This window comes from Phodopus roborovskii, unplaced genomic scaffold (assembly GCF_943737965.1).
Source record: "Phodopus roborovskii unplaced genomic scaffold, PHOROB, whole genome shotgun sequence".
NCBI classification, from domain to species: domain Eukaryota; kingdom Metazoa; phylum Chordata; class Mammalia; order Rodentia; family Cricetidae; genus Phodopus; species Phodopus roborovskii.
This window is the reverse complement of record NW_026126433.1, coordinates 54,516,448-54,588,536: the sequence shown is the minus strand read 5'-3', so window position 1 is coordinate 54,588,536 and position 72,089 is coordinate 54,516,448. Positions and strand designations below refer to the sequence as shown.

General features: G+C 39.6%; 1 protein-coding gene across 1 annotated transcript; it reads left to right on the top strand.

The window, feature by feature from the left end:
- The first annotated feature begins 16,391 nt into the window (after positions 1-16,391).
- Positions 16,392-41,880, top strand: Lyplal1 (lysophospholipase like 1). The gene is made up of 5 exons (XM_051186520.1): positions 16,392-16,538; positions 20,171-20,270; positions 30,556-30,725; positions 40,221-40,336; positions 41,026-41,880. The coding sequence occupies exons 1-5, from the start codon at positions 16,445-16,447 to the stop codon at positions 41,266-41,268; spliced, it is 723 nt and encodes a 240-aa protein (XP_051042477.1). The 5' UTR covers positions 16,392-16,444; the 3' UTR covers positions 41,269-41,880.
- The last annotated feature ends 30,209 nt before the right edge of the window (positions 41,881-72,089 follow it).

Sequence of the window (72,089 nt, the reverse complement as noted above, 5' to 3'; positions counted from 1 at the left end):
GGTTCCATCTGCCAGAGACTCAGTCCCTGTGGAGATGCTATTGAGCTACGGCGGAACTTTTGAGAAGTACAGCATCAATGAACATCTTTATGTGAGTGGGCAGGTGACCTTGGGGAGGACACTGTGGACACAATACCTTCCTATTGCTATTTTACTTTTTATTTTGCTTTGGTTGTTTTGCCTTCTGGTAGTGTGATGAACGAGTGTGCTTCTTTACATCTCCATAAGAAAAGAGCCAACCAAGCATAGACTGAAACCTCTGAAGCCATGAGCCAAAATAAACCTCCTTTCCTTCAAGATAATGTATGAGGTATTTGTTATAGTGACAAAAAACAATTTACATAATAGACATAGTAGTGACATTCAATTATCACTACAGAGGACATGCCACATGTGCTTTACAATCTTCTTGGCCTTGGTAAGACTTGAGGAATTCCTATCTGTGTGACCAAGAGAATGGAGCAGTCAAGAAAGGAGCTGGGACCCAGTTTTACTCATGCTACTGACGTGGGCCATGTACTGTACATCTGCAAGCACTTTCTGAATGCCTGTTTCATGCCATGTATCAGGCTAATCCCCGAGGCATGGTGTAGGTCCAGCAAGACATATGGAGGGAGTATGCAGTTGGGCAAGAAGAAGGGGAACAAGGTGGATCCTAGCCATGAGAACTGGGGAAAACACTCAGGAGGGATTATAAAGCTCAACACTGCTCTGGGGAATAGACTGGAGACTGATTAAATTCCCAAGGCAAGTTTTAACCAAGGATCTTTTCCCCAACTACATAGGATGACTCCTTTTCCAAACTAAATTCCTAAACTAAAATTGATAAAAGTGAAAGGTCTGTGAAAACAAATCTATACACATCAAAACGTAATTCTCAAGATGACTATTTCAGCACAACTCAGTGTGTATTTAAAATGAAATGTGAAGTATTCCTATCAAGAAGTTTCAAAGCTCTGCAAGTGAAATTGTTTGACCTGTGTGGCATCAAAACAAATACAATGGGTGGTCTGTTTCAGGCTCCTGTCCAAGTCCAATCACATTACATTTTCATAGTCTCAACATTTAAAAGCCCCATCACTGTTGTGTCAACAATGGCATATGGGGACATCTCCCAAACACATGGCAAGCAGCACGTTATGCAAACATGTTTGCTCCATGAACCAAAATCGGCTGATTTCCAGAAAATGAAATCTCACCAAGTGACAGGAGGATTTTTGTGTTACAGGCCAATTCCCCTTCATTGGAAACATAACACATGAGCTTGAAGAGTGAAGGTCTACTCCATGAATAGACACTTGACTTCCCCAAATCTCGAGCATCCTTTTCCAGCTCAAATCAGGAAGTAAAGGCTAAATTGCCAAGTCTCTGGCTTTGAGACTTACATGCTTTCCATTGCATAGGATGCATAGCTTAATTTTCCATATCACTGAATACATTAGTACATATTCATGAATGTTTTCCCTTATCATTATTTAAAAAGCAAGTAATATAGAACAAAAAGCTTGAACTTAATGCCACAAGAAGGCCACCATGGATGTAAATAAGTTGGTTAAATTTTCTAAGCCAACTTTATAGCCTACAACTATGTGGACTAACTGAAGAGGTTTTGAAATAAAGAATGAAGAGGATTACAAATTATAATAACTGTACAAATACACAAGTATTATTAAGACGATTCACTTCTCCCACATGGATTAAGAATGGGGGAGGTGTAATTGTTGCCAAGCCTGAGGACCCAGATTATATCTTTTGGAGCAAGTGGTGGAAAGAAAGAACCAACTCCTGAGGGCTGTCCTCTGCTCTTCACAGTGTACTGTGATATGTCTGTATGTGTGCATTCACACACACACACACACACACACACACACTCACACACAAATAAATAAATAAGCATATTCAACTAACTCTCCTTGGGAAAAGTGGGAATAGCATCAAGCGTGTGGCTTGATTATGACTACCGAACCAGTGATCAGCAAGATTTTCTGTTTTCTGGTTCAGTGACTTCCTGGAACCAAACAGATGTTTACAAAATCCTTGTTAGGCTCAGTAAGCCACAGAAAACTTGAGCCACATACTTTCCACAAATGTCTGAATGCCAGTGTACCTTCTGACTTCACCAGCATGAATGAGGCCTGGTGAGCAAATGCATTCATATGATACTAGGGCCTGGGTTGCTCACATGTTAGCTAGTGAATGGCATACATTTGAGCACTCATTGCATCCTTGCTTTGGTCCAGACTAGAGTATGAAGGGTTGTGCTTTAGCCTTCAGTGTGGAGCTTACTTTTTCATTCCCATTTATTGAAAAGTAAGGAGACCATGGAGACATATACAAGGCCAAGAAACTTGCTGCAAGTTCATCCTGTAAATCCTTTCTGGGACACACAGATCCTGAGGAAGCATGCTCCTACCAGTCCACTTCCTGTGTTACATCCTGAGGCCTCCAAATTTTTTGGCCCCTCTCTTCAGCAGGCCCTTCCCTTTACAGCTGGTCTGGCTGACAGTTTTCAAACTAAAATAATACATGTCTGAGACAATTTATCACCACTTGCTTTGAGATGAATACTGCCCCTTCCCTCCAAATGGATGCCTCTACCTCAAATGTTGGAATATCAGTCACAACTTGGGTAGATGCTGTGCCTTTGCTGATGGAATTAGCCTGGGGTCTCAAGTAGAAGTGACCTAGAATTTAGAGTGGGTGCTACATCAGATGACTAGTGTCCTCAAAAGAGAAAAGTGAAGGTTTGAGTGTAAAGGCATGGAAGACCCAGACACAGAGAGGGAAACGATGTGAATATAGATGCCGGCACTGTGATGATGTAACTGTAGTCCTGTAACATCACCGCCTGTGTAAAGAGTAAGCACGGATGTTTACACAGAGTTTCAGGAGGGAAGATGGCTTTCAGACTTCTACCCTGTAGGGCTGTGAATGAACATGTTTGCCTTTCTAAGCCATTGTCATAGCTGCCATCAGTCATGTCCTAAGATGACTCAAAGAAATTAAGGCATCACCTGACTATTCCATAAAGAATGAAGAGGAGTATTTAGGGACTTTATAATCCACTTAAGGATCAGTGACTGTAATATAGAACCAAAGTAAAATGTGTCAATAACACTGGGCATGAAGAAAACCTAATGTAAATCACACTCAACACAAGGAAAACACCAGGCAAAGCTCCCCAACATCCATTCTTGTTTTTTATGCAATTTCTAAAAATTACAGCAAAGCTGACTTGGAGAAAAAGCACTCCCCCTGCCAATAGCATATTTGCATATAAATTATAAAGCAATATGTTCTTGAAAGTTAAATTCTAGTTCCATTAAAATAAAGGAAGTATTTTAGGAAAAAATACCATAAAATGCTGCCATAGTTTTCCATGAAATAGCCATTTCAGAAACTGTCTCCCCTACTCTTAGTTACTGCTGCTCTATCTAGGCCAGTGTTAAATCTACTTCACAGCAAATTTCACTTAAATTACCCTTTAATCCCACAACCTAACTAACTAGGAATCATCAAACTAATTTAAAAAAACAAAAATTAACCAGTTCCATTCATGCATTTTTGGGTGTTTTCTCCTGGATGCAATACATAAAGAAGACCCTAATTTTTAACTTATTAGGAAGAAGAAAAATGCCTTTTAAAAAATTGTGCTTGGCAATCAAAGGTAGTGTTCTCAGCATGGTGTCTGCTACCCATGTGCAGCCATGGCTGAAAAAACTCAAGGTGATTAAATAGCTTTTTTCATATTACCCTCCCCTGAGAGTTGTTAATTGAAACATAACCATCATTCACCACATGCCACTGCTCCAATTGACCAAATGAACCACCCAGCCTCTCTCTTCTCTGAGCCATAAAAAAGGGTCAGCTACTGATAGTCTCTGGACAGCTGACAGCTTCTCTACATGTCAGTTTTAGTAAAAGAAAACAAGACAGAAACTCTGCTTATGTTCTTTTCACATCCTATGACTTCCAGCAAATATGGTTTGATTTGTTTTTTTCACAACACAAGCAAGCAGCATCGGGGAGGAGCCCTTTCCTCCTCAACTCTCCTCTTGTTTCTTCACAGTTGTCAATAGAAAGATTATTCTCTGTAACTTTTCCTTCTGTATCTATGTGTGTGTGTTTCTATCTGCCTGCTTGTGTAATGTGTGTGTAATGTATATATGTATGTAGTGTGTCTTTGTATGTATGTGTAGTGTGTGTGTGTGTGTGTGTGTGTGTGTGTGTGTGTGTGTGTGTGTGGTCAATTTCAGGTGTTGCCTTCCACAATTACTTCTCCACTTTATTTTATTTTTGAGACAAGTCCCCTACTGACCCAAGAGTTTATTGATGGCTAACATAGCTAGCCAGCAAGCTGTAGAAATGTCTTGTCCTTCCAAGTTGGGATTACCTGTCTACAGAAATTTACAATCACTGCAAGGGGTTCAAACTCGGGTCTTCGTGCTTCTCCAGCCACCCCCACCCAGCCCCTAGTGCTGCCCCCTCTTGCTTGAAACTGTCTCTTTATACTATCACTGCAAACAGCAGGTCTCCTGGATCTTGTGTCCTGAGTCTTCTAGATGAGTCTATCTGCTAGGGCTTCCAGACTCTGACCAGGTAACTGTATCAAAAGCATCATGCAGCTTGTGACATTCCCAGCTCAGGGTTCCCTCATTGTTCCCAGATTATGCTATAGGTGAAGGCTGTCATTCTATAAGGTCATTTCAATATTGTTTATTCTTGGTGAGATATACTCATCTCTCTTAACTGCAGTACACAACTTCCCCATGGTCAGGTTACTTCCATTTTGTACAGATGTCCCTCCTCAGGTCTCATGAAAACTCTTTCATGGTCCACACTTCTTCCTTGTGTGGTCCACAATCCACCTCCCTATCTCCCCACGATAAATCTGACTGTTCTGGAGACCTGGTACAGCCAAACTCGATTAGGAATCCTTCTGATACAGCTGCACTCAACACAATGCCTCTGACAGTCCCACCCCATACCTCACTTCCTGTCCTTCTTCTTCTTCCATCTCCCACCCACACTGAACTGTTTCAGAAAGCCCACTGAAGAGCCCAAAGCTTTGTCTCCTCAGTATTTTCAAAATGTATCTGTCATTTCTTGACTTAATCTTCCCTTCTATACAGAAAAATGATAATACTCTTACCCATCCAAACCAAGCACCTCACCCCATCTTGACATTCACATTTACAATCTTCAATGCCAAAACAACAAATTTATCTTTTTTTATGGTTCTGGTTCTTTTTCTCATTGTATACTAGGAGAGAATGTTTATTAGCTTCATTGTACTTTTTATATGCACTCATGACTAAGTAGTCAAGTTCCATCTCTCAGCTCTTTTTCTTCAATCCTTTATAGATTTTTCTTAAATTACAACCCTTTTTCCCCATCCCTTTCATTCCTATGAACAATACTCCTAGATAAATGATAAGTGATAACTAGCTAACTAGATAGATGAACATACATACATACACACACAAATACATGACAGATAGGTGATACATACATACATACATGATAGATAGATATATGATAGGTAGATGCATACGTACATATATGAACAGACTTTTAAAACTATTTTCTAAAGTGTCGCCAACAAATGCACTGGACCCTATACTACTAGGCCTATTCTATTTGTTCTCTCGCCCCCCCCCCAGGGTCTACTAGAAACAGATTTCTAATGAGTCTCTCCTCGCAGCCTCTTTTTACATACTCATATATTGTCCTTAAATACATTTTTATTTTGTCCAAGCTAGCTCACTAGATGAATGAAAACTGACATGGAGTTTTGAAGCTATTTCAGGGATAAGTGTGTCAAAAGTTAAACAGAGTTTGAGTCGGTTGCATTTTTATCTATTGGCTTGCAACTTTTTCAGGCAAGGTCTTTATAGATATATTTTTCAGGAACTGGAGTCAGTGAACTATCTCATTAAATAATTAGTTAATTCACTTCTTGCTTCAGTTTCCTCTTATCACTTAGCTGTTAACGTTTCTTTAAAGGAGCCAAACATAATACACCAATGACCATTCCCTTGAGCTATCACTCCATGTCATGCAGGCTATAACACAAAGTCACAACATCACAATGCAATTTAGGGGACAAAATCCTTCCCAAATAAAAGCTATAAATTCAAGCCAATATAAACTTGTCTGATGCTTCCCCTCAATCTCGCAGCAGGGTGTGGCGCTGCACAGCTGGAAGCTGAGCTAATCAGTGCTAAAAACTGAAAATGCTGCCCCCTCACCTCCACCCCAGCATCACAGAAACTAGCAGAAGGGATCCTTTTCTCCTTGCTCTGTTCCGACAAACAAGCAGGGAGATGTAATTCTGTGAGAAGGAGATCCCACAGTAGGAGACTCTTGAGACAGACACACATAGTTATAATTTGGGGATGTTTCCTTTTTGTCAACTAGTGTGTGTAATCAGAAGTGTTTGACCTTTGTGAAATTGAAATTGAATCACTCTTTGGTTGTTTTTGGATCTCATTAAGGTCATTTCTAGGAAAGCTGTTGGAAATGCTAAATGGTGGTCTATTTATCCAGTGGGGGAAACAGCTGTACCATCCACAAGGTAATTGAGCATTCTCTAATTATCTAACTATTGGCACACAAGTGCAAGACTTGAGACTTCTAAGGAGCATCAGGTTCAGCTTTTCAACATTTGAAGAATTATGCTAAAGATGCTCGCTCCTTAAGTGACATGAGGTAGTGCAGTCAGGACACACTTTTTGCCTTGGCCAGTGGTTTCCTAGCTGATGGTCACCTTCTCCTTTATACACTCAGTTGCTTACAAGTCAACTCTTCAGCATTCAGTCACCCCACACTTATGACAAGTTTACAATCTCTCACATTGTCATACCATGATCTGGCCAATGAATCAGAGAGGGAATTGTGTAATTCTTGGGCTTGAGATAAAATGAGATGGAGCCAGAATAAGAGAAAGGCAAAGAGAGGCAACAGAGTGCATTACTGAGCACATTGATTTGCTATAGAGAAATGCTGAGCTTCAGTGGGAGAAGACACAACTAGCCCTGTTCTCTAAGACCCTCTTATCTGAGAATTTCTACTTTCCACTTTCTAATTTCACAGGACTGTGATATTTATTGTATTAGAGCCTTCTCTGATTTTGTGTGGCTGTAAATATATTATTTCCCCCTGAAACTCTTCAACTCGCCCTGTCTCCTCCATTAGTATTTATCATTCACACCATGTTGGTTTTCTTACCACTTTTCTCCTTGTTGAGTATAAGTGCTGTAAGGATGACCAGCAGCCTACCTGTCCATCACCAGCAGTATTTAAAAGTGTACATTGGGATAGTGGATATTCTAATTGGTTGAATAAATGTCTCAACAGATTTAAGTAGTGTATTATCAAATCCCCATTGTACCACCACAATACTTATTACAGAGATGTGTAGTATAAAAAAAAATGGAAAGGTGCAGGTATGATTAGCATTTGAGAGGAAAACCCAGTCAGATTCCTGTCCCATACTGGGCAGCACCAAAGGCATTCTAGTTTACCTTTGAAGATGCCAGATAACCCCCAGAAACCTCTGTGAAGTGACCCATGTTAAATTCCCAGAGGTATCTGAATGTGCAATAGAAGATGACAATGTCATGAACTGCGTGGCACTGTCATTTTTTGATTACCATTGCTGTCTAATAAAATGTGTTGCTGGACCACTTTCTCTACAAATATTGATGCAAGTCATGCAAATGGTGAATGTATCTCAGGAAGTAACCTATTCTCACCACTACCAAATCTTTATTGTTATATAAAGTGTCCTAGAAATCTTAAAAATAAGGAATTTGCTGTCTGCGGTAGGTTCTCACTAAGAAGCAGATACTATAAATTGTACCTTTTCCTCATCATTCGGTTTCTTCTTTTTCTCTTTTCCTATTTATAGCCATTTTATCCACCATTTCTTACTTCATGCATTTGTACAGTTTATTCTGATCATATTTACCCTCCATTTCCCTCCTCCACTTCCTCCCAGTGCCACTAACCTCAAATCCTTGGAATGTCACATACTCCTTGAGTGAAATTAGTGCTACCCATAAGCACATGAAAGTTTTTGAGGCCATTCACAGGGCCATCTCCTTGTGGCCAGGTCCCCAATGGGTAGTGAGTCTCCCTTAGGTTTCTCTACATTATAAAGATAATTAAAAAAAAAAAAAAAAAGAAGTCCAGGGTCTGCAGAGATGGATCATAGTTAAGAGTACTCCATGCTCTTCCAGAGGACTGGGGTTCAATTCCCAGCATCTACACAATAGCTCACAACTGTCTGCAACTCCAGGATCTAACATCCTCACACATACATGCAGACAAAGCATCAATATAATAAAAATAAGTAAATTAAAAAAGAAGTTCTTTAAGAGTGCATGTTTGTCAATTAAAGCTTACCATAGAAGCAACCCATTCTACTAACAGCTTAACTAACTTGACTGAATTTAACCAGTCTTCAGGAAATGGTGTCTAGGTTAGTTATTCAGTAGAAACACAGAACAGATAACAAACAAGAGGAAGGCCACCTCACAGCCTCCACATCATCTCTAGAACCCTAGGACTGAATCCAGTCTTCCTGTTGGAAGGAATGGTTAGTGAGTTAATGTTTTTTGACACTTGGGATACCCACATTTAGAAAATAGCACATATGGGGCAATTTTATATTTGTGGTTATGTCATATAAGTGCCACCTTTGAAGCATTATAATCGCGATTTTCACCCATTTGCAATCAGGTGACATTCAGAACTATACAATTTCACTGAACTCTAGAGAGCTTATGTGGCTCAACTGCAAACAGCAGGAACAGAAAGCCATGTGAGGAGAGCAATAGCCCCTCTTCAAACAACGACAAGGGAGGTTAAGACAGATGCCTCAGCCATGTTGCAATGGGGAAGGGACACTGTGAGTAAAGGGTTTAGTCAAACAGAGGTCAGAAAGGACAGTAATTCACTCCAATAGTGGCATCTGAGACAAAGGCCAGAGACACACAGAATACAGTTCCATCTTCAGATTCAAAAAATTGCTGTGATCAGCATAATCTTTGACCATAGATAACAACAATTTATCCTCAATAAAGACCACTATTTGCCAGAAGAAAAAACGGTTATTTTCTGATTAAAAAAATAATATGTAGTAAATGTATGAAACACTGGGTTTCATCAGGTTGTTCCCATCCATGCATAAAAAATACTCTGATTATAGCCCTCTCCTATCCCGTCTTATCTTCTTTGCTCATGCCCCTGGTTTCCCCTTCCTCACTAACAGCCTCCTTTCAATGTTCATATAATTTTTTCTGGGCTTCATATTAAAGGAAAACATATGGCACTTGTCTCTCTGAATTTATTTTATTTTATGTGACATGAAGAACTCTAGCTATCTATTTCCCAACAAACCACATGGTTTAACTCCTCTTTGTCGTTCAATATCCCATTGTGGATATGTGCCAAATTATCCATACATTTATTCATGGGTACTTATACTGATGCCACAGTTTGGTTGGTGTGGCAAACATGAGCACACAGGTGTTTCTCTACCCGCTGGGCAATCTGGCTGGTCCTGGCAGCTCTGTTTCACCTTTGAGATGCTTCCATATTGATTTCCACAGTGTTTGTGCTCTGCCTCCTTTTTATCCTGACAGAAAGGAGCTAGGCATTTTCTATAACACTCTATTTCACTCGCAGACATCTTTGGTATGCCACACATCTATACAAATGATCACAGGAATATAATGAAAACTGCCATCATTAGCAAACCTTGCACTAAAGAAATCCACAGAGAATCCTCTCTGATGGATGCTATCAGGGATGCCAGAGAGATCTGTGGAACACAACTGAGAGATGGTGACTGTTTATCAAGGCAGACAATAACTGGGCTTTTTTCTACTGTACCCTGTGACCTTCTTTTTCTACATTCAGAAATGAACAAGTCTCCAAACTGATATTCTGGGAGACACAAATGTGCTTTATTACAAAGCACTAACTATAAGAATAAAAGTCCTGTCTGTGTTTGTAGCCACAGCCAACCTGAAAATCATGCATTGGGATTCCTTTGGTCTTCTGGAGGTTTGTTTGAAGATCCAGAACATATTTATTAATGTTTTATCTTTTCAGGGGCTTAACAAATGGCATAAAGGCAATGATGAGATTCTAAGTCTGTGAGTGTTGGTGGAGACATGGAATTTTCCCTTCCCTGGCCTGTTAGTGTATCTACTTGGAAAAGCAGAATATTGCAGGTAGTTATTGCCTCATGTGACCTCCAGATGTTATCCATACAATCAACAGAACCAGCTTCCAACAAGTGCAGCAAGATGATTCTTAACATAAACAATTATTTCAATAACCATGGAAAGTTCATTCTGCTGATCAGCTCCACCTGTGTGATGTAAAACACCTGTGTGCATAAGATCTGTCCCTGTGGGGGAAATGAATAAATTAATAAAACTAATCATAATTTATCCTTTAATGCTTATATATTTTGTACTTCAAAATCTAGACAGGAAGTTAAATTCTTATAGTCTCTGCCAATTGAAGGATAGTCCTTTGGATGGATAGGATGGATATATATATATATATATATATATATATATATATATATATATATATTACTTTCATCAAATTAAACATGGGTGAAGTTCATATTTGCTATTAAGAAAACCATTTGTGCAGGTTGGTGTTCTCATGGGACTCCTAACAGTGGGAGAGGGAGCATCTCTGTCTGACTCTTTTGTCTCCACTTGGGACCCTTTTCTTCCTACATGGTTGCCACCTCCAGCAGTAAAATGAGGGTTTGTGCCCAGTTCTATTGAATCTTGTTAGGCCATGTTTGATGAATTCCCTGGGAGACGTATTCTTTTTTCTTTTCAAGGAGTTGATCTGGGGGAGACAGAAGGTCAAGGGAGTGACTGAGAGGAGTGGATGGAAGGGGAAAGGAAACTGTGCTTGGCATGTAATGCATGAGAAAAGAATAAAAGTTAAAAAGAACACTAAATTATACATGCTTATGAAAATGAGTGTACTTTTAAAAATTACCTTCTTGACATTGTATTAATAAGAGCAGGAAGTGTCAGGGTAGTCCAGGGGTGGCATTTCTTGCTAGCAAGACATGAAGCAATATCTTTATTAGCATCAACCCACTGTCTTAGGAAAACATTAAATATGCAAATTTGGACTTCAGTCCTATGCAAGTTGTTAGAGAAAAAAAAATATCAGGCAGAGCCTGGGATATTAAGGAAAAGTTTGGCAACTCCTCCCCCCCCCAAAAAAAAAAGAGGAAAGAGGGAAGGGGGAGAAGGAAAAGAGGGGTAGGAGACAAAGGAGGAGACAGGATGGGGAAGGTGAGGGGGAGGAAAGGAAGGGGGAAGACGGGAAAGGGAGGGGGAGAAGAGAAGAGAAGAGAAGGGAGAGAAGGAGATTGGAGGGGGTGTAGTGAGTAGGGGAGAAAAGAGAAGATAAGGGGAAAGAAGGGGATGACAAGATAGGGCAGGGGGAGGGCCGAAGAGGAGGGGAGGATCTTGACATTATTTCAAAGTCATCACTGATACAAACCAAAACAATTAAGTAACAAATTGTTGCTTAAGTTTCCAAAGGGGAAATGCTCAGAATTTATTTTTAAAATAAATTATTGAGTGGTGCATTTCTTATTTCTTTTGCATCAATGACTGGCAGCAGGAGCATTGCAAAGGTGTATTGCAAAAAATGCAATTCTGCATAGATTCTTATATAAATTGTACACCAATAATAGCAGGATGAAAAAGTCCTGTTTGTGTGTAGGAAATTTACATGAAATACATGAATAAAATACACATTATATCAAAACTAGTTATTCTAGTATATTTAGTCTTTGGAGATACAATTATATTTTCTTAAAGGGAGGCTTTTCCATGAAATTACTTTATAGCCTCTTGATTCTATACTTGGATTTAGGCCATCCTTGTGTGCTTTATGAATTTCACTACTTCTAATACCTGAGAGAAGTAGACACATAGTATAAACTGTCTTCTAGTGAATTTATAAATTATCCATATTAGGGCACGTGACAAGACTTACTTCCCTTTAAAGGCTGAATAACATCCTACAGTTGTTTTTGTTTATCTGTAGACTTTTGGTTTCATTCCACCCTTTGGTTATTATGTGGGTAAATATGAATGTATGCATGCCTCTCAAAGACCCTCTTTTTTAGACAGTCTTGTGTTCATTTTCAATCTACACAAAGAAAACTTGTTCTGTTTTAGAAATATATTTTATTACATTATTTAACTAATTTGTATGCGTGGATGTGGGTGCACACATACCAAAGACCATAGGTAGGGTTCAAAGGACAACTTTTTTCCTTCTGTTCTTCTTTCTTTCCCCCCATTATTTGGGTTCCAGAGATCAAACATAAGTCATCAGCCTTGATAGCAAGCATTTTCACACACTTAGCCATCTCACTGGCCTATCTCACTATCACTTAGCCATTTCACTATCTACTTTTAAGGATTTACATTACACCATTTCAAAAGAAAGCAAATTATTTTAAAACATAGTATTAATTTGCTTTCACAATAAGAATCAGTAACTTCTGAAGCATCTTTATTGTCTGAAGATACAGTTATGATGCCAGGAAATCCACTGTCATATCCTCACACAGACTATTGTTCAGGGGTCCATGGTGTACACACACACACACACACACACACACACACACACACACACACACACACACACACACACACACACAAATAGTCCATACTGGGACAAAATAAATGGCAAGGATTGCCTTCAAACCAGCCATCCATTCTATCTATATTCTTTTAAACTTTTAGACATCACCATGGGAATAGTAGAGAGCTGAATATGTGAGATTTTCAGTCCAAAAATCCCCAATTCATCAAGATTGTCAAGCTTGGTTCCCTTATTATGCAGCTGGAGAATGTGTCCAGTAAGACATAGGGGTCTGTCTAGAGGCACACAGGTGTTATCCCTCCAGGGACTAGAAATCCTTATTCCTGTTAGAGCATTTCAACTTACACGGCTATAGTAAACAAATGTGAAAGTCTGTACTGTTCTGACAGTGAAATACCTTTTTGTTTTTCTTTTTTCCCTTATATATGATTTCTAGGATGTTGTGGCTACCCCTCACCCCAACAACTTAAAGGACTAGCCTCCTTCCCTCAAGAGAACAGGGCCCATTTTAGTAGTTACATGTTCTTTAAAGACAACATATGTACCTTAAAGAATTCTTAAACACTGCACAAGACACTAAACTCTGACCTTGCACCTTTTTCAGCAGGGGCAGTGGGGGAGGGAATGCCTGCCTCTGCCTCCCAATTCCTGGGATTAAAGGCCCATCTTTACCTTGTATGTTTTCATCCCGATAGACATGAAAAAAAATTGAAAAAGTGAAACGTTTTTTCTTGTTCCTTTTCTTTACTTTTCCTTGGTTCCCCATACTAGCTTTTCTGATCTAGAACTGATATTATCAAAAGGGATGTATCAGTGTAGATGGACAGACTGGATAAAAGCATATGAGCAGTAATGAGGAAAGAAGAAAGCATAGAAACAAAGGAAGAATGGAGGAATAAAGACCCTCCAGGAATATTCCCACCCCCAATTCAATAGAGCAAAAGATCTGTCATAAAAGAGGCAGCCACCCAGCCTGAAACCTAATTACATTTCAAAGTATGACACAACAAGAAAGAAAAAAACCATCAGTAGTGTGTTTGCCAGATGACATCTCTGCATATAGGAATATAAACCCCTCTGTTTGTTCCATAACTAATGATAAAAGGAGCAGCAACAATAGTTCCCTATTCGAATCATGGAAAAATTAAAGAGCACTGTGATTAGGTTTGGAAGAATAGTGATTTTAAATTCAGAAAGGGTCAAGTTCCAGGTGAGAGGCCAACCCCTAGCCTGCATGTGGGAATCCACTCCCCACTGACTTCCTGCTGTGACTGGTAGTCATTCATTTGGAGAAAGAAAGTTGGATATAGCACCAAGATATCTGAGAAAGGCTAAAGAAATGCTCATTAAAAAAGTCACACCATAGCTGGTGTTCCTGTTTATTATCTGTTGCTGTGACAATGATCAAAAGCAAGTCGGAGAAGGAAGGGTTTGATTCAGCTTCACTTTCAGGTAACAGTCCGTCCTCAAGGAAGTTGTGGCAGCAACTCAGGCAGGAAATGAAGCAGAAACCACGGAAGTATGCCGAGGACAGGCTTGCTGCAGGCTCATGCTAATCCAGCTTTCTTCTTCAGTGGGTGAAATTTACTTCCTAGGGAATGGTGCCTCCCACAGAGGGTGGGCCCTCCCTAACCAAATAGCAATCAAAACAGATGAAGACAATCTCCCACAGACAAGTTCACAGGCCAACAATGTCTAAGTAATTCCTCAGCTGAGTTTCCCTCTTCCCAGCTGACTCTAGCCTGTGTCAAGATAAAAACTAACTAGGACAGCTAGGGTATTTCCTGGCCTTACTTTTGTAGGCCACGGGGTGACTGTGGGTATGATTAAGAAGCTGGACCCTGGTGTAACACATATGTGTACTCAGGCTCTACCAATGACTGGCTGGGTTATACTGAGACAAATTCCTTATCTAATGAGCTGAGTTGTCAATTATAGGTAGCCACAGTTGATACAGGTATTTATTTGTGGCAGGGTTCAGTATCTTGTAAGTGCTATGTATACAGGCTGCTTCTTAACAAGAATAAAGATGGTATTATTAACAGCTACTCAATCATCCTGATCATTATTTTCCTCACTGTTACAAGGTGGCTCACAGCAAGCCTCTGCAAGAGTCAATGGATTTCTAGGCATAGCAGACTGCTCTCTTCCTGCATGACTCCTGAGTGCTCTCTAGAACTACCAAAAGGAAGGAGATCTACAGACAGCAGTGCTCTTACACCCTGGCTGTGAGAGCAGAGCTGGTCCTGTCCTGAAATCCAAGACTCCTCTACACTCATTACTCCCATCAGCATCTATGGAATACAGAGAACTGACTTAGGTTCTTTTGTAATCTGGCTGGTCAATAGGAACAACACATTCCCAATGGCAGTGTTGGTACAAAACCGTGATAGTGTCCTATGTATCCTAGCAACTAGGAATTGCTATAAGATGGCTTGTCACTCAGGACCGGGGCAAACACTAAAAGAATAAGATACAATTTGTAATTGCTTAAAAAGGGTGTATATTACCATGTAGTTTAGTCACATAAACTCTCCTGAGATTGTTTTGTCCAATTTTGCATGAAGAAAGAGCCACTTGCCGGGGCTGCAGTCTTACTATTAAAAGTTATTTATGTTTAATATTTATGCAAGTGATGATTTCATAATCTTGCACATCATTAGAATTAAACAAAAATCACATTTTTTACTACTTTTAACTATTTTTAAAGACACAGTTCCATGCTATTAAATACCTCAACAATTTGAGGTAACCATCACCACTGTCTGCTTCCAGAAAGAGGAGTCAATACCCCAAATAGAAGCTCTGCACTGATTATACCCCTACCCCACATTGTGGTCCACCTTGTGAGGCAAGTATTCTTCTACTGTCTGTCTTTATAAATGTGTTCATTCCAGATAAGACAAATGGATGGCATCACTTAATGCTTGTCCCTTTCTACCCGGCTTATTTAACTAACAGTGTCTTCAAAGTCAATCTATTTAGTACATGAATGCGAATGCCACCGTGCTAGGACTGACAGGTACCCCTGGTGCACATATACCACACATCCTATCCATCCATCCATCCATCCATCCATGTGGAGATGGGTGTGGCAGTTGGTGTAGTCTTTGTGGACTGTGACTGCCACTGTGGATCCTGGTGTAGGAGCCTATCCAGAAGTTATGCGTCATATAATTCCTTATTTTCAAATTACTTCCTGCTCCTATCAGCCATGCACAACAATCCCCAGCTTGTACTCATTCCCACCAGTCATTGCCCACATTTACAGTAACAGTCATGCCAAGGAATGTGAAGTCCTCGCTCATTAAAATTAGTTCTGTCTGTTAACCTTAAGGAAAAGAAAAACAAAATAAAGACACACACACACACACACAATTATTATATGGCCAACTCACCCTGTATGCAAAAAGCTATGGACATCTGGTGCAAGCCTCAAAGTGGAAGGTTATAGAAAATATGATTATATCTGTAACATTTTTGACAGCAGTAATATTCTTCAAATGGGGTGATCTTAAGATTTAGAACAGCAGTTTTAAACCTGCAGCAGATTCCTAGAAAGGAGTCTGTTCTCAGTCATTAGAACAGAGGAGCCTGACTATAAGGGATGCAATTCTCAGCAAGACCTCTCTCTCAACCTCAGGTTACACAAGCTGCCTTCCGCGGCGCATGCGCGATTCCATGCTCGTGCTGCGCGCCTGCGTGCAAAAGTGCGCGGTCCCGCGACGTAGAGAGGCGTGGTCGCGCGACTAGGCTCCTTGGTTCCGCCATGGCTTTCTACCCCAGCGCTGTTCACTTGCGGCAATGTGTGGTGTCCCCGGCCAGCAGACACAGTGCCTCGCTGATCTTCCTGCACGGCTCAGGTGCATTGCTGTCTGGCGGTCTCCGGCGCGCGTGCAGCCGCTGTGGGCGCACCCTGTCCTCCGTCCCCCAGAGCTCCATAGTGCTAGAGGCCGCCTGCGCCCAGGGTCGGGAGGGAGACTGCCACCTCCCGGGAGGGTGTCCTCTTCCTCTGTGGCAGTCAGTGTCTTCATCTCGCTTCCTTCGCTGGTGTCCTTGACTCCCTCCAACCACAGCATGGTCATCAGGGCAGTTCTTACCCCGTAGTTCAGGCACACCACGTGGCTGTATGAGCTTCCAGGCACACGAATCAGTGTCGACCACCAGTGTTCTGACATATACCACCCCCCATGGCCCCTGGAGCTGGTCATAAGCCTTTCTCTTGCCTTTCAGTATCAGAGTGGTCTTCACGGTGAGCTTGGATCATATTTACAGCCTCCTGTGTCCTTTCTGTTTAGCACCTCCACGGTGCGCCACCCATGTGCTCCCCACCTGTCCGTTTTCATGTCCCTCCTCCCTGATTTCCCTTTTTGCCCTGTGTCATTAAATATCTAAGGTAAGTACAAAGTCATCTCCATCCAGGGAGTGCCCCTAGAGAAAGAATAAGAACCCTTGTTTTAATCCTTGCATCCACATCCACAGTGCTTGGCTGGCCCAGGGTAAGTTCCCAGGAAAGAAAGATTTTTTTTTTTTTTTTTTTTTTTTTTTAAAGAAATGAGATCCAGCCGGTGTCCTCAGGGGGCCTACCTAAATTTAAAAACAAAAACAATTCAATTAATTCCAGTCACCAGTGGAGAGGGGATCACAAGATGGTGCCTGAGCTACTGCCAAATGAATAGTAAGGAAAGGGGGAAAAATGTGGTTGGACATTAGTAAGGCATTTGCAACTGAAGGACTTGTCAGAGTTTTCCAAGAACGTGTTTGAGCTGAGACACGTGTAGGCTTAAAAGGGTAGAGCGACTAGAACACACACAAGGGACTGGAAACAGTGTTAGCAACAATGTGAGATGTTCTCATCATTTTGAAAACTGGGCTGGAAAAGTTTATTTGCTGTCTCTGTGAGTGTTGGTGAAGCCGGGATGTGAATACGAATGCCGCACTCGGAATTAATAGTCAGGGGAAGGGGAACCCCGAACTATGATGTATCACTTTGGAAACAAGACAAGGGTTGAGCATGTGTGAAGGGAAAAACATGGCTGATGACTTAGGCTTAAAACAAGCTGAACCGTGGTTATTCAGGACTCCAGGGGCATCCAGTGATGGACATGCAGAATTCCCACATAGTAATTACTTCTCATAATTAATTCGATGTCTTTGGAAAAAACTAGAATTTCTTCTTCTTCTTCTTCTTCTTCTTCTTCTTCTTCTTCTTCTTCTTCTTCTTCTTCTTCTTCTTCTCCTCTTCCTCCTCCTCCTCCTTCTCCTCCTCCTCCTCTTCCTTCTCCTTCTTTTCTTCTCCTTCTCCTCCTCCTTCCTCTGTACCACTTTGCTTAATGCTTCCTATTTTTCAATTTCAAATCACTGACATTTTTATTACTTATAATGCATGTCTGAAATTAGTCATCCACTCTGTGTTTATTTTACACAGTGGTGTGTGTGTGTGTGTGTGTGTATAAAACTTTCCTTTGTACATTGGAAAAAGAACTCATCTAAATAATTCTTCCAGATGTGAAGGCATATTATTCTTATATAATTAAATCTCCATCAAGGTATAAAAAGCTCTATTCGGAATAGGCCTGTCCTGTTAGTTTTTATTGTCATCTTGAACCAGGAATCCCCTGGAGAAAGAGAATCTCAACTGAGAAAATGACCTGTGGCTGTGTCTACAATGAGTGGTCTTGATTGTTGATTGATGTAGGAGGGCCCAGCTCACTGTGTTCATTACCCTATGCAGGTGTCCTGGGTTGTATAACAGCTGTAGAAAAATATAAAGGAATATGCCCCAAGTATATTAGAACTCTTTTCTACTTCTAAAATGCCAAAAAAAAAAACCTTTTTTTTTTTTTTTTTTTTTTTAGCATGAATAAGATAAATGATAGTGTTGTTTGCTTGCTTCAGTCTCCCACACTGGGTTGCTTTTAGTATTTTCTCCCCTAGACGTGTCTCCCTTCAGTGGCATTCATTATACCTGCGATCGCCTAAAGGCCATTTTGTGTTTGTCTGAGTTTGGATGTCACCAGGCTCTGGATTTCTTGGGTGTCAAGGCTTGCTTTCCTTTGCCTCTGATATCCTTTGTTGTAGTATTTCACTTCTCATCCTGTAGATTTCAGCTCAAAGCTTCTAGCCACTCCACATATGCAGATACCCTGCATATGTCAGAGCATTTGTAGGGGACATAAAAACAATTAGTGGATAAAGCAAAATGAAGCTTGACAGTGAGTTTACATTGTAGCCCAATTGTTCTGCAACCTGTTGGTGGGTCCATTCTGAATGTAACAAATACTAATGGCACCAAGTGGGTCCTTCTCAATGGTTACTGTTGCTTCTCATGTTTGTCTTTGGTCACTGGATGATGCCTGTTTGTCACAATGTTCTGTTTTACCACTGACATGATGGTGTGAAGAGTGTTGCCCATGAATGGTTATTCAGTAGATACTTTTGAAATTGATGTCTTAATGAATTGATTAATTACAATTTTAAAGTGGGGCTAAGGAGATGACTCCATGCGTAAGAATGTGTGGGCAAACACTAGAACCCGGATTTGTATTTCCAGCACTCAGGAAAAAACTGGGAATTGCTGCATATGCCTGCACCCCCATCACTGGGGGAGACAGGAGGGTCTCTGGGACTTGCTGAAGAGCCAACCTAGTGAAAACAAAAAGTAAACAAGCGAAAAACTACAAGCTCCAGGTTCAGAGAGAGTTCCTGTGTCAATGGGCAAGGCAGAAAGTTATATAGCAGGGCACCTGATGTCTTCTGACTTTTGCACATTTACATGACCCTGCAGAGTTTTACACACACACACCAGAGACAGGGACAGAAAGAGGAATAAAAAATTAAAGTAGTGAACTTTAACTTCAACATTTTCTCTTTAGTAATATAAGACACACTTATTCTTTTTCTGTCTCCATCCTCATAGACATACATTAATTCTTACTTTTTTTTTTTTTTTTTTGGTCTTGAGTAGTATATAATCATGTTGTTGCATTATATACATATGTCAGCACAATTAAAATCTGTATTTTTTAGTTTAAACTTGAAGTAGAATAAATACCTTACCTCCCATCCCCCCCATCCTCAAGACTTGTTTTTATCAAGAAAATTGTATTAGGTCATACCAGCTATAATGGTGTAAATCACACTGACATTTTAAAAAGTGTAGATGGGAAGTTAATAGTGTTAGAAAACATATAGAAAGAATTCTTCTCTAGAAGAATTTATTATATCTATTACAAATGAGGAAAACTGGAAATCAAACCTAAATTTGGTATTCTAACTGTTAAACAATACATTCAGGTATATAATAATGATTATTTCTACTGTTCATGCTTGGTCAACTAATTCTGTCTGATAAATCTAAACAGCTCTTTTAGGCACATGGAGATTTTCCATGTTCCCTATTGCAGCCTTCAAGTGTCCTGAGAGGTACAGATCTCTTTGAAATGCACTGTACTATGACAGTGTTTATTTGATCGTGAACTTTGTAATTTTTCAGGTGATTCTGGCCAAGGACTAAGACAGTGGATCAAGAACGTGCTATCCCAAGACTTAACATTCCAGCACATAAAGATTATTTATCCAACGGCTCCCTCCAGGTATGCAACACTTAATTTCACTTGTCAGTAGAACTCCATGGCATGAGATATATATATGTGCCAGCAAGATGTTTTTAACTTTGACTCTTCATTTAAGATATTTTAAATTAGGGTCCTCAACTCCCACCTGTAAAAATGCATGGACTGTGGGCTCGTTGCTCATGCTTTCCTGGTGAGCCTTTTCTCTGTGGGACACACATTGACGGATGACTCCTTCGAAGCCCACTGTCTGCTTCCTGTGAGCCTGCACAGTGCTCATCTTTTAGGTGCCCCCTTTTACATCATACACCCCAAAAGCAAACTTAATAACTTCTGCCAAGATAGTTTTTCTGATAATTTAGTTAAACCCAGGTTTGTAATCTCTGGCAAAGAGTTTTATAACATTCTTTCCAAACTTCAAAGGACACTAAATACTGTGAAGCTCTTTGAATTAGTAAACCAGGATAAACATGAGGCAAGGGCCTATTTAATGTTTAGAATGGAAATCTGTAGGTGCATCTAATTGAGTTCATAATCATGAGAGTAGAATCATTTTCAAGACATGAACAGCTTTTTATAAATATTAAATAATTACCCTCAAGCTTATTTTTGCATAAACAAATATTGCGTTGTGTTATACAACCCAATTTGGTCTTTCATAATCTGTTCTTATTCCAACCCCCCCACATGCTTTGTAGTTACAAAAAAGTGCTAAACTCATTTTTCTGTCAACTTTTTATTCATAAAAAAATGAACCTGGATTTCAGGAAACTTATTTATTTATTTATTTTATATAACCAAGTCCATTTAAATGAAAACAAACATTTATAGACAATATTTGGGAATTTGGGAGTCGTTCTTTCCAAACTACTTCCTGCTGGTAAGGGGTGCTGTCATGGGGGATTCTAAGAAGATTCAGAAATCCTGGCTGTAGTCTGTAAGGCTGCTTTGTCCAGCTGTTTTGAATGTAGGATCACCTGGTACTCTGTTTCAAGTGGTCTGGCTTGATCAAACCACATTAGTCTGGAAGGAATCCACATCTTTTCATTTTCTGTGGAAACAAAAATAGAAATCCTTTTCCCCAGTAACTTGTCCTTGAACTTAAGTTTTGGAGTCAAAGCATTTTTTTTTTATTTAATTTATTATTTTAGATGTCTATCCCAGTTCACTCTCCCTCCCTCCCTCCTTTTACCCACTCTGCCCTCTCACATGCACCCTAGCCACCCTCCCTTCCCATCCCCCCCACCTCAATTCCATATGTAGGGGAATGCCATCCAGTTGGGGTCATGTAGATCTGACAGGTCATGTGAAGTAGGGACTAGGGCTTCTCTCCTGTCTCTAGATTAAGGCAGTTATCCCTCCATGGGGGATCTGTTCCCAAGGTCCTTTTGTGCACCAGGGATACATCCTGGCTCCACTGTCTGAGGTCCCTTAGACTGCTCAGTCCTTCTGGCTGAGATCCATATTCAGGGGGACCTGAGTCAGTCCCATGCTGGCTTCCTAGCTATCTGTCTGGTGGCCCTTTAACTCCTCCTTGTTCAGGTAAGCTGTCTCTATGTGTTTCTGCCACCTGGTCTTGTCCTCTCCATCTTCATCTGGGTTCTAGTTCGACTCAGTGTTTATGTATGGGTTTTTGTTCCTGTTTCCAACAGGCATTAGTCGAGGGCTCCATGGATAAGTTAGTTATTGATCTCACTCTCCGGGAAGGGTATTTATGGTAGCCTTTCCACGGAAGCTCAAATTGTTAGTTGGTGGCAGTCTTATAAGTTCTCTAGACCTTTCTTTGTGTTCAATTTTATCTTCAAACCAATATCTTCAAACCCTCTTTTATGTTTTCTCTCTCTCTCTGTCTCTCTCTGTCTCTCTCTGTCTCTCTGTCTCTCTGTCTCTCTGTCTCTCTCTCTCTCTCTCTCTCTCTCTCTCTCTCTCTCTCCTGTCTTCTATTCCTAACCAGACTAAATCTTCCTAGTCAGATGTGTTTTCCTCTCCTCCCCCTCGTTTTCTCCTACTTCTCTCTTCTCTCTCCATTCGCTGCCCCCCACTTCCCCTGTGCTCTGGGGGACTTGTCCCTTCCTGGTTCTATGAAGGACTTTATATGAATCTCTTAGAATACACCTTGTATCCTAGTTCCTCTGGTGGTGTGAATTATAGGCTGGTGATCATTTGATCTAGGTCTAAAATCCATATATGAGTGAGTACATACTGTGTTCCTCTTTTTGTGACTGGGTTACCTCATTCAGGATGGTTTCTTCAAGTGCCATCCACTTGCCTGCGAATTTCAAGATACCATTTCAGGAAACTTCTTATATTCACCAAGAAACACTTCCTTTTCTAGTCAATAGAATGGAGCAGTTATGGAACAAAAGTGAGAGTGTAAAATAGAATATTCAAAAGTTATTATTTTAATATAACTAAGCTTAGCGGTTTGGAAGTGCCAACAGATACCAGTTGATGGGTTGATGCAAAGAGATGGTTGTCATTGGTTTTTAGGGTAGGTGCAGTTGGAAAGGAATGCCGATATTTCTTGAAAACCCTGAGGGCTGGTGTGTTTTAGGCTAATTGTAAACAGAGGTGATGAAATGAGACATTCCAGACGTGATTCTTCTAAGAATTTAATTTTTTATTTCTTGCTAAGAATTTAATGATTGTCGTCTCTTGACTCATATACTATCAATTGTAACATGAATTCTAGTTGGTGTTGTTCAAACTTTAAACTGATAGTATTTCATATTTACATATCTACACATGCACTGTGTGTCATTTGTGGGTGTTTGGAAGAGTGTTTGTCTCTCTAGGTTTGTATTAGGTCTTCTTTAAGTGTTTGATAGTACTTAGAGAAGTCACCTGAACTTGAAGTTTTCTTGTGAGTTGTTGGCAATAAATTTATTTTCTTTTGTAGAACCAAGGTTTTCAGATTTTCTATGTATTTTCAAGTCAGTGTCAGTGATTTGGTGGAATTTGCCACTGACCTCATGATACTTATTTTTAATGATTAAATTAAATAAATGACAAATTTATTTTATTTGTTCTGATAGTAATAGCTAGTTGTTGTCATTATCATTATCATTATTATTATTATTATTGTGTGTATATGTATGTTTTGTCCTATCAAGAGTTACTAGTTGATGAAATTTTGTTTTTAAGGACCAATTTAGGTTTGGCTCTTTTCTTTATTTGATTGGACACAGAGTCTCGCTATGTAGCCTAGGCTGGCCTAGAACTCATGATCATTGTGTCTTTTTTGTCTCCTGAGTGTTCACACCCAGCACCATTTTCTCTCTTACTTTTCATTTATATCAGTTAATTTTTTCCCTCCTGTTTATATTAGAGCAATCATTTTATCATTACTCTAGCCAAATCTCACCATGTTTTTTTTTTTCTGTTTTATTTATATTGGAAAATTTTCTATCACCTTCATATTCCCTGTATAATTTTTGTGTAACAAATCACCCCCAAGCAACACTTTTATTATGGTCACAAATTTTGTAGGTTAGGAACTCAGAAAGGGCACAATAATGGTGACTCAATCCCAATTCTGTTGTTTTTGGGGCTTCTCCTTGGAAAGCTTGAAGGCTGGGTGTGGCTTATTTGTCATCTGGGGACTGGACCCTTCATCTGAAGGCTTACTCACATAGCTGGCAGTTGATTCTGGATATTAGCTGGGGCTTTCCTGCAGCCTCTGCATTGTGACCCCTGTACTGGGCTTCGCCATTTGGAGTTTATTCTATGTGTATTTGTTGAGTGTGTGTATGTGTGTGTGCATGTTGATGCATGTGATGTGTATATGTGTGTACATGTTGATGCATGTGGTGTGTATGTGTGTGTGTGTGTGCATGCTGATGCATGTGGTGTGTATGCGTGTGCATGTTGATGCATGTGCCCCTGGAGGCCAGAGGTTGAATTCCTTTTTCTTTCACTATTGCTCTCCACCTTGTTTTATGAGACAGTCTCTCTTACCAAACCCGGAACTTACCAATTTGACGAGACTGGCAGGCCAGCAGACTGCAACGATCTAGCTGCCCCTTTCACATCTCCTCCCAAAGCCCAGCACTAGGGTTAGGGACAAGTGCCAACACTCCTGGCCTTCATTTTGTTGCTGACCTCAGATCCTCGTAGTTGGACGATATGCACATCTCCCCAGCCCACCATTTGGAGTCCTAACCTGTGTGGTAGCCTGGAGGCTCAGTTCCCAGAGGAGATATCCTCAGAGAACAAAGAAGTTAACAGGCACAGAGCTCACGCAGAAGGCAAATAAAGAGTGTAGGCCTTTGCCTCTTGGCAGATGTCAGTCACTCTGTGGAAGGGCTTGCCTGGTTACTGTTCTGACTGGAAGCAAAAAAAAAAAAAAAAAAAAAAAAAATGTAATCCCTGGACCTACATAACCAGGAAGACATTTAGAAGTCTGTTTAGTGATTTCTATGAATTAAGGGATATCGCAGCTGTACAGCTAACTTCTAATTTTATCCTGTTGCCATCAGATAAAATATCCTATATGATCCTAGTCTGTAGATTCTCCCTGGGACTTTATGGCTTTGCATAAATTCTGTCAGGGTGACTCTTTTTCCCCTGATTGTGGTAAGGCTCAATATAAATCACAGCCCTTTCCCCCATTTTAGAGTAAATATTTACACTTTAACTGAATTTTAGAACTTCAAATTACAGAGGTCCCTTTCCCTTTCCCCTTGTTGAGAACACCTTCAAGCAAGGTTATAATTTTGTTTTTCATAGTAATAAATGACACAAAGAACCTAAGAGGGATCAGTGGTTTATTATGTTTGCTCGATGTAGTCTATAATGGCATATCATTGTATTTTCACTAAATTGTGAATTACCCTTTTGTCTGTTAAGTACCCCTTTTCCTTTAATAAATGGCCTAAGCAGGAGTATATTAAATAAAAGTCAACAATAGTTTGCTGCGTTAACTAAAATGGAAAAATAGAATAGTATTTTTTCATTATGTTAATTTGAACTCTTTAATTGGAAGTACCCAATAAATATTTTTATTTTTGTGGCATATTTTAACTGTGTTTACAACCATATGTTTTCATAGTTTTAATAACAGAATTTCCATTTTAAAAGTAAAATGTTTTATAGTCCATTTATAATTTTTCTGGTATAAATTCTCTTGGAGATTTGAAAACTTCTGAAACTCCTCAGATGTTTGTCTGCCTCTACACATTACTCAGACAATTTCCCCACCCAAAGGGAGTGCTTAGCACCTGCAGTCAATGTGGACTCTAAAGCAGATTCAGATACTTACTATTTTATGTATTTATACTTTTACGTTTTCATATGGGTAGTCCACATAGAAGGGGCGTGCACATGCATCTGCATGCAGGCTCACGTGGAGACCAGAGGTCAACTATTCATGTACAGGCCGAGCAAGAAAGGCACACAATTCCAATTTCAAATAATGAAGAATGCCTTCAAGACTGTCAAGGTAATGAGACAGAGCCTGCCTGGCAGAAAAGAGGCAACACTGTAGAGTGCAAGAGAATCCTTTGAGAAGGTGACATTTGACTTGAGACTCAGCCAGGGGGAGCTCAGCATAGAAAGACAGGAATGGCATTCAGGGAAAGGGAGGCCAGATGCTATGGGTTCCTTGGTCACAGCTGAGCTGGTTCAAGTGACTCGACCCTAGAGCATGCTGGGGGAAATTGTGAAACCAGGACCAAGAAGGACTGGAGCCAGGTTCTATCTGAAAGGCCACAGATGATCTTTTGGTTTCTGCAGTTTTAGGGGAGTACAGACCAAAATAAAAATGGGTATTCAGCTGAATGCCTTTTTATTAAGAAAGGAAGAAAGAAAGAAAGAAAGAAATAAAGAAAGAAAGAAAGAAAGAAAGAAAGAAAGAAAGAAAGAAAGAAAGAAAGAAGGAAGGAAGGAAGGAAGCTTTGGACATTTATTCTGGGCTAATACTTTACCAGTGTGTAATGGGTCGATTGATTGATTGATTTAGGAGCCACACAGATGCTTTTTCCTGAACATATTTGTTTATTGTGGTAATGTCTGAGCTGCTTTTATACCAGCTAATAAAGTGATTTATTTGAGGAAGAAAGTGAATGAATATAACACATGTGCCAGGGCCTTTTAGCTGTTTAAAAAACAATCTTTTATGCTTTATTTAAAGGTTAGTCTAACATCTTGGAGATTTATGTACTCTTGATTGTTTTCTTAGCAAAAGAAAAATAGTTCTGAAGTCTTTTCATCCCATTAAATTATCCTAATGATTCCTTTTGAACAAAAAAATCTTAATATTTTTCTTAGAGAAATGAGAGACCTACACCCTACTGGTGAGTAAATTGGGTTTACATTGTGCTGTATCTCAGTGGCATATCTATCTAATTAATTAAATTAGGCATTGTCAGAGGGGAATGAATAGAGTGAGTGTCATTTTTTCCCATTAATGGCTGAGTTCCCAGAATGATTCACATTTTAGCCTATGATATCACCCTTGTTTAAGTGCTTAGACAGACAAATAAACAGTTAGAGAAATAGCAGAGGGAAACGGAGAGGGGAGCCGAAGTGGTTCACGGGGTGACAGTCTGACTGGGGCTTCAGAGTGAGGGCGGTGCCACATCAGTGGCCATCCTGGTGAACCTGGGACCTCACAGTGCATGACAAGGACTCTAAAAGCACCTGCCTTCATTTGAAGTGGAGTCAGGGTTAACCTTGAGAGGGCCTCTGGGAGGAGGAAGGCTTGGATGATTTCTGCCTTATTGTACCTGAGCTGTCCACCCTGAGCAGAGCAGCTTTTGCAGTCAGGTGAGAGAGGAGCTGAGCTGAGCTGCTGTGAGGTTTTATCTTCCCTGCAGCTACTGAGTGTAGCACAAATTCTAATTCATCTCAATAATAAAAACCTGGAGTCAGTTGTAGGGGTAAATGCTGAAAGATCAGAGAAGCCGAGCAGCCAGCTACTACTCTTACCTCTACTCAGACAGAATGGGCAGTGCTGTCTCTAGGAATCCTCAGACTGAATGCAATGAGCTCCTGTCTCCTCCCGCCTTATATTCCTCTCTCTGTCCAGCCATATCACTCCTGTCTACACCTCCCTAGCGCTGGGATTAAAGGTGTGAGCCACCACCACTTGCCTGTTTCTCTTTTAGACTGAATAAGTCTTGTATAGCCCAGGGTAGCCTTGAACTCACAGAGATCTGTCTGTGTTTGTCTCCAGAGTGCTGGGATTAAAGGTGTATGCCACCACTGCCTGGCTTCTATGGCTAAGTAGTGGCTAGCTCTGCACTCTGATCTTCAGGCAAGCTCTATTTGTTAAAGCACAAACAAAATATCACCACAACTCAGGGCCTGGGTAGAAGGCAGTGGGAGAGAAACCTGGAGGGCTCAGTCTATAGAAGTCTACCCTCGTCCCGAGGTTTTCTCTTACAACATTAATCTCAGATAGTAATGCATATTAATTAAAATCCCAGGAGATTTTTTTAAAGAAAGAATTATTTGCTTCTTTACTAAATAAAGAACCATGGATGTGTACTGTAGTATGACATCTATCATGATAGTGGTAGGAGGAGGGGTGAGGAAACACCCACTAATAAATGCACAGATCAGTAGGGGAGTCCACCTTTGCAGAAGTACAGGGTGCCAAAGGTTGTTTGAGCAATGATGTTCTTGATTTTCCCCAGCATGGTACAGGATTAGTACTTTTCTAGCAGATTAAGCAAGCAGTCCTTCACTATATATAGTGAAGCCTTCGGTATTAGGGCTTTCCACATGTCTAAGAATGGTGCCTCCTTTCTCTCATTATCCTCTCTCTCTCTCTCTCTCTCTCTCTCTCTCTCTCTCTCTCTCTCTCTCTCTCTCTCTACCTGTCCATATTAGAAAAAAGTGAATCTGAGCTTGAGTCATACCATGTAGGAAAAAGTTTCCCAAGTTTATCTTAGATAAGGCTTTGCTGGATATGACTGTCTTCTGCAAGGCCCCCTGGGATTCAAGGGGAAAAAAAAAAAAAGAAACACTTGTATCAGGAAAACCAGAAACTGAACTTTTAAAGGAAGACATTTCAAATGCTTTCAAGTGTGGAATTCTTTTATCTGGTAAAAAGGGATACTTTATATAATGATGTCATGGTATTCTAATTAAATTATAAGACAATTTAAAAGATACTATAAATACACATGACTATGCAAAGAACATTTAGAAAAGACCACACTTGAGGACAGAAGGTAAGTCTTTGTCAGTAATATACAAGTGTTCTTCTAAATTAATGAGGATAGCTTTAATCCCTGATGGAAGAATGTTATCAATCAGCATTCCCGTTGATGCTGTGATGACTTAGAATTGGCAAAGTTAATCAGCACTGGTGGTGACACCCAGTGTGGCGTGGGTGGAGGGAGCTGCATCTGAATTGTCTGAAAGGATCTGGGATGGGGGGGAAACAACATGTCTTGGGGAAGGAATGGTCCCTGTGACCATGAGATGGGGTCCCCATGTCCAGAGCATTTGAAACCTGAAGTTAAAACTGAGCAGGATTCTATCTGTTAACCCAATAAAGTTTTATTTTATGACTTAGTTGATACATTCAAGTGAGAACATGTTCATACCCAGTACCTCCACCAGTAACTGTTTCTGCCAAAGATGCTGTGGGGAAAGGTAGTTAGTCTTCCTTGTGGTAGAAAGGTGGATTTTTACCACTTTTATGGAAGCAGCTCTGATGTGTTAAGGTAAAAACTGCACCTTCCAATCCAGCAATATGATTCTTGGTCTCAATTCCATTAGAATAATAGTCCCACTACATTAAAAACATGCATCTGTATCAAATATATGTAAATGGGCGTTGCCTGTCCTGGAGCCACTCGGTCGCAAATACCCAGCAGCCCCTTCCCAAATCACCACACAGATGTTTACATTACTTACAAATGTTCAGGTATAGCTCAGGCTTGCTACTAGCTAACTCTTACACTTAAATTAACCCATAATTCTTATCAGTGTTTTAGCTACTTGGATTGCTATCTTTTCTCAGTACAACATGCTCATCTTGCTCCTCTATGTTTACTGGGGACTCTGACTCTCAGAGTTCTCTTAGTCTGGCTCTCATGCTCACTCTCCTCCTGCCCAGCTATTGTCCAATCAGCTTTATTTAACAATGAGCATAATCCACAGCAAATATGTATGTTTAATGTCACTCTGTCCACAGGGGCTAGAATCCAGGTACCAAATCATCAGGGGAGAATGGGTGTGTCTCAGATCAAATGTCCCTTTGTTTTCAGTAGTGCCATCACAGGGAAAAATGGCGGCATGTACCTGTCCCTCAGCACCACAAGCCACCTAGCAGACACTGGGGAGGCCATTGGTGATGCTACCCTCTCCCTTACGGTTTCAAAAGAGAAGCACAATGAAGTTGGTCAGGTGCCAGCTGGCTCCTTCAGTCCCCATCTTTTGCTTTTCTAAGTTACACATTGAGTTTTATCTGTGTGGCTTGGAAAATGAGTGTGTAGCTGAGTCTGAGAAACTAAGTAGAAGAGGTAGGAATGAGTAGCCAGCAATGAGGAGAGTCTCTGTGATTGGTAGAGATGCTTTTCAGTCATAATGGGACTGTGTTGCTGACTAGCTCATCTGTGGCAGTCTCACATATAAACAGAACCATGTATTTTGCTATTAAGGAAGAAAATGAGAGCTTGCCAGGGAATGGGCAGCGCCTCTGGTCAAACCTCCTGTCCCTTATCCTAGGCAGCCCTTCCTCCTCCATGTTTTAGCAGAGCTGCCCCTGCACAGCACAGCGTCTCCAAAATTGCCTTCATTCTGCTTGTATTTACCTCTGCTGACACAGAGCTTAGACCCGAAACCATTAACAACATTGTTATTGGTTTATAGCTATTTGGAATGTGCACAAGTATGTATATAAAACTGGAAGTTCATTGCATAACATTAATGTACACAAATGGGCTAATATCCATAGCAATGTAATTGTCATACATCCTAAAAATAGGTAATTAATGGGCTGTGAGATGGCTCAGAGGGTAAGGGTGCTTACCACTTTAGCACCATGTTCTTTCTACACCTGGAACCTTCAAGAGAGAACCAACATTTGCCAATTGTAGTCTGACCTCCACATTGCCCATGGCATACCTCCCTGAAGTAAATAACTGTAATAATTAGTTAACTAAAGATGGTGAACCAGCATTAGGAAATGTTAATGGAATAAATATAAGAATGTTACTGTAGTATATATCGGGCATTTTGCACACAAATTCTTTAATACAAAATTCAGCAAAAATAATATATTAACTCTTTAGAAATTTTAATATCACTTTGTTGTTGTTTGTTTGTTTGTTTGTTTGTTTGTTTTAAACAGGCCATATACTCCTATGAAGGGAGGACTCTCCAATGTGTGGTTTGACAGATTTAAAATATCTAATGACTGCCCAGAACACCTTGAGTCAATTGATGGGATGTGCCAAGTGCTTACTGAGCTGATTGATGACGAAGTAAAAAATGGCATCCAGAAGAACAGGATATTGATAGGTGAGGTCTTTAGAACATTGGTGGAGCATTTCACTTTTGTCTAATTAAATTCTCTGAGTTACATTTGTAACATTGTTTACAAGTACGTGAATATTGCTTGACACATTCACAGTTTTGGATATGCTGCATGTGCAGCTTTCAGAAATATTAGCGTCATAAACAACAGCTCATGAAACTTGCGTTGATTTCATTTTTAATAGTAACTCTCTTTTGCCTTGTTTGCTTTAGACAAGGCATTGCCATACAGCCAAGACTGACCTCCAACTCCCAATTCTCCTGCTTCCACCTGGGTCATAGGAACAGACCTTTATGCCCTACCTAGCTAATTCGCCAGTTTTTATGTGGCAAATAATTTTCTACTTTAATTTTTAATTGAGATTATCTGTTGCAATTAAAATTATTTTTTCATTTATGTAGCTGGAGTCTTATGAATATAATTCTTACCCTGATTGAAATAAGGTACATGGTGAGAATGTGTTGTCCAGTTAATGGGCATGAAGTCTTTTGAGTGAATATCACAAGACTAAAACATTGAGAACTTGTGTTATTCTTGGCACAGTGAACCCTGATCCTAAGGGCATTTAAAGCTTTGTCTAGATTATGTATTGAATTCTTCTTTGGCTGAACTCATCAAATACATTAGGTAGCAAAATTTCTATTTAATACATACAAATGCAATATAAGATGTGTAGAATGCCAGTGGTACAGAATGTTTTGGTTGTATGAACTTGTAATCAGCTGTATTTGATGATGAAATTAGAATGTAAATTAAATGTGTGCTAAATAGCATCAAATTATACTCAGAAATCTTCTAGAGACTGGGTTGAAGTACATTTTAGTGCTATGAAGTTCCTTGGTGCTCACAGAAGTATTGAACTGTTCAGTGAGTTACCAAGGCCTATCCTTTTCACTCATCAGTGATCATTTTAACACAAATTACTGCAAAATATCTTTCTGCTAGCTTTACTCTAATGTGTCTGTTAGAGTATATACCAACTGCTGAAATCTATGCATTCACTTGTGTGTGTGTGTGTGTGTGTGTGTGTGTGTGTGCGTGTGTGTTAGAGAGAGAGAGAGAGAGAGAGAGAGAGAGAGAGAGGCCATAGTAAAAACTGAAAGTTATATTATCAAAGCAAGTAGTTGCAAAGTAGGAAAACTTTGATGTTTAAAGAAAATGAAAGGAAAGTGATATGTATAAAATGGTTTGCTTATTCTTTCTATGGTATAATGACCAAAGTTCTGACTTACTGTGAGAGAAAGTGTGCAAATGGAACCTTGTCTCAGAGAGTATATGTACAACTTTTGAACTTGGTAAAGAATACTACCTCAGATGTGGTACAGGTGATAATACATCCTTTCCCTATGTCTTATTTTGATTGGTGTTATTTTATTGTGTTAAACTCAGTAATCTTTTCCTTTTTCTTGGCTTTTTTTTTTTTTTTGGTACTGTAAGTGATCTGCCACAGGAAGTCTGTCTTATACTGGAATGGTATTTAGACTGACTCTTATGCCTAAGTTGTTCATAAAATTTAAGTGTTGGAGTATTAATATTACTCAAAAACTCCAATTGAATAGAAGCTGAAGTCAAACATTCTAACGTAAGAAATATTGTTGGAGAAATGATCAGACTATGTGGGACAGATAGTATGGAGAGAAAAAATAGATCTTAAGGGTTAAGGAACTCTTCCTAGGAAAGATAGCCCTCCAGCTGATTGCAAAACAGGTGTCACATTTGGTAAATTAACAGAGAAACCTGCCTGGGGAAGAAAGCAATGAGCCCATCACATTTTCTCATGAAGTGGTATTTTAACATGCACCTTAGCGTCATCAAAATATACACAGAGAACAGGTGATGTGATGAAACACTCACTTAACAAAGACACTAGCCATGCCATGGAGATGGCATGTAAAGGTCACTAGGACAGCAGGAAGGCAAACATAATAGATAAGGAGACTCATGGCACAGTACATTGACTCTGAGATGTGGAAAAGGCAGAGATAAGATGGTTCCAAAGGAGAGTGTAGCTGACTATAGAGCAGGCCATGAAGAATGCATTTTCCAAGCTTTATGCAAAGAACTCATGTTGTTCTCTTAATAGAAAGCATTAACAGGCTTCTGTTGTACAGGAAGAACCAGGGACAGGAAGAACTAGGGAGAGTTTCGCTAGGGGTGCACACCTGATACACAGGTAGGTCAGTTGAAGACTGGTATCTGGAGACATTTGTGAATCCTCATTGGCTGCATTAAGAATATAAGACAATGTTCATTTACATGTTTTTTTGCATTTTTTACACACCACATGAATCTATAAAGTTTATGATAACACTTAGAAGAAATACAAGTATGCAATTATTAACTTTCCAGTTACTTCCTGAAAGTTAATCAGATAGTTCCTGGTAGAAGCTATGCTAGACCCAGTACAGTGAGGAAACTTAACTGTGTGAGGATTGGACTGTGTTCTGGCTTTCCTACACATTGTGCCATACCCATGTGTAAAATATGAGCACATATCATAGCCAGTGCATACCTCTTAGATTTACTCCATGGACTTCTGTGTGTTTTACTTAAGAAGAGAAATAAAAATGGAGAGTGAGAGGATCCAGTGTGCACTCTTATGCTGGGAAAGCCTGGAGATGATGGTGACTCTCCCGTTAGCTGACATTTGGCTCATCAGTGTGCACTGGAGATGATGGTAACACTCTCCTGTTAGTTGACACACGCCTCATAGCAGCCATTTCATATCAGTCTTCTGTTTGAAAGATGTTGAAATCATAAGCTTTTCTTCCTTATACAGCTGTCCCATTGAGCCTTGCAATTAGAAAGTTAGGATATAATATTTTCATCACATAAATGAAGGGTCTATACTTCATAGATTTTGGGTGACACAGAAAGAACCTAGAACCCAAGCCCTTTAATTTAGTCAAGAACTTTCTGCCATGATAGAATCCATTCATGGCCACTAGGTGGTGACAACTTGTTAAGAGAGACTATTGGTATAATTTAGGTTCAATTTTGATCTAAGATGTATAGAATCTGACACCAGAATTTGTGTACTATGAGTGTATGATCCAAATTTGTCAGTAGGGAGAAGTGAGTGTTTATAGGACCACACTTCCGTCACATGGACAACCTACACACTATCATGAAGGACTCCATTAAGGTAGTTAGTCATGGTCCATTCATAAACCTGGGTTACATAGCCATCAAATTCCCTGTCTACACATAGAAGGTACTCAGTAAGTATATGTTCATTTTAAATTTAGATCTCAACTTGTTTATGTTTTGAAATCCCATGGAAATATGTCTCACACAAGGAATCCACATGAGATACAATATGGATGGGTTCAACTGTTAAAACGAAATTTAAAAACTTGCTCAAGAGGCCTAGGTACTAACACTTTCAGAACTGGCTTCCTCCATCTCCTTTATCTATAGAGGAAACACTTTACAGAATGGACATTTGTTAATCTATCAACATTATAATAGAAGTTAAGATAAAAGTAAAAAGGGGGCATGTGAAATTCACAGGATGCAGCTTAGCAACACCATTTTCTGAACCCTCAGGTCCTGCCCTGCCTGGAGCTAACATTTGGGATGATGGCACTGTTTTCTATATCCTACAAATCAGTGTGTTTTCACTAATTAAAAACAACTCAGGATTCTTTCAGCAATGCTCAGTAGGCCTCCACAGGCTTGGTTGGGACTAGTGTGCTAACACTCTTGCATAAAAGAGTAGAAATGCTGTAGCTGGGCAGCTTGATAGGAGAGGGAATAAAGAATTAAGCATGGTAACTGGGAGTTGTCGATTCCCAGACCGGTGGAACCTTTTTGCATGTTTGAAGAGTACTAGAGTACCATGTAAATGAAATAGAGGGACTGAAATTTGGAATTTGGAATAGTGGTGGATTTTATTACCCCTTTTTTTTTCAATATGTTCCCTTGATAGCTAACTTCGTGTTTTTGTCCACAGGAATTTGCATTGAGATAGAATACATTAATTTTCCCAGTATAGACTTTTTTAATAGATTGTTTCTGTTTTATTTTATATAAGGAGTTCATAAACCCAGGTTTATTATTTTTAACATGTTTTATTCAGCTTGTTAGACTTAAGTATATGTTAAATTGTTACCTCTTACTACTTTAAATACTTCACCAGCAACTATAAACGTCCACTATAACCATTAATACTATGAATTTACTATTTTCTTTCTGCTTACTGAGTAGTATATTATGGGCTGGAGTTTAGAGTCCTAGATGAAAGATTGACTCATATAACTGGTCCATTGTGTTCAGTTTTCTTCTCTGAGGGAAAATATACAAAGTTCCTTTTCTTAATGCCCCATGCTAGGGGTGACAGTGTTGTCAAAGCCAGCAAGTCGGGAGCTATGATTACCTCACAGGACTGTAAGTGGGTTAGGGACCTAACATGGGATCTTGGTAAGATTGCAATATGCACATGTTCTCCGTTGTGATGGACAGAAACAGGAGCTCGGTGCCTCTAGCAAATCTTTATTTCTTTTCTTTTCTCTCCTTTTTTCTTCTCATCTCTTCCCCCGCAGCTCCATCCCCCTTTCCCATTTCTTTTTTTCCTGTCTCAGGCTAGTCTCTTCAAAAGACACTGAAGCCATACAAAGTCACTAGAGTTCCTACATAATAAAAATGAAATGTAGAAGGTGCTTAATGTGCCTTGTCTAATGGTTTTATAATCACTTTAAAATGTGTTTTGGCATATTAGTTTGTTCCATTTACATTTTATTTTTGATGATATTTATCTTAGCCTTAGATTTTCTTTTATGAATTAATTCCTTTAGCTGATTGGATTTTAAAAAGTTGTTTTATCTGGTACACTCAGATGATCATTGTTGTCTAAGGACAGCTGCCACCAACGACTGTGGCTCTTTAAATTCAAGTTTAGACTACTAGCAATTAAATACAGTTTGAGGTTTAGTTTCTCTATCACATTAGCTGTCCTTGAAGTAACCATGAGCAGTGTTTGAGAAAATGTAACTCAAGCTCTTGAGTTTCTCAGAAAAGAACCATTCTGTAGTCCTGGTGTGTATAGAAGACAGATCCATCTTCAGTCATGGCCATGCTTGAACTTCACCCATAATGCTTAGTGCTGAATTACTCACCAAAATAGCTGTGGTTCCCAAATGTCTAATTCATGGTATGAGCACACTTGAAATCAGACATATGTGATGAGATTTTGTTAGTGGTCTGGGATTAATATTTTTAAGGAGACAAATTGTGAATGCTCAGGGAAGAGCACACTAATCATTCACTCCAAATTTCCTTATTTTGTAAGATGTTGTGTTGTTCAGGTTGACCCCAAATGGTCCTCTTGCCTTCTCCTCCTGAGTGCTTCAATAACTTAGAAACACTACCATTCCCAGCTTCAACCACAGATAGTTTTTTCTAAAGCTTTATTATCATATCAAATTAAATTGCCAGAAAGTGACATTTCCTGATGATATATTTGCCTCCTTGCAGAAGTATCTTTTCCAAGCTTCAGTTTACATTAACTTCATTTATTCAGTGACTATTTATGAAGCACCCCTACGTGTCTAGCCCTGTTTCAAGGTAGGGAGCTCTTTCTTCTCTGGTGGATGCTAAGTCGTTATGCTCTTTATTGAAGACTTTATTAAAGTGTCAGTAGCAGAAGTGGCCACATACACAATGTCTGGCTTTTGAGTTTTATGTTTAATAAAGATCCACTTAATAAATTCCAGCAAGAAATTAAATGCTAGGAACAGTTTCTAGAATGATTTATTATGGTTCCTTCTGTGAAAGACTATTGCCTTGCTATGGAGGATCAGTTAAACCTCCTGCTATGGCTTGAATTATCACCCTGCTAGTAACATGGCCTGCTTCCTTCCTTCTCCTCCTCAGCCTCACACTTCTTGCAGATTCCTCCTCTCCCTCCTCTCCTCCCTCGTTACTTCCCCCTCCCTGCCTCCCCCTCCCTCCCTTCCTCTCCCCCATCTCTATATCTCTGTGTGTCTCTCTACTTCTCCCTACCCCCTCGCTTCCCCCCCCCCCGTGTGTGTGTATGTGTGTTATCTTCCTATGTCTCTGTTTCTCTGTTTTTTCCCCTGCCCTATGTGGGTATTTATCTCTGCCTCTCCATCTCCCACTCCCTTCCTTGCTCTCCCTGTCTCTCTTTCTCTGTCTCTCTCTGTCTCTCTCTCTCTCTCTTCAGAGGCATAGCTCAGGGATAATATTTTGTTTGGCTTTACAGTTTATATAAATGGGTAAGGCACAAAGGAAGAGGTCAAAATGGTGGGCATTCCCAACCCTGCCCCATGAGGGTGCAGGCAAATGGCAATTCTGTTCCAAGAGATGTTGATCTTTACTCCTCAGTGAAGAATGGATGTGTGTATTTATTATGGTAAATGTAAATTTGAAAGCCTTTGAAGATTCAAGTTTTATCGCCAACTGTAAATAGAGTTCTTGATTGGTCTAAAAATTAATTAAAAAACCTGGAGTCAGATATTGAGGAAAATGCTGAGAAATCAGAGAGAAGGAGCAAGCCACAGTCACACCTTATCTCCTAGTGTCTCAGAAGACAAGAGAACAAGTTCCTGTTTCTCCCAGCTTGTATCCTGTTTCCACCCAGCTACATCACTTCCTGTCTACTGTACAGACCTCCAGACTTCTATGGTTAGCTAGTAGCAAGCTCCATCCTGTGACCTTCAGACAGGCTTTATTCCTACAAGCAAAATATCAACCATAGCCAGCCAACCATGCACTGTTGGTTCAGAAAGCTATCTACTTGAGCTCTCCAATTTTTCTGGAAATTAAGTCTTGGATTTTAATGAATTTATTCAGACATGTAGCTGAAACATGTCAAAGGCAGACTAGAAGGAAAATTCCCATATTTTCACTCTAAAATCTTTGTACCAAATTTTAAGTTAGAAAATATCAAGAGAGGCTTATAAAATATCACTTTCTAAAATAGCAAATTAGCAGGCATTTTTGGTTGGTTGGTTCTGAGACAGGGTCTCATGTAGCCTAGGTTGACCATGAGCTTCAGATCCTCCTACCTCCATCTCCTTTGAGCTAATAGTATAGAGGTATACCACCAATGTGGCATCAGTTACACAGACCCAACTATTCCATTGCCCTCATGAACCAGACACTGGATTGGACTGGGTATTTAAAGATAAACTAACTAAAGAGTACATGCACAGGGGGACAGAGACACTGAGCAGGTTGTAAGCACTCAGACAGTTAACGACAACTGAGAGAAGAACTGTCTCTTCCTCTTGAGGTGTGCAACATCTAGAGAACTGGTATATCTTCAGAAAATCAAATTGAGAATTTTACTTCAGACCCACTTAAGGTTACCTACTGCATAGAGACTCCAGAAGAAAGAGGCCCAAAGCTCAACTGCAGCAGAGTTGAATGAAAATAACCATGGTGAGTCTCCACTCTGCATATGCACACAGTCAGCAGTTGGGGATGCTTACTTGTCCATAACAAGTTCTACATGCCCACAGGGTGCTCATTGAGGGTGCATCATTGCATAGATACAGCTGTAGCCCACTGGCTGTTCCATCCAGGCAAGGGTCACATAGAGGCAAGCACAGAGTCTTCAAGTGTGCATCCTCTCCATTGTCAGGCTGTTCCTGAACCTTCCTCCACTGTCTTTGTATGGAGAGAGATGGGTCTGTCATCCTTTGAGGTGGTTCCTATCCACCCTGGTCTAGTCACTAGACCACTAGACTCCAGTGCTTTCCGGTGAGCCCTGCCATTTCTTCTGGAATAATAAAATTATAGGCATAACAACCATTCTTATCATGCATGGTTATTACTTACAAATTGTGCCTTTTAGGAGAAATCTAAACTTTGCAAGCTACCCACTTTTATATATTTGAATCCTATGCCCTAATTAATAGCAGCTGCCTTTCCCAGAGATAGAAATCCTCTGAATAAATATCAAAGGCTGAGAGAAAGGACATTAAGCTCTGTGACAGGGATCCCAAAAGTCTTCACTCTACATCTAAAATTACAGACACCCCTTTAAGCAGGCCACCTGCTTTCTTAGGCCTCAGTCTTCTTGATGCATGGAGGGAGAATCTTATAAGTTCACATGACGGTCTCTGAGGAGGACTAGGGCTGTACTTTATTATGTGAAGTAAAGCAGTAGGCTGAAAATTAGGAGTCTGAATTGTGTACCCAAGTGTAATTTTAAACTCTGTAAATGTGTGGTTTGCTTTCATTATTTCTCATAGAATGCAAACAAGATGCCTCCAACTCTCGCTAAAGGCTAGGACCACCATACAGACATGGCATCCCTTGCCTCTCTGCACTTCCCTGAATGCCATCTCTAATCTGTGAGGCAAATGTTTTCTCATCAGCATCCCTGTAAATAGTCTCCATGTGTTCTCATTTGCTGATTTCTAACAGCTAGCACAGTACTGTATACTTATAGACTGAAACAGGAGAATTATGAGGTTCAAGCCAGCCTGGGCTACATCTTAACCAAGGGCTGGCAAAGTTATCTCAGACCTTGGAGCACTTAAGTAAATAAATGTTTTTTCTCATATAGGTAAGTTCATTTTAATTTATCTTGTCAGTTTACAAAATAACATCATATTCCAAAAAATGCTTTACCTAGCTCACCAGTGTTTTTAATCATCCTTCCTAATGCAGAGGTCACCAGGCATAGCAGAACTATGACTATTGGTGGAGCCCATAACACAGGGGGTGATACAGAGAGGAACATGGTATTAACTGTAGGTGTTCTGTGAAGGTTCCTATAAGTAAAACTCAAACTCGAGTAGACACTGGAAGTTTAACTAAGTCAGATTCACAGTATGGCTTGTATTTTGAATTATGATGAACAATTTTCTTGATGTATGTAATTTCTCTCCTCAGTCTGGCTCCTTTTGTAATATATCTCTTTACCACTGATGTCTTTGCATTATTTATTCACAGCAAGATTTGTTCTCTGAGACCTGAAGAAGACTGATGGTTTGAATAAGAATGGTCCCTACCTATATTTGAAAGCTTAGTCACCAGGGAGCAGAACTGTTTGAAAGGATTAGAAGGATTAGGAGGTGTGACCTTGTCAGAGTAGACATGGCCTTGTTAGAGGAAGTGTGCCACTGGGGGTGGGATTTAAGATTTCAAATGCCCACACTAGGCTCAGGCACTATCTCCCCTGCCCCACCTCTACTTGAGGATCAGAGTATAGAACTCCTTCTCCAGCATCATGTCTGCCTGCCCACCATGAACCTCTGAAACTGTAAGCCAGCTCTCCAATTAAATGTTTTCTTTTATAAGAGTTTCCATGGTCACGGTGTCTCTTGAGCAATAGAACAGTGACTAGGACAGAAACTGATGTTCTTTTTAGGGATCTATTTCCTTTACATCTCCATATGTCTTTATAATGTTTGTGAAAGGTTTGTACTGGCCTGCCTTATACTGAAGTACCATGTGACCATGTGTATTTTTCTTTGTCTGATGAACATGTGTGTTGTTTCCTTCAGGGGGATTTTCTATGGGAGGCTGCATGGCGATACATTTAGCATATAGAAAACACCAAGATGTGGCAGGAGTATTTGCTCTTTCTAGTTTTCTGAATAAAGAGTCTGCTGTTTACAAGGTAAGTTCCAGATTTAAAAAACAAACAAATGTAACATGAAACAAAGACGTGTTGAAACTAAAATAATATTGATAATTAAGGAATAAAATGAGGTGACTAGTCAATATAGATTAAATGTTCCTGGAATCCATGGCTAGATGAGTCATGTTGATTCCAGGAGGCCTCTATGTTTCCAATCCCCCCTTGAAAACGACAGTTATAGCAAGGGTATGCTTAGTATTACATGAACCCTTCCACTAGAATGTTGAAAGCTATTGTCAGGCTTGCTTATTGTGAATCTACTCAGAAATAAATTATCAAGCTGATACTTTACACAGTATTGAGGCTTACAACTATTGTACACAATGGCATTTTATCTCCATTCCCAAAAGTTGAACAGAGATTTGAATGTGACTTTCCCTTCTATTGAGTCTCAGATCTGTACATCTCCCTCTTCCTCTCCCCAAAGAAGTCTATCTTTGAGTTTCACTCAGTTTCTTATGAAGTCTCTGAAGAGTCCTCAGTGGTGCAAACATAGGGCACACACCCACACAGCCATCATGGGGGTCTGCCCACTGGCATGCATGCACTCCTCGCTCTGGGCCACCTCCGGACGTTCCCTCTTCCCCTTCCCTCGCAGGAGCTGTGGCAAACTGGGAGTGGTCTTCTCTGATGGGTTGTCTCAGCTGACTGTCTCTGCCTTTCTTTAGGATCTTCAGCAAGCTGAGCGCAGCAGACTCCCTGAGCTATTTCAGTGTCACGGCACTGCTGATGAGCTGGTTCTTCATGCCTGGGGCGAAGAGACAAACTCAAAGCTGAGAGCTCTAGGAGTGAACACAGTGTTTCACAGTCTTCCAAATCTTTACCATGACATGAACAGAACTGAGCTGGAGAGGCTGAAGTCCTGGATTCTTACAAAGCTGCCAGGAGGGACTAAGGGGCAGAGTGAATGAATCCTCATCGCCATATTGATTAGTGTCTTACATCTAACAATTTCTTTCTCATTTGATCCTCACAAAAATTAAGTGTGGTAAAACAGCCAGCATTCCCGTATTATATGAATGAAATTTATGATGTCTGTTTTGAGAATCATCATGTTGTAAATGCCAACTGTTTATTTTGTGGCTGCATAGATGCCATGAACACACTGGTATTTGCTTGTCCATTCACCACAGATTTGGGCTCCTTCCTGTGTGGGGCTCTCATAAGTAGGGCTGTTGTAAGGTGTAAGGATCACCTTCGCCATAGAGAGGCTGGGTGATGTCATTACCTGAAACTGTCTAGCTGTTTCTCAATGTAGTTTTACCATTTTCCATTCCAGTCTTTAGTGGCCCCTGATGCCCTTTCATTTGGCCATTCTAGTGGCTGCATAATGTTTGACTTCCATACTGTTTGATTTCTATAATAAAGATTTGATTTGCATTTTCTTGGTGATACAGAGTCCACACTGGAGAATTTTCCCACATTTGTGAAGAATCGGTCCCCCCCCCATTTATTTCTAGATTGTCTTTGTGAAAAGTGATTTACTGTCAAATTATAATGATAAATAAAATATGACTAAATAATTTACTGACTTTTAGATTTACTTATCAAAACATCTTGTTCTATAAGGAGTAGTGTAATCTTATTAAAGGTAGAATTAATTGAGATCAATATCTGGCATTGTTTTTTAGATAAGTTGTTATAAACACTGTAAGATCTCTTAAGAATTTTAAAGTGAGCATACAAAATAATGGGTCTTCCCATGATTTTCATACACACACTATTATACTTTGCTCATAAACCTTCCTGCACCTCCTCCCACTGATCCACTTACCCAAATCATCCCTTCTGCTTTCATGTACATACATATTTACATGTGTGCATGTGCTCACATGTGTAATGTGTGTTCTGCATGTGAAAGAACATACAATAATGTGATATGACACTTGTCTTTTTCCCTCTCATTCTCCTCCCTGCCCCTACCTGAGCTATCTCTGGTAACAATTTAGATCCCCCAGGCTTGCACCATGAGTGGTATGTTTGGAGCATATGACAGTTCCATGCATAGTTTCTTGAGGGCCCTCCATTTGATTTCCATAGTGGCTGCACTAGTTTATGTCCTTGCTATCATTTATTGTCATTTCTTTCCTTGATGGCAGGCATCCTTGCTTGGGTGAGATGGGATCTCAATGATATTGTGATTTCAGTATAGCCTTTTCATCCAGAAGTATTGATGATGGGAGAGTCATGGCTTTTTATGGATTTTCCTCAGTTCCATTTAATAGGCAGGGCCTTTGAATTCTTTTCATCAGTCACTGAACGTGAGCTCGATCTCTCCAATTTGGCCATCAGATAGAGTCAGTTCTGGGGTCAGATGCTCAGGGTCAGCATAAACCCGGTAGTAAATAAATAGCTTCTTTCAAAAGTGAGGGTAATTGCTGTACAAACTCTATGTCGTAGCTCCACATGGAAGCCACCACACTTTGCCATATTGGCAACCTCGGTTATACAGGCCAAAAGTCCAAGATCAAGACACAGGCAGAATAAACATCTGGTAAAGACTTGACTCTTGGCTCAAGATGGTGCTTTTCTGCATGATAGAAAGGGGACAGGCAACAAGCACCAGGGTGTGCTATTCGACACATGTTTCATTACTGAACTTGACAGGAAGCAACTTACTAGATGAAGACTTTGTTTTAGTTCACAATTTGAGGATAGTTGGAGACAATGTAGTGGCGGGAAGAGCTATTGTCTGTCTACATGGGAGCACAGGGCTGCTTGCTCACATCTGGACAGATTAGGAAGAAACTAAGCTGGGTTGGGTTGGGCAGGGCTATCAGCTTCAGTGCCCTACTTGTAGTGACTTATCTCCTCCAGCTAGGCTCTACTTCCTATAGTTCCCACAACCTCCCAAAATAGCACCACCATCTGGGGATAAAGTGTTCAAATACATGATCCTATAGAGGACACTTTACATCAAAACCGTAGCAGGATTGCATTGTACCTCTTTTATAATATTACTGATCTGTCACTGCAGGGATTTAATGTCTAAGATAAGAATTTTAGAGGGATTTACATAGGCAAACTATAGCATTAGCTGCCACCCATGCAGAATGAATATTTATAGCAATTAGTAAAGGGTGGGCCCATGGGTAAGATGGGCTGAGGTTTTCCTTCTGGGGGTCGTTAGCATCAGAGAACTTATTGGAAAGCTGTTTGGACATCTTGTCTCAGTCTTTAGTCACCTCCCTGATACTTCCTCACGAAGAAGACATAAAATGGAAAAAGAAAGTATCTCTGATAAGACCATACATGTTCACTACAGTTCTCCATGAGTTCCCTCAACTCTCGTTAATTCCCCACAGGACCTCCAGTCTGCCTCTTCACATACTTGAGCTCTTCAGAAACTGGGTGGCAATTTTTCATTTGAAACTTTGACTAGATTTTTACAAAGATGTAAAGAATGTTTTCACTATTTTGTGATGTTATGTAGATCTCTTGCTTTGGATTCATTGTGAAACCATACGTGGTTTTTCATGTTGTGAATAAAAAGAGTGGTTCTGTGATGCAGGCTGAACATGGAAGAAATCTTGTTCTCATGTATATAAAATTATTTATGTCTCGCCCAAGGACAATAGTCTCCTTTACCATTTCCACATACGTATTCATTCATTTGTTCATTTTAAGAAGTATGATTTTGTTTGTGTGAGTGGGTAGGCCACTGGGAGTAAAATTTGAGGTTTCCAAAGCCCATTCCATTCCTAGTTAACTCTCTCTCTTTGTCGCTCTCCCAGTCTCTGTCTCTCCCTGTCTGTGTTTCTCTCTCTCTCTCTCTCTCTCTCTCTCTCTCTCTCTCTCTCTCTCTCTCTCTCTCTCTCTTTCGCTCTCTCTGTCTGTCTGTTTGTCTCTCCCTCCCTCCTGAGAAATATCAAACACTTTCACATCTTGGTCTATAGCATATTATTTCCTCTGACTTATATCTTCACCAAGTGACAAAACTTGTAAATTTCAGACACAGATATTGGGAGGACCAGACTCACTTCTTTATTCTGTATTTATCATTTATGTGTCAATCTAAATTCATTCATTCAAAATTGAATTGAAGGACAAGGATTAGAGTTATTGGTGCCTGTACAGCAATAGATGGTGCCAGTAATATTATTTCTGGATTGCTTAGCCATTGGATTTATTTTATTGCCCTTTAGACTTCATTCCATAAGAACTAGTGATGCGAAGTAGGGACTAGGGCTTCTCTCCTGTCTCTAGGTTAAGGCAGTTATCCCTCCATGGGGGATGTGTTCCCAAGGTCCTTTTGTGCACCAGGGATACATCCTGGCTCCACTGTCTGAGGTCCCTTAGACTGCTCAGTCCTTCTGACTGAGACCCATATTCAGGGGGGCCTGAGTCATTCTCATGATGGATTCCCAGCTATCAATCTGGTGGCCCGTTAGCTCCTCCTTGTTCAGGTAAGCTGTCTCTATGTGTTTCTGTCTCCTGGTCTTGTCCTCTCCATCTGCATCTGGGTTCTAGTTCGACTCAGTGTTTATGTATGGGTGTTTGTTCCTGTTTCCAACAGGCATTAGGTGAGGGCTCCATGGATAACTTAGTTGTTGATCTCACTATCCGGGAAGGGCATTTATGGTAGCCTTTCCACGGAAGCTCAAATTGTTAGTTGGTGGCAGTCTTATAAGTTCTCTAGACCTTTCTTTGTGTCTACTTCACATGACCTGTCAGATCTACAACTGGATGGCATTCCCCTACATATGGAATTGGGGTGGGGGGATGGGAGGCTAGGGTGGTTTGGGTGCATGTGAGAAGGCAGAGAGGGTAAGAGGGAGGGAGGGAGGGAGAGGGAACTGGGATCTACATCTAAAATAATAAATTAAATAAAAACAATGCTTTGACTCCAAAACTTAAGTTCAAGGACAAGTTACTGGGGAAAAGGATTTCTATTTTTGTTTCCACAGAAAATGAAAAGATGTGGATTCCTTCCAGACTAATGTGGTTTGATCAAGCCAGACCACCTGAAACAGAGTACCAGGTGATCCTACATTCAAAACAGCTGGACAAAGCAGCCTTACAGACTACAGCCAGGATTTCTGAATCTTCTTAGAATCCCCCATGACAGCACCCCTTACCAGCAGGAAGTAGTTTGGAAAGAACGACTCCCAAATTCCCAAATATTGTCTATAAATGTTTGTTTTCATTTAAATGGACTTGGTTATATAAAATAAGTAAATAAATAAATAAAAGAACTAGGGATGCATTCCTAATTTTTTGGTTATATTTTTATTTCGTGGCAGCAACACTGTGTAGTCAAATACAAAATTTGTAACTGCTTCCACCTGATTTCAGGGAAATAGAGGTTATCAGTCAAAATAATTTCCTTGAAGGATACCAGTGGCTCTAACCTCCCATTCCATAGCTACTACCAATCAAATGCAATTTGCAGCTGATGCAAAAACTTTTGGGTATAACAGATAATCATAAATCATAGTGAATATTGAATTATCCCAAATTTTGGTTCAGATTTGTTGTTGACAACCCTAAGGTACATGCAATGGCATTTTGAAAAATCTTTGTGTATGTCAATATTTAACAGCTAATTGTTTTTAATAGTTTATGAGTAATTAGTTATACTTTGTAAGTTATTTTAAATAATTAGCTACAAGTTAAACAATCTGTTAACAATTGTTTATTAGTCAATGTTCATTGTTCACCTTTTCCTATATGAATCCTATGGTTATTTATTTCCATTTCACTTTTGGCAGCTGATGTAAGAATAAATATAGTGAGACAATCTAGTTTAAGAAATGGTCATACTAGGTTTTGTTCTATTGAGAGACATAACTATTGCTGAGCATATGTTCTGGACTTGGGCTCCCAGCAAGTGTCTAAGACACCAATCTTGACAATTAAGCAGGGCTCCCACTCTCATGGAACTCACTGCTTATTGGGGAGGCAGAAAACAAACAATACAACTAGTAAGAATATGTTAAATGCACTTTTCCAGAAGTTTTGATTCTGAGAAAATACCAAGAGAAATCAAATATTCTTAAATGTTACTTTCTTAACTTTCCAAAGAGGAGTGAACAGAATTCCCCGATATATTCTTAACATACACCCAGATGATGAACACAAATTAAGAAAGCTATATGATTGAATTCATGGTGAAAATATACAAAAGGAAATACCAGACTAAGTAATAAGTAACACTAATTTCCCTGTTGTCCCAGGTCTGTTGTTATTGTGTAACTGACCTTAAAGTTTTAATCCTTCTGTTTAAATATCCTTAATGCTAGGATCAGGTCACCCCACCCAGATAAATGATACAGCTCTTGAAGGAGTTCAAATTATACAAGAAACATTAACCCTCAAAGACCACATATTGAAAATCTCTATATGGTTTACATATCGATGGTAATATAAATGTATTCACTGAGAAAAAATGGATACAAAACTAGCCCTTGTAAGACAATGTGGTCATGTCCTAATAATGTAATTGTTAAGTAGAAAGAAAAGCGAAGAGTAAAGAGAAGAAGCACATGTATGTAGTAAGGACAAGTAAAGGAGAAAACAGGTTTTAAAAAGATAAATCTACTCTCCCTCCCTGGGAAGATGGGTTGTAGCCTAACACTGTAAAGCCAAAGAATATGTGTAAAAGGTTGTTCCATAGAGATGTGTAGGAAAATATCACCTGTAGTAGTTAATCTCCTGCTACTGTGATAAAACTCTATAGTGACTTATGGATGAAACAGTTTATTTTGGCTTATAATTGGAGAGGACTAGAAGTCCATCTTGGTATGGAGGTATGGCAGCAAGTGGAAGGCATGGCCCAAGAGTAGGAAGTTGAGGGTTCTCATCAGCAGCAGAAAACATGTAGCAGACAGCGTGAGTTGCAAGTGGGGTGAGGCTGTAAACACTAAAGTCTGCTTTTACATGGTGCATTTCCTCCAGCAAGGCTACAAGTTCTACACTTCTCCAAAGAGCGCTGCCAACTGGGAAACACATACTCAAATACCTGAGCCTGTGGGAGACATTTCTCATCTAACCCAGCACATTGTCTCATGAATAAATGAGGCAAACTCTGGGAAACCATCATCTTCCATAGTGAACATTTCAAATGTTAATGAGAATGAAATTAAATCACATGTGAGATGAAACATGAATCAGCATTTTAAGTCACTGGAATGTCATGTAGAGGTCATGTTTCATTGTTCCAGAAAAATCTGCAGTGTGACTTTGACTTCTGGTTTATTATAACTTAATCTGTGCTTCTAGCTAAATTGTCAGGATTATCCTATGTACTACCCTGAACCATTTTGTAGAGTCCATTTTAAAACATGGTTTATTTGAAAGATGGGACTTCATGACTCCCTCACTTAATTGCCTATGAGGTTCCTCTTGTTATTGATTTACTTGGTGAAGCCAACTCATTAGTCAAAATAATAATAATAACACAAAAAGAAAGACAAACAGAAAAAAAATGGTGCAGCTAGTCTTATATTCCCCTAACTCATAGTGCTTCCAATCATATCTCAAAGCAAGATACCAATAAAGTATTTATGAATTTAATTTTTTGACCCCAGGAACTGTAATTGTAGCAAAAAGCTACAATTGCCAAATGTAACAATAGTCCCCTTTGACTCTATTCAATGCTTCTGTGGGTTTAGAAGCCAGACATGTTATTAAGTAAACATTTGCTTAGTTTAAATGCCCATGAATTGGGGCACAGAGTTTTTACAATGATGGTAGTAAGGTATTTTTACAAACTGAACCTCTAGCTAGGGAAATGAGTTTTCTAGGTGAACACACCTAACCTGAAGCCAGACTCACAGAATTTCATCTCCCAAATCCACCTTAGAAGAGTCACTTTTGGATGGCTTTGAAAAAATCATTTGTCAGAAATGTAATTGTATAACTCTTTGAAAATAGCTAATAACTGACAACAAGGACTTTCTGTACAGGGAGTTTTGAAGGAAATATAACTTTACTTTTAAAGAGTACCTCTAACTAGTATGTTGAAATGCTTGGCATTTTAAGTAAATCATTCTTTTAAGACCCTTAAGAGTCTTGCATGGGTTGAGTTCTGGACGGGTGAGTATCTTACATGCATGGAGATGAGACCCAGATGAGAGGAGCAAGGAGAAGACTGTTTGAAACGTGTTAGAGGAGAACCCTAAGGAACCAAACGCTGTTGATTGTGACAAGGAACATAAATACTAAAATAGTACAAGGATGTAGAGATACCAAAGTGCATAGTATCTTAGTCAATCTTTCTTTAATTAGAAGTATTTGTATTTTATATGGACAGGAGATTAGCCTGAATGTGTGTATATTAAAAAAATCATGTTACTATACATATATTATAGCTATTTATACTGTGTATATATGCATATATATTATTTGTGTGTGTGTGTTCACAAGTTTTTAGGGACATATTTGATTGGTTGATGATAAAATAAAGAATATCCATTAAGCCTTCCTGTGCTAATTTTTGTGACAATTGTCCTGAGGTTATAATATATAAAATTGGAAAGGATCACTATTTTTTAAACATATGGCAAAATGCTCTCTGGGGAAGGCCAATCAGACTTGTGCTTCTTCTACATCAAATTCTTTGTGGACTATCTGTCACACCTTGATAAGCTTGGCACACTGCCCTTATGAGGTGAATATCAACATCTATAGACATCTATTTATATGTCCCTAGGAGGGCAAATGCTACATCAAATAACTGCTAATTTGAGTGTGTAATTACTTTCTATGAAGCATGTAGCTCTCTTGCTTTTACTAAGTATTGAGCCTTTTCAGAACCAAAGATTGTTCGCTATAGACCCATGTTCACCCTGACGCACACCTTGCAAAGTTGTGAAGCAGTATTGATCAGGACACAAACTAATGTAATCAATATGGAAAGCAACATTACAGTTCTGCAAATAATTGAAACTAGGCTTGCTTTATGGTTGATCTTTTAGGTATGTATCTGAATAAATTAAGAATAGGATCTCTGAGAATTATCTATACACTCATGTTCATAACAGCATCTTTCATGATGACCCAAATGTCTATTAGTAGATGAATAGAAAGCAAAATGTAGTATGCTTAGGAATATATACATATTTTCAACATTGAACAGGAAGGAAATTCTGTGTTGGAGGCATCTAAAGTAACCAAACATATAAGAACAGATAATGTGATGGTAGGTTAAGGTAGACAGGAGAGAGAAGGAAGCACAGAGAAACAGGGACAAAGATAGATTAGGATAAATGGGACAGGAGGAGGAAGGGAGGGTAGGAGATACCTATGAGCAAAAGCACACCCTTCAAAGGAATTCCCCCAGTCATCTATTGCCTCCATGTACTTCATGTCTCCTACTAAAGTCTTTACCATGCCCCAAAAGCCCATGAAATGATAGAAACTTTTTCCTAGTTTCCTTTATGGACCTGACAAAAAGCATTTAAGTGGGAGAGAAGTTTACTTCAGTCCATGGTTTAAAGAGTTCAACATAGATGGGGCAGCAGGCTGGGGCTGCAGCTGCTTGCTCATTGTACCAGGACACAGAGAAGTGGATATGTCTGAGTTCTACTTTCTCCTTTTCCCCATTTTATCCAGCCTCAAATTATCATCAGCTCATGGGATGGTGCTCATACATTCAAGATGGTTCTTTCTATTTCTGTTGAAGTGCTCTGGAAACACCAGAGGTGTGTCTCATAGGTGATTCTAAACCTCCAGTGAGTTGTCAATGAAGATTAACCATCAAATCCATCAATGGATTGGTGAGATATGAGCTCTCATGATAAATCACTTCCTGAAAAATCTGTCCTCTGACTGTTGTATTGGGGAACCTACCTCTCAACACATGAACCTTGGAGGAATTTCTCATACCCAAATGTAACAGATCCTTGAGTTTTAATTTTCCAGTATGAAAAAGTGAACACTGCACTTATAATTACAACTATAGAAGTATATGCCTAAATAGCTAAAATGTTGACTTTTATGTTGTGTATTACTTTAATACTTTTAAAAAATAATAAATAGTGTAATACAGTGCAACCCACTATCAACAGTGAAGAAATGTTTTCCATGGGAGGACAATCACTTCCTGAAAGCACTGACATATATAAGAAGAGACTAAGACAATGGGAAGGTAGCAGTAAACATTTACCCTGGTTTAGAAATGAACTAACTAGTGTCCTATTAAGTCTAACTCAGTAAATATTTTGCTCCCTGTATTCTCTTTAAAGTAAGTGAAGGTGATAATATTAACTTTTAAGATTATTTTGAGTGGGGCTACAGTGATGGCTCAGTCAGTAAATCGGTTGCCATACAAGTCCTAGGACTCAAGCTCAATCCATCAGAACATATATTTAAAAAACAAGCCAGATATATTATGGTTTGTGGTTGTAATTCAAGTGCTTGGAAGCAGCGAAAGACATGTCCCTGAAGCTGGCTTACCAACCAGCCTAGCCTGCTTGACGATGGTCAAGGAAAGAGCCTGTCTCAAAAGAACAAGATGGATTTAATCTGGAATAAAGCTGAGGTTGTCCTCTATCCTACACACATACATGGTTAGTTGTACACATGTATACCCCCCCAAAACACACACACACACACACAGACACACATACACACACACACACACACAGAGAGACACATACACACACACACACACACACACACACCGAGGTTATTTTAAGGTAAGGGTGAATTAATAAATGTGATGTTATTTGGTATGTAATACTCAGCCCAGTAATATGTACCAACATATTACTAACAATAAAGTTTGAGGTCTTTGTAAGACACAGCATGCAAAGCCTGGATTGTGTTTATCACTGAGGAACATTCATGGAATGGTTCCTGAACTAAGTTATGACTGCAAATAGGCAATAGATAATGTATGTGGAGCCTGTAATGAGAAGGCAGGTTGAGATTTTACCTCCACTTTAAATGTTTAAGGTTACTCATTTCCTTGTCCCTATATTTTATGAATGTAAGAATGCAACAAAAGTCAGAGTCACTTAAAGTGATTTGAAAACAAGATGTTTTCACACTGCCTTTGGACATGCATCTCCAATAACATATGATCTTTCATTTGCATGCATCATAACTCACTTTGACCGTGATATTCCAAGGAAAAGATTAATTAGATGTTATTGGGCTTGACTGAGAACATATGGTTATAGATTGCTGGCAGGACACTTTGCAGAGGCTGAAGTAACCATACCATGAAATCCCATGCTAACCCATGGCTACATCTGTAAGCAAAAATGTAAACATTTGAAACACTGAGGTGACATTCTAGAAACAGAAAACTCCTTTCACTCAAAGCATACACTTCTGAAGTTAATATTGAGGCATCTTTGATTGCTACCAGACCCAAATGAATTTGAAGTGAGGCTGTGAATCCAGCCCATTGTTTATGGAACATAATCTAATTACCTATAGATCAATGTGGGAAAATAGTCTAGCATTTGGTGCAACATCAGGGAACTTTTAATACTTCAGAGGATATGTTTTATGTGCAGCCTTTAGTATCTGTTGTTAGTAAAATGTTCTTGCAGAGTTGTAGAGAAACCGAGGCTACCAGTTTACATGTATGCCATATAGATAGCACTGTGTTCTAAAAGAATATTGCTTATTTCCTACTTAAGTTTTTAAGACAATTTTGTTATGTATGTGAGTCCCTGAATTCAAGTATAATCTTAAGTTGGAAAGACTTCTCCTAGCCACTATGGGGATTAGATGTATGTCCCCTGCTATAAATAGGAACCTCACCAATTGATAATGTTCCTGTGTACCTTTGGCACATTTGTATAAGGAGCCAAGAGAAGAGGTTGACACTGGTTTTTAGGCCCAGCATTTGTTTGGAGTGCCAGAAGTAACTGCTTTTATTATAGTGAGCTAAAATCAGCATTAGCAGCTTTTCTATTTAAAAAAAAATAGTTCTTATGTGAATGGCCAATAAATAAAATTGTTATGCAGAGGAATAATAAGAATGTGTGATAAAACTACTTGATATCCTGCCAAGCAAACATATGGACTTTAAAAAAAAAAGGATGGGGGGGGGGAGAAATGTGGTTTCTATGGTCTATATGGGTCTCATGAGGGACCATGGAAATCATCTAACTACAGGTATCTGGATTCTGTCCATTTATGAACAACAAATTCTTTAGGTAGGGGACTGTTCTTACTGTCCAGGGCTATTGGACAGGAGAAGTTATGATTTCCTGTTGTGTAAGGGAAAGGGTGAGGCAGAGTTTTCAACAGTTACCAGATTTTGTTTAACACATTTGATTCCACAATGTGATACTAAGCTTCTTCATTACATAGTCTTAGTAATTATAGTATTTAGTGTCATCCCAAAGCAAGCAAGGAAGCCCTTTTATATGTGTCTAAATCTGACCTCAGATAACTGTGGAGCTAAAGCAGTCCAGTCATTTACATAAATTTGAGTGAGTCCAGTCTTTTTCTTTCTCTCTCTTCTTCTTCTTTAAGCATCAAGATGCCTTTGGTCTTTTGTGAGCATCTAAGAATACTCAATTACAAATTTCAAAAGTGGTGGAAAGCCAACAGAATATATAAGAATACGTGGTTGTGTTTTATGAATGTAGCACCTACGATATACATACATATATACCACATATATGTATATACTAAACAAGAAAGTAGAGCTATTAACTCACATTCCATCCAAGAATCTAGGAAATGATGGGTTAAAATAACAGAAAACTTTAGGCCACTACCGATAAATACTCAGTCTTCAGAAGTTCTCTGAAATTCGCATGTCATTCAGAAAATGTCCAAGTGAGCTATTTGCTAAACAAATCATTAAAAGAATAAAACACAAATCACTCTAAACTTTGAAGGCCATTGTTTAAACATTTGGTGTTCTAAAGTACAACAAAGAGTTGCCTGTTTCCTCACAAATGACATTATCATGTCTGAAGCTCTCAGCAAACATGCAGTATGTGGAAGAAATAAATAGTGCAGAGATGTTTTCGACAGCTACCAACAATTTTTTTGTCAACACATTTTATTGGCTAATGTGCTACCAAGGCTCGTGACACAAGCAATGCAAGTAAACGACAGCACAAGGTCTGGCTCAGAGCAGTTTTTGGAGATTGACTTTAGGTGGTTAGTTATCTTGCGACTTGATCCACTTCCATCAGTCTTCACTCTCCTAGCTCTGTCTCATTGTGGTTGGTTTTTGTTGGGGTGTTCTTGTTCTTTCATTGGTTTTTGTGTTTTAATTTCAGCTCAGACTTCTCATCCTCCCAGTTTTTTGAGAGCACCAAGGCTGAGTTGGGCTCCCAGGCCTTCTTACAGATTCAAAGAGGTCATTGATCATGGCTCTTAGTTTATAATTCCTTCTTCATTATTCTGTCTGCCTGTTCAGCCTCCACCTCACAGTGTGCTCACCATTGTGGCAGAATAGCATAGTTTACTATATGGTCCTCAGCATCTAGTATGATCCCCAACAGATACAGCATGGTTGGTAGACTCTGGATGAATGCAATCCTCAGTGTATGAACAACAATTGAATGGGAACTCTGGACCTCTGTCTTCTGGACCATTCCTAAAACACAGAACTTTCAGGAAAGCTGAACAAAGTTCAGCCTTGGTCTCCTCAAGTTCAAATGATAGAATGGGAAAGATAATTTCCAAAACACAAAACACATAGCATCTGTTATGTGTCTCTGTTATGCCTGAGCATGGACCTTCCATAAGAATGTCCTTTCCTTTGTCTCAACAATACCTTTTGAACCCTGGGTGCCATGACTATGCTGGATTGGCTTTGATAAGTAAATTGATAGTTAATACCCAAGAGTAATCATCTATTCAAGTTCTGAGGCAATATTTCCTCAGATTTTTGCAGATTTAGAACACATAATCTGCCTTACAAGGCTGAGACCATCAGAGACAAACAAACAGTGAATGATAAAGTAGGGGCCCAACCGAGTCATATCGGCACAAAACTTAACAGCACAACCCTCATCTCATTTTAAATCACCCTTATCTTGCACAGCATGGTGGCACACAATTTTGTACAGCATACAGGGTACAGGGGGTTCTGGAATGAGGTTATGAGTTCAAGACCACCCTAGGATACCTACAGGATCCTACCTTTAAAAAAAGTTAAGTGAATAAATAAACAAACACTTTAATATAAAGTAAGACAGCTGGAGTGTAAGGAGTGTGCTGATTCATTCTGTGTGTCAACTTGGCACAAGCTAGAGTCATCTGGGAAGACAGAACCTTGGTTGAGAAAATGCTCCCATCAGACTGGCCTGTAGGCAAGTCTATGGAGCATTTTGTTGATCAGTGTCTGGTATGGGAAGGCCCACTTCACTGTGGATGGTGGCCGCTTGGGCAGTTGGTCCTCACAGGTACGAGGAAAGTGCTACTGAACATGAACCTAAAGAGCACACCAGTGAACATCTTTACTTCAAAGTCCAGCCTTCAGATTCTGCCTCCAAGTTTCTACTTTTGCCCCTACCCTGCCCTCTCTCTATGACCATCTATGATTGGGATATGTAACCCAAATTATCTGTTCTCTCTCCAAGCTGGTTTTGGTCATGGTGCTTATCACAACAATAAAAAGCAGACATCCTTGCAATTATTACTTAGATGAATATGCTGTGGCTATGAGAAATCTCTCTGGACCCCACAAAAGGGATTTAAGAAAAGACCATGACAGAAGTGCTCTCAACATGCAATGTATGACCTTGAGAAAGTATCCAAAGGAATACTGATTATGTTCAAATGTGTTCCTAGAAGAATATGGCTATTTACAAAGTAGGGATTAGAATATTAAAAATTAGATGTTTATCTGGGACTACTAGAGCAAGACTCCAGTGTGGGCTCTGGGGTGTGCTATCTGCTATCCCTAAAGGGAGGTCCATCTCATGACACAGTTGCTGATGAGCAGTGGATTCTCAGCTTAGGTTTGTTTGTTATACATTTTGCAGGACCGGGAATTGAACACAAGGTCTTGCACATACCAGGCTATTGATCCATCAACTAAACTGTGTCACCAACCCTGAGAGCAGATGTTTATTGACTCAATAACATAGCAAACAGGAGCACAAGTAGATTTCCATAAAGAGCCAAGAAGGCCAAAGACATGAAGACAGTTCAGGGAACTGGTCCATATGGCAGCGAAAAGACCACTGACTGAATGAATGGGCTTATAGGGAAAGGATTTTTTTTTGTCAGAGATGTGAGTTTGTGACTCTCTCTCTCTCTCTCTCTCTCTCTCTCTCTCTCTGTGTGTGTGTGTGTGTGTGTGTGTGTGTGTGTTTCTGTTAGCATATGTAATAGTTTAAACATAATAAATTCTAACCTCAAAGTGAAATTTAGATATCATATTCCAATTTACAGCTAAACTCAATGTGGCAGAATATCAACTCCCAACAAGTAAGGGTTTTAATGGAGGGTTTGGCAGACATTCAAGTATGCTGCCTGAACACGTCACAGGACTTTAACTCTCTCTGTATTTAGGCTTACTCCAATGCTAAATTAGAACCGTCCCCTGTAGCGACTTAGACCAGTAATTATAAAGGATCCATTCAGTTCCTCACACTGATGTGATCTAGACTGTTCCTGCCGTGTCAGAAAGTAATCATTGGATTTGCAGGAAGTTTCTTAAGAACAGGCAGTGTTAACAAGGGCAAAGTAAGGGCTGCAGCGCTTACGCCATCACTAGACCCTGTCAAATGTTAAGGCGGCAATCACAAGTACTGAGGTGATGAACAAAAGACATATGGAAAGTCATAAGCCTGATTCCATAGCACACTGCAATACAAATGTGTCTGCGTGGGTTTTCCCATACAACTAGAAAACAAGAGCTGATGAAAGATTGGAAAATCACTTGTTTCCTTACACATCTTTCTAGACCTAATGATAGCAATGCACACTAGTGAACTGTAGCATGAATAGCCAAAAAGAATATATGTGTGCATGTGTGTGTTTATATGTTTGTTTGTATGCATGCATGCAGGCACATATGTATGTATGTGTGTCTATGTATGTTTGTATATATGTGTGTGTTTTCAAGTAAATTTTTGAAAAGCCTTAGTATTATCAATTAAATGGAGGCACCTTTGAAACACAACTGAAGGAACTAAGAGACTTAAGGGTTTACCCAATTCTAAAAGTATTTATTGTTATCTGTTATAGTAAATTCACATGTACATTGACCCATATGAATAAAGGTAGACATGTATGGATCCTTAAACCTATTTGCATACAGGCTAATTATCCCTTACATTTCAGGCTATTTAACAACACTGATAAAATGTAAATATCAATAATATAAAAGCAAGGACAAAACTAAGTGTTTATAAATTTTGCTGAAATTTTAAATGAAGGGAACCAAGTTATACAAACTGAACATTTTAGGAAATGAACTGGCATGCTCCACTGTTTCTGTAAATTCCAGACACACACACACACACACACACATGCACGCACGCATGCACATACACACACACACACAAGGAAAAACTGAATTGATCTTCTAAAGAACTTAAGAATTTGGTTATTCTTGTTTGTTAGAGATGTCTAAACATTTTAACCTATGATTCTTCTTTCTTTTCCTGGCATACATGATAACTACATCCTTTCCCTGTAGAAAATGAGATTAGATGATCCTCATGTCTATTCCTGACCCTTAAATATCCCACAAAACTCCTCAATGATGCTTATCCTGACAACATGGCTGTCCTTGAGAGTGTCCCTGATGAGGAAATCATTATCTAGAAGGCTGTGGTTATTATATAGAGAAAAATAACACACAGAAAGAAGTCATCCAACTCCTTAAGGAGAGTGAGAAGCAGATGTGATTGTATGCTCATTGAGTTTTGGAACTGCTTGTTTCAAACAACAAGTTTAGTTGTCCTAAAATCTACAAGAAAGTCCTTTTCAGGTAGATCTGATGGCTAACCAAAGCCTAAATAATATAGCACTTGCCTCAACATTGAGCCTAAATTTAAAAAAAAATATGGCTGAAATGACTAAAAACTTTACCATTATGAGCAGTAAAATCTAACTGTTCTCAACCTAAAGGGATAAAGGACAGTTTTGAAGTTTATTAGTTTGCAAACTTTTCAGCTCCATAAAGAGAATGAAAGTGTCCAGAAGATTCATCCATTCAATACATGAACCAATTAACAAAACCCTGGTTAATTACTAATTAGGAGAAAAGTGTGCTTCTGAGAGGCTGTGCACACAGAGACCTGACTTGTGTCTTTGGGGTTTGAAGAAGCACAGAGTTCTAGAATGGAATGGACAGATTCTCAGAAGCAGAATTTGATCTTTAGATAGAAAGTGAGTTGTTGCCTGATCATCTTTCAGGAGTGTGGTCACCAGGGTGAGAGTGTTATTGTGTCAGCTAATTCTGATGGTACAAGGTTGATAGTGCTCAAAAAAGAGTAGATTTACAAATAGTTTATATTTTTACTTACAATGTCAGGACAAAGTCCTGTCTGTACTGGATCACATCAGGTCTATGATGGAGCACTTGTCTTTCCTTCTAGATAGTTCTACAGTTGTCATTACCAAAGTGTGAAAGAAGGGCATTAAACGGAGGGTACAAAGATAAAGTAGGATGAAGAACGGTGTTTATAAAAGAACTCAGGTATAAGTTGTTGCTCAGTTCTAGCCACAAAGAGTGATTGAAAGCAGTAATTCAGGACACTAGAAACATGGACTTAAATCACTCACAAACTCCTACCTTTCCATGTAAAAACTTCCACAGCATCTAATTTCCATGCCCAATGACACCTAGAAGAAAAAATAATCAAGGAAGACTTGACCAGCGAGGACAGTCAAAATAAAGAAGAAAGCTATTCTCTCTATGTTACAGAAGCTGCTTTACACAGAACTCTTCTACCCTCCCACAGTGGCAAAACTCCAATGCCTGCCTCACCAGATGCCATCAGCACTATTAAACAGCAATGGCTGTGTGTCTTTCTTTTTCTGAATGGGAAATTTTAATGGGCTCATCCATGTGTATTAGATAATGGAAATAGTGTATCTAGAGAAGTGACTCCAGAAACTCTTACTGGGATAATTATTAGAGTAACTATAACATGGAACCTGAGTGCCCCATCCCATGTGCTAAAGCCGTGGTCTCCTGCCTGTGGCCCTTTGAAGAAGTAGTATACTTTGTCATCTTTGTAACATGGTTATAGTCCCTTTATTACTCAGAAAGTGCCTTTGTGGGGGATGATTGGACCTTCTCCCTTTCTCTTCATGGCCATGGCGGTTTGAAGAAGAATGGCCCCAATAGGCTCATATATTTGAATGCATGGTCCCCAGTTGGTGCAAGTGCTTGGGAAGCAATGATTGATTGAGAGGCATGACCTTGTTAGAGAGGAGTGTCACTGGGGACGGGCTTCGGTGTTTCAAAGCTCACAGCATTACCAGTGTTCCCCTCTCTGTGCCTGATGGTTATGTATGAAGATGTGAGCTCTCAGCTACTGCTCCAGATTCACGCCTGCCTGCCTGCCTGCCTGCCTGCTTGCTGCCATGCTCCCTACTATGATCGCCATGGAATCTAACCCTCTGAACCTGTAAGTCTCAAATAAACTCTTTCTTCTTTAAATTTCCTTGGTCATGGAAAAATAACTAAGACATTGGTTTTGCTCTGCCACAGTATTTATGGCATCGGGTGTCTCCTTGCCACCATTTCAACAGAGAAGATCATAGCTAAAACCTCTGAACCAATATAAGGCGTTCCTCTTTGGAAGCATATTATCTCAGGTAGTTGCAAAACTGGTGGAATGCTAACACCATAGTGTAAATCAGAGGGAATTATGCACAGCCAAGAGAAGGGGATAAAAAGCTAGAATCAATCCCCTGAGAGTAGGTGAGGAATACAAGATGAGCACAGGTACTACTATAACACTTTGATACATATTTAGAAGAGCTATGCAGATAGTCAAATATTGGAGATGGGGGAAATGCCACAGTGATGAAGAAGGGAACTGGCTACAAATGTTTCCCACTTCATTTGCAGGTCAGTTTTTCTCAATCAGAAAAGTATGTGTGGGGGTTCAGCCTATAAAAGCAGCCCATTGTGACTGAAGGCTGCGGTGTGTGTGCTGTGTCAAGCCAGGCATCTGCAAGCTTGGCTCCTCATTTCAACCCTGTTCATGACTCCAGCCTGGTGGGAAAGAGTTAGTGAGATGGCGAGCTTGAATCTTGGCTCTGTGCACTTTGGCACATCTTTGCCTCCCAAACGTGGTATCGAGATGACTCTACATGTATCCATTTTATAAATTCTGATCATGGTTGCAGGTTTCTAAGAGCCAGATATTGCCTCTACCCAGAATAGATTTTATTTATAAACAACAACAAAAAAGTTTGCTTTGGGGAATTTATATATAAATGAATACACAAGTACACCTTGTGAGCCCAAAAGCAAAGAGGAAGATGAAGCATCTCTGGGGATGAGTGTGCATAAGACTGTGAAATCAGGAAGGGCAGCTCTTCCTGGGGTCTGTGCTGCTATAAGAGGCAAAGGAGCAGAGGGAAATGTGAAAGAGAATGAAAGGGGAATAAAGGGAGACCAGGTTCCCAAAGCTGAAGGAAAGGGCTTGCTAGTTTCGGGGGGTGGAGGTGTTTGTTGTTTGAGAAACAGTGAGGTTTTAGACACATTAGGCTAAGGGGATAGGATCTGAGCTATGGGACTGGAACAAAAACTATGTTGAGGCATCACTAGTTTTGTTTGTTTTCATTTTATAATGATGAGAGGGGAGCTGTACTGCTTTGTTTTCTTCAGTTACTAACAAATAGGAAATTATAATTAAGTTCAAATAAACAAACCTGCTCAAATTAGATGTAATTGGTGAAGAGAGCCTCATACTCTGGACACTGCTGATATGGGGGCTGGGGCAGTAAAAATAACATCCATACCACAAAAAAGAATCCAGGCCCTAAGAATGGAGCATTGTTATTAAGTGACCTCCACAGTGACTTAGTTAATTAAAGTGAAGATGCATTCATAGCCTATGCTTTGAAGGAACACGCTCCTAAGTTAAACATCCTGAAGGATAGATCCAGACAGGGACAGAACAATAGAGCTGATCTGATGGAGGACAGTATCCCGAAGAGAAACACCAACTCCTACTACCGGAGCAACATGCTAAGATGCCGAGAATCCCAAGAATCTCCAAATGATGACAGAATTCTGTCTCCTGGACCTCCCTGTGTGTTTAATACCCACAGGAGATACAGGTCTCAGAAGGCATCCAATAGCTTTCTCAGGCAGGGATATGTAGAGGACAGTTCTGTAGCTGATGCATACTTGGAAATTGGGAGAGGGGTGGCAAATGTCCCTAAGTGCCTGCACTCCATCTCCACAACTGAACAACCATGAGAGTCTTGTGTCCTTTCCTTCCCTCTGCTTCCTTCCCTGTGCTCTCCTCTTCACCCCCTCTCCTCTTCACTCCTTCCCTCCTACCTTGACCTTTCTTGAGTTAGCACTTTAAAGAGTGTGGCTTCTGCCCATCCAAAAGGCTCCAGAACTAAGGAGTGAAGAGGAGAAATGAAGCTTCTTCTCTGACAAGGGCTGCAGAACTCACTTTATACTATGCAGTGCCAGTGTTAAGGATTGCTGTCTCTTCTCCACTGCAGTTGTTAGAGAAACAGCGCTCTACCCAGGCCTCAAAGGAGAGACAAACTGGAGCGTTTAATTTTCCAATTTGAATTCATGTGCACATGCATTTAACGACATCTAAAATTTAAAGAAGCAAGGGGACCTTTAATTATGTCTCACACCTTTGATAATGAGTGAACGACTTCGTAGTCAAAGTTGTAGCTCCTCTACCTGTGTAAGCGGAAGTTCTGTGACATGTCTTACTGTGTTGTGCATCATCTCTGGTGAGTTATATTGAACTAAAGATGCTAACTTAATTCAATAAGGAATAGAAGAGAGAATGTTCATCCAGGGATAGAATTGTGATTAGTACAAAGATTGATCAATATTAACTCCTTCTACAAAATCTAAATGATACCATAGACAGAGGAAACTAGAACACAAGGTCATGGCTTCTGGATGTTGAGAGGGGAGACCTCTGGGGAAGCTTGACAGACCTCAAGCCTTATTATATTTAAAGGCTCAAATTAAAATTGCAGAGAATGTTATCACAGAATCTCCCTAGCCTCTCTATTCTCTACAGGACTTCTATCAACAGAGCAGCCCTGGTGGCTGTTAAAGGAGAATGGATTATCTGACTAGAAGCTACACCCATGCTTGTGCTTCCCAGTTGAGCAGAGATCCTACACTCAAAGAAGCAAGGCTTTGAACAATGGGAAGGTAAACTGGAATAATCCAGGGGACAGGCTGGCCTGGGGTTTCCACTTGAAACAGTGCAGGAGGGCCCTTTCACCAACAATGCTAAAGCTGTTCCCCTCCATCTGACTGTGCCAGTGAATCTGCAGGTGAGTGAGGAAGGAAGAGCATCGGCCATCACTCTCCCTCTCTGCATCAATCATAGTTATCCCAACAGAAAGGAACTGGCCATAGAACCTTTTCCTTATGACAAAGGCCTCAGTCAGAAAAGGCTTAATAATAATTAATGTTTTCCACAAGTAAATGAACATTTTGAGGGTTCCAGGACCTTAAAGAGAGGAAAAACTAGGTCAGAACTCTCGGGGTCTTCCGTGGTGTGACTACAGGTGTATGAACTGTGTTCCTGAAATTGGTTTGCTCATTTGAAAAATGAAGATGAGCCTGAGGAAGTGACTTTGTAGGTAAAGTCTTTCTGTGCAAGTTTGAAGGCCAGGGTTTGGACCATCAGAAACTTCCTCAAACCACATACAGAAATACCACACAAACACCCATTCACACACAACATACATGCAGGCTCAAAGATAAAACAGTGGCAATAGTATGTATTTGGCCAAACTATTTTGAGTATTAAATTACATGCACACAGGCATCCCTAACACTGTGCCTGGTAAAACAGGTGCACAGCAATCAATTATTCTTGTTGATCATTGTATGATGTGTTAAGTCAGCCCACATTTTCATGGTGTTTTGCAACCTCTAGTACATTAGACATGGTCAATAAACATTCACTCGTTCTCGATCCACCTGTGCTAAAGAATGAATGAGAAATAGAATCAAAACTAAGGATCCCTTTCTCTACTTATATATAAAAAAGTGTCATGTGAAACTTATAAAGGAACATTTGTCAAGTGAAATCCATGTTTCCTTGAGAAAGTCCAAGGTTTTGCTCACAAGAAAATATGAAATTTATGATGCAGGCTTAAGATCATGCTGGGTGGCCCTCTATGCCTCCTGCAAAACACCAGGCCCTAAATATTTCTTATATCCAAAAGCAATAGGTCTCTCCATCAGGGTCCAGCTCATAATGTAGTCAAGAGTTACTGGACCAAGAACTGTATGCGGCTGTTAGCCAGACCTAAATTCTGCTTCTCCCAATCTGCAAGCCTTCTGTGGTTTACACTGTGACTGGTAACCAGCAACGCTCAATCTAGCTAGACATCTGGGTTCAAATATATGCAAAATTACAAACATTGGCCGGAGCCTCTGCTCAGGGGAGGTACTGTGTTTATTCAAAAGCATGGTATGATAGCAATCGGCAGCTGACATATGAGCTCTTTCTTGAGGCAAAAAAAAAAAAAAAAAAAAAAAAATGAAATGACCCATGTGAGGAGGCTTCTATTGAAGCCTCATGCCCTTGGCGCTGGCTTCATTTTTAGAAGAAACCAGCAAGAAATGTAGTAGGTGTGTAAGGGGGAAAAGTAAGAAAGGGTTAAAAAAAAAAAAGCTCATGAGAACATGAAATCAGCTTTAGATATTTCTTTTTTTGCTTTGAAAGGGTTATATGATGGGGGCCAATGATAGACATCTATAAAGAAAACACTATACCTTTCTTAATACACATCTAAGGTTTCATTGTTAAAGACTCAAAGTTTCCAAATCAGAGAAAAGTATTACTTCATGGCTCCCAAGTTTCCAATCACTTAACATATGAAACAGTGAAGTAGAGAGTCAAAGGCCTGGAGTGAAAGCTGTTTGATGTTGGCAAGGCCAGGACAAACTCAGCGCAGCCCTAAAACTGTGCTGCTGTTTAAAAAGACATCTCTCTGTAATAAAACTGAATCCTGGTGCTCTTGGTGATGAGGTTTGCTTCAAGGACTTGCGATCTGTTTGCCACACCTGGCTGCTCGGGATGAGTGGCAGGTTGCAAAGTCAGAGTAAGCACACAGTTTCAGGCCTGGATGTTGAATAAAGCAATATTCATTTTCTTTGCACTCAAAATTTACTTTCTCTGGAAAGAAGATGTCCACTTCTGAAGGATACAAAGTGTTAAGGGCATTTGAGATATTTACTATCAAAGCCACTAAATCTGTCACTGGGACACTGAGCAGGTCTTTGGATCCCAGGGCAGCCTTTTCAGCTGTCGTGAGGGCTGTTGAGATGCCTGTGGAGTGCAATCAACAGGAATGTTCCAGTGTTGTTTGCTTTAGGGCATGAGACTGTGGTAAAAGTGAACAACTCACTCAACACTGAAGAACAGTGCTGTGATCAAAGCAGCACACTGTCATCACAAGCAGTCCTGTGTGGTCACCATGGAGCCTTAGGTATGATGGATAAACATCACAGAACTAAATCCTGCTCCAGGAATAATCATGCCAGCCTGACTAACCACACAACACACAGAAATTCACAAAGAGGGAAGATGTGCATGTGTGACTTCTTTGAATGAGCAGCCCAGGGGCTGGAGAGGCAACTCTATGCTTAAAAGCACACTTTGCTCTTGCAGGGGACCCCAGACCAGTTGTCAGCACCCATACTGGTGGCCCACAACCAGCTTCATGAGGATATAATGTCTCTGCACTCCAACACACATACATGTAGACACCACACATGCATACGTATACACAAAAGCATACCATACACACATAAATACATATATATATAATACACATATGTATACATACACACATATACACACTCACATACATACACACATATACACACCACACAATACATATGTATATACATACACACAGATATATGTACACGTGCAGGCATACACATACACACTCATACACACATATGAGCACATAAACAATATACACACACCTACTTACACATTCATACACACACACACACACCTAATCTTAAATGGAGTTTATAAAAGCAATCCAGAGTGTCACACCTGGCTCACATTATTCCATCATTACATATATATATATATATATATATATATATATATATATATATATATATATATATAAGTAATCTGTTGGGAACTTCTATCCCCCTCTTTGTCGGCAAGAACACATGCAGACATACATTCATTTCAGTGGTTGTGTATATCATTATGTCAAAATCTCACAGTAAAACCATCCCCAAGCTAAACAACATATGGTTCCAATGACCGTACTTCACTTAGGCATCCCTATTCCATTCCCTGTCCCCTTGTATCACACGGGTATTTCTTCCTGTCATTATCTTTCTCCTTTAAAAATAAACCATATGAGGCTGGAACAGCTCAGCAGAACATAGTGCTTGCTGCTCTTCCAGAGGAATGGAGCACAGGTCCCAGCACACATGGGTGTAGCTCACAATCACCTGAAACTCCAGCTTCAGGAGATTCCATCTGGTGTCTGCAGGAACCTGCACACAGGTGTACATGTACACGCACACACGCTCACATAAAGATAAAATAAATCTTTTTAAAATGTGATAATATAAACCACATGTGCGAACACATACATGTACATGTGCACATGATATATGACACATTTTCTCTGATATTTGGCCTTCATGGGCAGCATATTATTTGTGGCTTTTTTGTCATTCAACTTTATGTTATCAAAAGTAAAACATATTACTGGGAGTATCTTATTCCTGTGAATTATCCCACAGTTCCATGGATGGCGATTGAGTGATTAGAAATGTGTATGTCTGTGCATGTGTTGTTCCTATGTGCACCTTTTACACGTCTACTCAAAGCACACCAAGTTCATTAAACTATGAGCTGCTTCATCTTCTCAATCACACATGGTAATGTTTTTCTTTGTTTGTTTGCTGTTTTGTTTTTTGAGACAAGGTTTCTCTGTATATCCTCGGCTGCTCTAGAACTTACTCTGGAGACCAGGCTGGCCTTGAACACACAGAAATAAACCTGCCTGTGACTCCAAGTTCTGGATTACTACCACCCAGCTGGTAACATTTATCTTTTTATTTATTTATCCTATTATCATTTGTGTGTGGTGGATGTGTATGCATGCACAACCAGAGGTTGATATCAGACATTTTCCTTCATGGCTCTTTGCTTATTTTTGAGACAGTCTCTCCTTGAACCTGGGCCTCACTGACTGGCTACAGTAGCTTGCCAACAAGCTCTAGGGAGCCTCCTGTGTCTAACCCATGGCACTGGGAATTAGAGGCACATATCAATAAGCCCTTTTTTAAAAACATGGGTGCTGGGAATCCAAACTCAGGTCCTCACTCAAGCTTGCCATGCAAATGCATTGTCAGCCAGCAGTTTCTCCAAACTCCTATTTTTTTTCCTCCTGAAGTTATTCTTGTAGTGGTATGGGCACATTACAGGACTGTAGTTTACATTTTTCTCATGTCTACCGAATGTAAGTATCTGGTGGTGTTTTTATAGACATCTGGGCATTTTGCTTCTTACTCACTTTCATTTTCAGTTGGTTTAATTGTAAAAATTTTAAAGGGAAGACATATTTTCTCCCATTTCTTTTCTTACAATCTGTGATATCATTTAAGGAAAGTAAACATTTATATTTCAGTACAAGTTTGGTGTTTTTTTTTTCCTTTTTTGTATAATGCCAAATAGGTTTCATGAATATTTCTCTTTCTAAGAAAGTATAGCCATTTAAAATCCTTTTATAATATTCTGAATAAGAAATATTAAGCCTTTTCAACTAAAAAGAGAAAGATAGTCTTTCATGTTTACTTCCCAAACTTAACTGCATTACTTTTCTATTTAGATCTACATCCTACCTAAAATTGATTTTGTATGGAATTTCATAATAGTCAAAATGGAATCATGTGTTTAAGCAGTTGGTCCCCAACTGGTGACCATACTTTATGGGGAGGTGGAACCTTACAGACATATGGGTGAGGTTTGGTGGTTACCGGCTAGGTCTGTCTTGGCCCAGGGCCCTCTGCCTCTTGGCTCACCATGTATCACAAACTGAACCTCCAGCTTCTGTTGCCACACAGAGCTTCAGCAATCATCTGTCCCCTTCTGTGATAGAACGTGCCACACCATATTATTAAATTATTTGATTGCTCAAGCATATTTACAATGGTCACTTCAGAATCCTAATAGTTTGGCCATAAATCATTTGGGTTCCCTGTGCCTGGAGCCAAAATCGCAATTTAATTTTCTTCTTCTCCAAGCCTCATGCCTTCTGTTTCCTTTTCTTATCCTATTGCTGCAGATAGGACCTCAAGAACAATGTTGAAGAGCAATGACAAGAGTGAACTTTGCTTCTCCATCCCCAACATCAAAAGGCAATCTTCCAATAAATCACCCTCAAACATGACAGGGATGTTTGTAGATCCCTTTACTAGACAAAGGGGGCTTCTGGGCTTCTTGTACTCCTTGAATCTGTGTGTCTATCATAAATGAATGTCGAATCAAATGTCTATCAAAATACACTTCTGTAAAGACATCAACATTCAGACAGAAAGACCACCAGATTTTGTTTCTCTCTCCTTTCAACATCATAATATTTTAAAAACACATAACCAGGTCCAATGCTGATATACCATTGCTTTCATCACAGCTGGATTCAGATGTTTTATCTGTTTTCTTAAGATAAACATGCCTGACACTTTACCAGCTTAACAAATGCTTGTAGCACCTTCCTCTCAAAGATTCTGTGTCATAGAATGAGTTAGGAAGTGTCTCTTCATGAATCTGCTCTGAAAGTGCCTTCTAATAATGATTTAAATTTTGAGGAGAGAATGCTTAGGTGTAGGCTTACCCACTGATAATTGGGTTCTAAAACTGCTTCAGCCCTTACACTGTCTTAAATTGCTTCTCTGCATAGGTCCAACTTCGCAAGTCATCTCCATGCCTATTTTATGTTTTACAGACAGTGAACTCACCCTGGACTTAGGTCCAATTTCCACAGGCAACTAGGACATGGCACACACTTTACAAGCGTGGGGGATTTGGAGGAAACAAGGGCTTCCCACCTCTAGCATACATTAGAAGGGAGAATACGACACCCAATCCCAGACCTGCCGTGCCTTCTGTGGTCACAGACAGCACATAAACTCTTTCCCTTTAATGTCCCTGCTGAGCCCTAGATACCGAGTAGAAACATCTGTGCTTGCAGCTCCTTCCTCAGGAGAATATTTACCAACTGGCTGAAGCCATGAATGTAACTATTTTGGGTTTCTGTATATTCTTGAGTTAGTGTTGGAACCATGTGTTTTTCCAAACTACGTGCATTTATCTAAAAGTTCAGTTTATTTACATATAATTGTGTATAATTTTCTCATGTTTTAAGTGTTTGTACAAAATGTAAGAACAAAGATCTTTTCAAGAATAAATGTATTTTGAGGTATTTGGTTGTTTGGATGGTTGTTGTTGCTTTTGGTTTTGGTTTTTTGTTTGTTTGCTTCTTTGTTACTCTGAAGGCTGGTCTATCCTGGGACTTTATGTTGAGCTCAAGCTGTCTCATATTCCAGATCTTCCCATTTCAGCCTCCTGAGTGCTGGTGTCACAGATGTGCACCACCGTAACCTAGTACCAGTGTTACAGTACCTGGCAAGTTGTCAGATGTCAATTACCATTTAATTCTAATTACTTTTCATGTATATCACGATGTTGACCCATGAGTTATTGTTTAGTTTTCAACATTTATAGACTCCCTAGTTATCTTATTTTTGTTCACAATTTCCTTTTACTGTAATCAGAGACCATAGTCCAAGATTCAAGCCTTGACAATTGATTGGCCCTTGGCTTTTGGAAGTGAACTTTACTCTTACATTGGTCTGCAGTTACTGAATTTTTTCACTGTCTTTTTTGGGTGTTCTATACTTTTGCTGTCTTTTCCTTTTTATCACTTGTTTATATCACTTTTAAGAATGGGTCAAAAGACAAGAAAAAAATGGGTCAAACGTTTTTGTTGTACTTGTTCATTTTCTGTAGTTTTAATTTGTTTTAAATATTTATTTTATGGACATGGGGGGCTATCTAGAGTGCTGTATACTTTTAACTGACATGTTCAAAGCATGAAATGTGTATATCTTGCTGTAAAAACCTACTTTGGCTAATTCTTTAAATGTCTACCTCAGTTTGCTTTGGAATGCTATCTGAGCAGAGTACCTTTTTCTACCTTTTAACATTAAAAATCTCTATTAGTAAAGGTGGTGCCTGTTCTTCCTTTGAATCCTATTCTTAGACCTCAACAATTTCATTGCTCTCCAGCTGTTTTTTAATTATAGCTTTGTTAGCATTCTTCTACCTTTTTGATGCTCTTTTGGTTTTGTATTTTTATGTTAATTTATTTGGTCTGGTTTCTTGCAATGTCAGATATGACACAAAAGGCTTGATCGATAATTTGATGCTTTATATTCTGTCTTGCAGTGTGGCTAGGGAGAATTTAATCTACTCAAATCACACATTAAACAGTATCAAATTTTCTTGCATATGTGTGTGGCAGAGAATTGGTTCCGCTCTTCTAAATGCAGAGCCCTTCTAGGATCCCTGAAATCTATAACAAAGGTCTTTCATAGGCAGAGCTTGAAAATGAAGAGACAGCCTAAGGAGGAAGTAGATGTGATTGTTGTACTGGCCTCTCTGCTCACCCCTTCCCTATCTCATCTTGGTCTTTTGAGGTAATGCTACAAATAGTTCCTAGTGTGGTTCAGTGACATCAAATGTATCCCTGCTTTCTGAGTGTTCTCTGGCCTATGACTGGGCTGCTGTAAGCTACAATGGAGCTATTGGTGAATTTAGAAACATGAATGATTACATAATTAAAGAATTTTTAAGATGGAGCAAGATTTAAGTCACATGGTATTAAGAGTGGGACAAATGAAAGACGTGGAGATCAAAGAAATATAACATGAGTGTATTTTCTGAATAAAAATTAAATCACAGAACTGGAGAGATGGCTTAGTGGTTCAAAGCTCATGTGAATCTTACAGAGAACCTGGGGCCAGTTCCCAGCACCAACATCGATGGCTAACAACAGCCTGTAACTCCAGTTCCAGGGGATACAGTGCCATCTTCCAGCCTCAGGGTACACACATGCACACATGCATATACATTAAACAAAGAAAGATTTAGAGAAAATATCTTTATACTGAGAATTCATCACATTGGCTTATTTTTTAATTGTGGGGAGAGTAGCTATGCATGGAGACTGAGGCACAAGGATTGCCATGAGTTTAGGGCCAGCAGGAGATACATATTGAACTCAAATACAACTTGAAATCCTTAGACTCTGATTCATAAAGGCAAAAAAAAAAAAAATAGGGATAAAAGGAATAAAGAGAAAGAAACTGATGAATTTAAAGACTATTTCAATGTGATACATTTTAAAGAGTTATCTATTCTATGTGCATGAGTTTGCCTGCATGTATGTGTGCCATATGTGTGCCTATGGAGGCCAGGGGCCAGAAGATGTGAGAGCCCTTGGAACCAGGTTACAAGCTGCCATGTGCTGGGAACCCAGCCTGCAGCCTCCACAAAGCGGCAAGAGCTCTTAACTGCTGAGCCATCTCTTGAGCACATCAAAATTGTATTTTTCAAAATATAAAACCCACATTTTGTCCATATCATTACAAAGAATTTCTAAACTCAAGAATATTTTTTTCTAGATTCCCAGACCAAAGAAATATACCAGCCATCAGAGAATGAAAATTCTAAGTTCAGAGGGATGTCCCTTCAGGCCCTCTGTGAAAGCCACACTAAAGAAACACATTAAGCAGTTCAGGAATGATGCAGAGAAGCAAGAAAGTCATGGGACCTTATGAACTGTATATTGGGGTATAAAATCATGTGATTGCTTCAGAAAATTTAAACATAGAGTAACCATGTAACTCAGCCATTCCACCCAAACTTATACACACACTAAAGGGACATAACAATATGTACTTCAATAATAACCACTTCCCTCCATCATACTAGATGTAAAGTGAGAAAAATCCTGCATACCAATTGATGAAACAGGACCTATCCACATAAGGAAAGAAGATTGAAAATAAAAAGGACATGTTTTAATGTCCTTAATTAAGCATCCATGTATTTCAAGCCATTGTAGTTAGTGAAGTACATCACCTAAAAGGGACATGCAGTTTTATGACTCCCCCACTCTACTATGCTGTAAATAGGAAACTCTATGGAGAAAGGAAATTGATTGATGCGTGCTTAGAGCTGGGAGGAGTTATGGTAGAAGGAAACAATATGAATCCAAATAAATACAGTATTTTGTGCTATTTAGGAAATATTCTAAAACTCATTGCTATGATAGATGTATAACTCTATTAAAAAGATACCAAGAAAATACAAAAAGAAACAGAGTGGCACTTCAGGGTCTGGACAGATGGTTCAGTGGTTAAGAGAAATTCCTGCTCTTCCAGAGGACTGGAGTTAGTTCCCAGTACCCATGTCAGACAGCCCACAACAGCCCTGTAACTCCAGCTGCAGGTGGTTTTCTGCCCTCTTCTGGCCTCTGAGGATACCTGCACTCACATGTTCACATGCTTCCATGCAGATATACACACATAAACATAAATTTTTAAAAAATCTTTAAAAAGCCGTTAATCTATTTTGCAACAGATATTAGGAAAGAAGGAAACCTAAAGAAAACCAAGTAACATAAGGATATAATGAATCTCACAGTGACAGGCATAACTTATGCAACAGACAGCTCTGCAATGAAATAACTAAGGCTAACTAATTTTAATTGTAAAAAAACCAAAAAAGTTTAATACAAGGTTAAATGCATGTTTCTCCTCAGGAATGACACAGAAGAGTAGGATATTATGAGGAAGATGGTCATTGACTGCCCCCAGGGTGACAGAAAAGGGCTCATGCTCTGATGAAATCTACATGACTGTGAACCTTTCATGTTCTCGTCCACAATGGTATCAACTTGAAGATAACAGGGCCACATGAAGTCACAGACATCAAAAATTAACTAGAAGATAAGTTACTTCTTTCTAAAGTGGTTAAGAATTGGAGTCATAAGTATTTGGAACTTAAGACACATGCCCTCAAGGGTAATTAGATCACAAAGAAAGCATCATAAATGGCTTAAACCACTCAGAAATGCAAAGAATAATTTACATCAGAATTCATGGGCCATGGTGATAACTATACTCAGAGGAAAAGCAATAACTTAACAGTCTTCGATATTAGAGAAGTTGAAAAATAAGGAAACATATTGCCATTAACTTACCACTGCATGATAACTAACATTCAAATTAATATTTTTATGTATATGATATTATAAATGTGTGTGTGTGTGTATGCATGTTTGGAGGCCATAGTTAGGGTTAGGGTCTTTTTTGATCACTCCCCAACCCCCACCCCAACGTTTTTTTTCTTTTTCTTGAGACAGGGTTTTTCACTAAACCCAAAACTTTTGGCTTCAGTTAGGCCACTGGTCAATGACATTAGGGTTCTATCTGTCTCCCTCTCGTACGCCTGCACCCCTGGTTTGGGGATTGCAGGTGTATACCACCACAAAGGTCCTGTGGGTTCAAACTTCAGATCTTTGTGCCTGAACAGCATGCACATTACTG

Bases quoted from the DNA above. Each gene is read 5' to 3' on its own strand.
- Lyplal1 (XM_051186520.1), top strand. From the start codon at position 16,445: ATGGCTTTCTACCCCAGCGCTGTTCACTTGCGGCAATGTGTGGTGTCC. The intron at 20,271-30,555 runs GTATGCAACACT...TGTTTTAAACAG, and splicing joins TATCCAACGGCTCCCTCCAG to GCCATATACTCCTATGAAGG. The intron at 40,337-41,025 runs GTAAGTTCCAGA...GCCTTTCTTTAG, and splicing joins AAGAGTCTGCTGTTTACAAG to GATCTTCAGCAAGCTGAGCG.